At 35.0% G+C, this 72,089-nt stretch overlaps 3 protein-coding genes, 1 long non-coding RNA gene and 2 pseudogenes across 4 annotated transcripts; all 6 read right to left on the reverse strand.

Annotated features, from left to right (window-relative positions):
- Window positions 1-1,957: 1,957 nt before the first annotated feature.
- On the reverse strand, window positions 1,958-5,739 carry LOC117928457 (cucumisin-like). The gene is made up of 9 exons (XM_034848336.1): window positions 5,627-5,739; window positions 4,587-4,678; window positions 4,270-4,513; window positions 3,675-4,188; window positions 3,460-3,563; window positions 3,120-3,338; window positions 2,893-3,004; window positions 2,592-2,805; window positions 1,958-2,493 (listed from the first exon to the last, which is right to left on the reverse strand). Exons 1-9 carry the CDS (start codon window positions 5,737-5,739, stop codon window positions 1,958-1,960), a joined length of 2,148 nt encoding a protein of 715 aa, XP_034704227.1.
- A 6,549-nt stretch (window positions 5,740-12,288) lies between these two features.
- On the reverse strand, window positions 12,289-16,828 carry LOC117929206 (cucumisin-like). The gene is made up of 10 exons (XM_034849480.1): window positions 16,756-16,828; window positions 16,500-16,588; window positions 15,091-15,182; window positions 14,774-15,017; window positions 14,151-14,664; window positions 13,936-14,039; window positions 13,596-13,814; window positions 13,375-13,486; window positions 13,074-13,287; window positions 12,289-12,905 (listed from the first exon to the last, which is right to left on the reverse strand). Exons 2-10 carry the CDS (start codon window positions 16,571-16,573, stop codon window positions 12,382-12,384), a joined length of 2,097 nt encoding a protein of 698 aa, XP_034705371.1. The 5' UTR covers window positions 16,574-16,588; window positions 16,756-16,828; the 3' UTR covers window positions 12,289-12,381.
- Window positions 16,829-29,046: 12,218 nt separating this feature from the next.
- Window positions 29,047-31,047, reverse strand: LOC117929217. The gene is made up of 3 exons (XR_004653710.1): window positions 30,955-31,047; window positions 30,408-30,538; window positions 29,047-29,119 (listed from the first exon to the last, which is right to left on the reverse strand). It is a non-coding gene; the product is annotated as an uncharacterized LOC117929217 (long non-coding RNA).
- A 936-nt stretch (window positions 31,048-31,983) lies between these two features.
- Window positions 31,984-36,483, reverse strand: LOC117928035 (cucumisin-like). Its single transcript, XM_034847787.1, has 10 exons — window positions 36,411-36,483; window positions 36,155-36,243; window positions 34,743-34,834; window positions 34,426-34,669; window positions 33,802-34,315; window positions 33,587-33,690; window positions 33,247-33,465; window positions 33,026-33,137; window positions 32,725-32,938; window positions 31,984-32,556 (listed from the first exon to the last, which is right to left on the reverse strand). Exons 2-10 carry the CDS (start codon window positions 36,226-36,228, stop codon window positions 32,033-32,035), a joined length of 2,097 nt encoding a protein of 698 aa, XP_034703678.1. The 5' UTR covers window positions 36,229-36,243; window positions 36,411-36,483; the 3' UTR covers window positions 31,984-32,032.
- Window positions 36,484-49,259: 12,776 nt separating this feature from the next.
- Window positions 49,260-57,855, reverse strand: LOC117928458 (annotated as a pseudogene).
- A 4,311-nt stretch (window positions 57,856-62,166) lies between these two features.
- Window positions 62,167-66,694, reverse strand: LOC117929282 (annotated as a pseudogene).
- Window positions 66,695-72,089: the final 5,395 nt, after the last annotated feature.

Raw genomic sequence — 72,089 nt, forward strand, 5'->3', positions numbered from 1 at the left:
TGCAAGTCCAAATAATAGAGTTTTCCCCGCTTAATACCAAAACCAATCGTTTGTCTTGTTTGGATGTCCTTAAAAACACAAAATTCAGGCCAAAAAATGACAATACAAGATAAGGCTGCAGTGATTTGAGAAACTGACAAAAGATTGTAATTTAAGGATGGAACAACTAAAATAGAATCCAAATTCAAAGTATCAGTAAGAGTTAAGGATCCTTCCCCAATGACTGGGGTTGTGTTACCATTGGCTGTGGAAACAAATTTTTGTGAGGAAGGTCTAACAGGTGAGACCTGTCTAGAATCAAAAGTCATATGATCTATAGCACCAGAATCAATTATCCATGCATTATTAATAACAGGTGTAGAAATATTTAAAAACTTACCACCATAATCTGTAGCGGCTATCAATGCAGAGGCTTTCTCATCAACATTAGCCTCTATTTTTATTTCGGCAATAGCTGTAGTCGAGGTTTTCTTGGAATCCTTCTTCCGTTGATCACGATTGTGATCCCACCAATCTGGATATCCCACAATTTCAAAGCAACGACTCTTGGTATGACCAGTCTTATTGCAGTGAGTGCATTTGAAGGTTGACTTATCAATATTAGGGTTTGTCTTAGGATGGTTGGTCTTGGATTGGTCCTGCCAATTTCGGGTTAATTGTTGTCGGACTACCATAGCTGAGGTGTCAGGGTTGTCAGATTCTGCTTTCATACTAGCATGACGTATTGCCTCTCGTCGAATCAGTGCATAGCATTCTTCCAAATCGGGAAGAGGATCTTTGCGTAGAATCTCTCCTCGAACTTGCTCAAAGTCACCACCCAATCCAACAAGAAAGATGTGCACCCGTTGTCTTTCAATGGATTTCCGGTATGCTGCAATGTCTTCAGGGTCTTTCATGACTGCCTTATCCCGATGATCCAATTCGCAAAAAAGTTCAGTTAACTCTCCATAATATTTAGAAAGAGACCTGCCGTTTTGTTTGGCAGTGAAGGCTTTTTGATTCAAAGTGAAAACTTGTAATTCATCACTTCCATCATAGAAGGTCTTTGATAATGCACTCCAAATTTCTTGAGCGGTGGGTAAGCGTAAGTAACGCTTCATAATTTCTGGACTCATGGACATTAACAACCATCTCTTCACCTTTTGATTCTCTGCATACCATTTTTCATATCCATCTTCTGACTCTTTTGGTAGATTTGTCTTACCTCGGATGTAGGAAAGTTTTTCCCGTTCGGCAATATGCATCTCCACGAGTTGTGACCAAACGTCATAGTTTGATTCAGTCAAAATAATTCTTGGATTGAAAATACCTTCAGATTGAAAAACAATAGTACTTTTTTCACTCATTTTTTTTTTCTCTCTCGCAAAGGAGGGGCAATAGTTGGTCTTACGACAAAATATCCAGGATTTCAGTTCCCTGGCTCTGATACCATGTTCAAATTGATGAATGGTAGTTTTTCATTCATACTTTCTTTCGTTCATGTACAGAGTATATATAGAGGGTAATCACCATTTTAAGAATGAGAAAAGATGATACAAGGAAAGATTAATATAAGGAAATAACAACTAATATCCTAATATCTCAACTTTCCTAATATCTCAATATTCCTAATATCTCAATATTCATAATATCTTAACTTTTCTAATATCTAAACACTAAATGATATAAGGAAATAATGATATAAGGAAAGCATTCCTAATATCTCAACATACCATTCCCAGACAATCTCTCTCATTGCATTCTGAACAATTACAGTGGAAACAAATCAGAGTAACTTTAAAGCAGCAATTAGGAGCCCCCTGACAATTTTTAAAACTAAAGGAGCATATGCCTTGTAGTTGTATCTCAAAGCAATTCTCCTGTAGAGCGTGTAGAACTGCGTTGGATTTTATTACAAAACACACCACATGATGGACCTTCTGTTTATTTAACGAAGCAAGAACTAAGATGTATGAAACTAGACACTTGAGTCATACACATAAGCGACTATGGGGCTCCTCGCTTTGTAAACCCCATCATCCCATACCAAAGAGCCTGATATTACAGGGTTACTTAGTGCTGCCACACCAACAGTGACAGTGAAGGTTTGTGTCTCCCCAAGGGATTTGAATGAAAGTACACCTGGTTCAACTTGGATACTGAGTTCTGGAGGGCCAACCACAATTGCCTTGTAAGTTGAGACTGGTGATCCGACGTTTGTGACAGTTCTAGTGAAGGTGCGAGTAACTCCTGCCCCATGCTCAGTAGATACAGCAAAAGAAGGGTAGTTTAAATCCCAAACAGTTCCATTTGTGGCTGCAGAACAAGTGATGTTTTCTCCGGTAACAAGCTGCAACTTTGTATCGTTATAGCCTTGCCCACACAAAAACTTGACGTAATCTGCCTCACCAACATCATATACCAAACCAGGATTTGCAGCCTGTAGGGGATTTAACTGACCTGCCCCATAAGCAAACTCTAGGTCGGTGTTTCTTTCAGCACTCATGGGAGAAGCTGCCAATAATACGAGTTCTTTTAATACTTGGAACAAGATACTCTGCCTTCAAATTTTAGTTTGACAAATGTCCACAGATTATGGATGAAGCCCTTACCAGTTGTCATTAAGGCAGACTTGATAGCAGCAGGAGACCATGTTGGGTGAAATGATTTAACGTAGGCAGCAGCCCCGGAAGCATGTGGACAAGCCATGGACGTCCCTGAAATGATATTGTATGGAACTACTCTTGTATCCCCTGGAACTCCTGTCAAAGTTGAAGCTTCTGTCCATGCTGCTAGAATGTTAACTCCTGGCGCGGCGATGTCAGGCTGCACAGTTACAAGACATTGCAACTAATTAAGAAAGAAGCGGGTACACAAAGGAAAGATCCGGAGGAAATTGAATATCTGAGTTACACTGAGAATGTCACGGGTAATAGGGTTTGGGCCCCTCGACGAAAACCAAACTACATATGGTGCCAATTCATTTTTAGCCTCGGTGCTTTTCTGTATATTTGCAGTTGGTGTGCTAGTTGAGTTTACAAAGGAAGAAGTGCAAGAAAATTAGTATGATCTAAACGTTATCCATAAGCTCACCAAGAATGATAATCAAATTAATTGGAGACTATGAGTTTGAAAAGTACCTAGTTGAGTTTATATACTCATGAACGTTGGTAGTATAGTTGGTGTCCAAGCAGGATGTAGGTAAGGGGAAAGGTAAGGACAAATCTGTGTAGACATCATTTAGCATTACAGTACCTACTGCTCCAGCACTCATTGCTCCCACCCCATCACTCAACTCGTCACAGAGTACAATTTTACCCGTTACCAGAGACATGTTCAAGGAGCCCTCGTAGCAGTACCTACATTTCATGATAAAATTTGTGCATTTTCATTCTTCAAAATATTATACCTCACTGTAGCTTCATTTAAATGGGCGTCCGTAAACTTCAATGAATACCATTACAGATTTCAAATTTTCACCTGGAACTATATCCATCAGATCCTGTGGACGTGTTTGGCGCATCTCCACCATAAATGAGAGGGACCATATCATTCATCCCGAAAGTATTTAGAGGGAGTTCTCCCTACATGTGTAAACAAGAGGTCAAGATAATTTGGGAAAGGACAATTATGGTCAATGCCTATCTCAGATGTGAGATCCCTTCAGTAGATATTGTGGTCAATGCCTATCTCACCTCATAAGTCATGTTGTTTCCTAAGTGCAACGCGGTCAGAAACTTTCTGTCAATGACGCTAGCAGCAACTGAGAGAGACCAAGGCGAGAAATTTGTGATAGAAGCAGGATCAGGACCCGAATTACCAGCAGCATTAGATGTGAGTATCCCATTCTTCATGGAATGGAAAGCTCCAATCGCAATTGGATCGTCAAAGTAGTCCCGAGGAAAGAATCCCCCAACTGAAAGAGAAATTATATCGACTCCATCCGCAATCGCATCATCAAATGCTGCGAGGATATCAGCATAGGGACAACCACCTGCCCAACATATCTTATACACTGCAATGCGGGATGAAGGAGCCCCTCCTCGGGCTGTTCCTGCGCCAAGGCCCAGTAAGCTTGCCCCACTAACTACGTTTCCAGCTGCTGTGGATGCAGTATGTGTTCCATGGCCTTCTGAATCCCTTGGTGATGCAAAATCTTCTGGGGGTACCTTTCCATTACTTCTGTAGTATCTAGCTCCAATGATTTTACTGCAAAGCATTAAAGTTATTGTTAAGCAGCATTGGGGTCTCTCTATTTTTCTCGTTAGTATATGTGGGTAGATGATTTACTTGTTGCAAGTGAAATTGGATGAGGTTTGACAAGTGCCCTTCCATTTGGTTGGTGGTGGACCAAACCCTTCATCACTGAAACTAGCAGACTCAGGCCAGATCCCAGTGTCCAGCATTCCAACAATAATGTCACTTTCAGTAGTTGTTCTATTAGCTTCCATGGGGAAGCCGATGAAGTCCCATGACCTTGTCGTAAGGAGTTTCTTCATTCCATTTGGGAACACAGACACAACCCCGTCCATGCCTGGATATACAAAGTTACAATCAGGTTGACAAACAAATATAGGACAATTTAAGATAATATATGATTCACCTACTGGACAGTTTCTTCGACTCCTCGTCCGTCAACTTTGCCACAAAACCGTTGAAGCTCCTCTTGTAGCTATAGAGTAGATATTCGGACGCACTACTGTTGATCAATGCAATCCATTAGAGAAGTTAGGCCAGTAAAAAATCGTCATTCTTGACAGATTTTCCATTGTGTATTTTCTTTTCTTTGTTCATATTCTATGTGTAAATAATATACTTTTCCCAAACTTTCTTTCTGAAAAATTTATCCCCATTCTGTAGTCATGGTAAATTAAGTTTGACTTGCCCTTGTGTGGGCATGCGAGCTTAAATTTGTTGTCCATTTGATAAAAAAAAGAAAAAAAAAAAAAAGACAAATTTCAAACAACAAAGTTGAATGGCGAAGAACAGTGATAACTGGTATATAAAATATAGGACTCTTACTTAAAAAGAATGAATTTATCTTATACCTTTTAAAATTACTTTTAAACAAGAAATGTACCAAAACCCGACACATGATTTATTTTATATTTTTTTCGTTAACAAGAAAAATACAAGGCTTGAAGACCAAAGGGAAAAGAAAAATCATAATCACAAGTCCAACCAGGAATTTCCTTTTTCAATCCTTGATCTTCTATACATATTGAAGAATTTTCAGCAAAAAGCTCAACGCAAATGTGATCACGGGATCCAATTCTATTTTCTTTAACATTTAAATGTCAGTTTTTATTTTATACTAAAAACAATTCAAGATAAATTCTCAGTTTTGACTTTAATTAGAAAGTGAATTGGAGAAGTCAAGTTTAAGAAGCAACATTGATGCCATGAGGCAAAGTAAGAGAACAAGAAGCAATACTATAATTAGTTTTGTATTAATTATTTTATTTTTTAAGGTATAGAATATTTTAATAAAATTATCCAACCGAGGCTTAAAACGATTTTTATCCTCTTAGTATTAAAAAATTCCAGTCTCACATTGTGGTGCACCTAATTTTTTAAAAAGTTTGAGATCATAATTTATGGAGGAAGCAATTATAAATCATCTTTGGTGTGTAAGAATGCTTATAACCTGCCGGTGACTTGTCGAAGCATGTTAGCGTGAAGGGATGACACCGACACTTGACCTTTTGGAAGGCACCCCATGTACACAATGTACTCCTGCAACCACAAATTAATTCCCATATATCCGTCAGTTCTACTATAGAACGGTTGTTTCCCATGTACCATTTACATGCATCGAGACTAATAGATTTTTCTAGCAATAAGAATAAGTTGATCAAACTGTTACTCAAATAAACACAGTAATGATCACAAATACAAAAAAATAAAAAATAAAAATAAAACAATCGGGAGAGATTATCTGCCTTTCGATCTTTATCGGTTGCTCCACTGCAGCTAATAAGCAGAGTGCAAGCGAGACTAATCAAGAGAAGCCATCGAAGAGGAGATGCCATACTGCCCATTGGAAGGGGGTGTCCCAGAAGCTTGAGGGGCAAGTGCTTGTATTTTCATGGAAGCTGCCTGTTATAGGAAATTGACCCAAGCCTCACCTCATTGGGTTCTCAAACTATCATTGTCGACTTCGCCAACAATGATTACAGTCCAAAGCCAGGTAGCTCTAATGCTGAGGGCGTGGATTTTATTTTACTTTATTTCTTGTTATATATTAATGTATTGGTCGGATGTATCCAAGCCTAGTTTCAAGCGCATCTAATAAACAATTGCAACCAAAACTTCCATTTATTTGTCTCATATAATTGGAGTTAGATTAAATTTCTTTTTGAAGGATATGTTTGAGATGAGTGTTGTCCATCACGTTCTGTGTACAGAAACAGCAATCTGGGTCTTGCACAAAAGCCAATTAAATGACACCTCTTTTATGGTTTTAAAAAAAACTTCGTATGGTTCTTCAATGTCACGATCAACTTACAGTCATGCATTCATTTCTGTCTTATAGTTCCATAATTCCAAAGTTTTTGGTGTATATATATGTTCTGGAGTATATTATTTCGAATCAGACACAATATGCTTCTAGTTTACTAGGTATTAATTGTTGTGATGTTCTGTCTTAAAGTTCCAAGTACTGACAAAATTAGATTATTAGCATAGGTAAGCAGTAGTGTCAAATTGGGTAGCACTAAAGTAGTTGGAGAGAGAGGTTTTTGCCTATAAAAATGTGAACTATGAATATATAAGTAAAGGGGAATGATAGGGAAAATAGTTAGAGATTTGTTTTTAGGAGTAGGTAGAAGTAACATAGTTTTTAGTTGTAATCTTTCATTTTTTTTTTCTTTTTATAGCCTTTCTTAGTTTTTAATTTAATGAATTTTTTTCAATCTATTAATTTCAGTCTTTTAATTTCAATTTCAGTTTTACATTTCTCATTTTTGTTATTATTATTATTATTATTATTATTATTATTATTAGTTTTGTTTAGGTTATGTAGTATTTACCACTCCAAAAGGAGAGAGAAGCTGGGGTCTTCATATCTTAGTTCAACTCACTGTTGGTTTATTAGTGCCCAGCTTAAAATAATCTTATTGTTGACAATGGCTAGAATAATCAAAAGGAGCAACCATGGTGAGAAAAGGATATGTTGCATTAGTTGTTAGGGCCACAAGTCAAGCAACCTTGGCAACATATTTGTGCTTCATGACAAAGATTCTATAAACGAAACACATGCATTTTAACATGAGGAGGAACCTACGTAAATCATTTGATTGCGAGGATCTAAAAGAGAGAAATTGGACCTAAGTTGATCTTTGTTGAGATGGTTAATATTCATGTCAATTGGAACCTCTTTAGTATAAACCCTTGGCTTGATCCTAAAATTGATTACATAGGTTCAGAGCCTTGTTTGTGAGTTGAGCTTGAGAGAAGGAATCTCAATGAATTTCTACTTTTGGATTTTGCTTCTCTTTAATTTTTTTAGTTTTTAAGTACCTTCTTCTATCATTTATAAGATCATTTTTTGGGCTCCCAACAAGCATTAACACCTCAAAAACCCTTACATCAGAATTGTTAATCTAAAGTTTTCTATGGAGATGACCTAATCACTGTACAACTGTTAGTTCTTTTTTTCTTTTGCTTCAAGAACTAAAAGTTTCAATGAAAAATCTGGTTTAATTTCATTTTGTGAACTCCCCTTATATAATATTATTTTTATTTTTAAACTAGAAATAACTATTGAACCGCATGCCAAAGCTTATGTAAATGAACTTGCTATACTTGGAGTGCCAATGGATGAAGAAGATTTTACTGGGAAAATCCTTGATGGTCTCAGCAATGAATACTAAAGAACTTGTTCGAGCTATGCAAGCCTATGAAACTCCAGTCATGTTTATGGAACTACATGAAAGTTTGTTGAATTTTGAGGCCTCTTTGCAAGCTTCATCACCTTAACCATCTTTTTTCCCGCAGCTGCAAATTTCTCAATCGAAACACCACTAGGTGGCGTCCTTCCACTATTGCTAACAACCCTATGGGTTGGTGCTCGTCACCCTTTTTGCCTACCCACCATTGCTGGCTACACTTAAACCGTGGGGAGACTGCCTTCCACCTCGACCATACCTTGGATACTACCAACTGTGTGGCACTTAAGGCCATAAGGCAAATTAGTGCCTCTTTTTTTGGTCCACCGTAATACAACTAACTTCTTTTTCCTTGGCCTCAACTCTAGCTTCCTTGGCACCATGACAAACTTACCTTTGAGGATTTTTGCTAGTGGTCAACATTAGCATGAGATTGAAGGATGACGCCTAAGTAAACTAGGTCATTAGGTGGATAGTGGGTTCTGTGTAGTGGGTCTAGGTTTGGTGAACTATGAGAGAAGGAATGCGTATACAAGATTGTAAAATGGGTAGGTTCGTAAAAAAGAGGCTTGTGTCCATGACCTTGTCTTCTTTTAAGGAAAGAGTTTAAAATGGGAATTTTAATTCCATAAATACAACATGATGGGAGACAAAGAGTTTATGGGACACGAATCAATGCAATGATAAGCATTATGTGTAACCAATAAACACACAAGAACAAGAATGAGGATTAAGTTTGTGAGAAGTATAGGGATGAAGCCAAAGGTAACACAAGCATCCAAATACTCATAATTTGTGTAGTTTGGACTTTTGTTGAAAATTTCTTCAAAAGGAGTTTGATTACCCAAAATTGGTGTTGGCATCCTATTAATGAGATAGGTTGTTGTTTGAAATGCAGAAGACCAAAAGCGAAATGGCATTGAAGTATGATAAAGAAGTGCAAGTCCTGTTTCTATCACATGGAGATGTTTATGTTTAGTTGTATTGACAACTTAAGGTGTGTGAGGTGGTGACTTAAGATGTTGAATAACAAAGTTGGTGAGTGCATGATTGCACCACCATTTGAATTAACTATTTGTATGGGGGTTTCAAAGAAATTTTCAATGGTTTTGAACCATTCAAATATGGAAGTTACATTAGATTTTTGTTTAGGTAGATAAAGTGATGTATATTTTGTAAATTGAATATTTCATTTAACAATCAAATGAAATTATTGGTGCAAGACCCAAACATCTCTGTAAATAATTTCTAGTGACCCTGTACACAAGATTGATGAGGTTCCAAAAGGGAGTTTGTGAATGAAAATAAGATTTTTTTAATCAAAGGTGCATACAAAACATTTCTAAGTTAGAGAATGGTTGTGGGTGAATCGAGTGTGGTGGAATTGATATGACTTATAGGAATGACATTATCATTACCAATCATAATGTCCTAATTACCACCATATTCAGAGTGTAGTGAGAGATTTTGAAGATCAAGAGTTATGTGGTGGGAGCAAGGATGAAAATATCGATAATCACAGATATATCAGTACTTCGATTTTACGGATATATCGAAGATATGTTGGTGGATATTTTGGAAAAAAATATTGATAAGCCTAAAATTGATCAAAATTTATAAAAATATAAGAAAATTTTCATAAAAATGTAATTAGAAGTATAATGATATTTTTAAGTTGTTTTATTAAATAATTTGATATATGTATAATATGATTTATCATATTTGATAATAATATCGTATGCATCGATAAAAATATAAATTTATAAGTGTACATTTATTATTAAATTACATCTAATATTATGATATTTGATTGTAATATGTCTAATTTTAAAATATATATTAATATTAAAATTATGATTCATTTAATTCAATTATATTAAACAATATAAAATAAATTATGATATATGTATAATTTTTTAATATTTAATTAATTATTAATGATATTAAAAACATTATGAAGAAAATTATATAATTTTATATTTTTGATAATCAATTAAAAGAAAATTTTACATTTAATTATAAAATAATTATAATTAATTTGCTCTTTAAAATATTTTTTTAATATTTTTTTTTATGTAATGACTTTAACTATATATATGTTTAGTGTATATTATATAATAAGGGTAAGTTTACCCGGATGGTAAGTGGGTTGAACCTCAAACCTTTTGGTTTTGGGTTTTTCCATGAAATATCATATCAATTATCGCGATATTTTCCTCGTTGGGTGAGAGGCACCCAAATCAACTATCTAAGTGATTAGGAGTCATGTCATTATGTGGTGGGAGGCATCCAAGTCAACTATCCAAGTGTCATGGTCTTCGGCTTGATCATTGGCCATGTAGTTGGCTCAAGGTGAGAAGTTTGGTGGTGGCTGTGAACGACATACCTTGGCACTATGACCAACTTTGTCACATAGTTGACAAAGATGTTAATTATTGCCATTATTGGTATGCCAGTAATGCTGCTAGGAATTGAAATTGCCTTGATTGGAGAATTTTGATTACCTTAAACATTTCTTATGCCTTGATAGCAAAAAATATTTTTGTTGTTGCCAAAAGTGTTGGTTGACCTTTTGTTGTTGAAATTGCTTCCGGTCCACCAAATTTTTCACTGTTCCCTTTATTATTAGGGAATTTTTTTTTATGAAATATGAGAAGTAACTGGCGAAGTTTTCTTTCCGGCGTCATGTTGCTTTAGAAGAGTTTTTTAATCCTGTAGTTTGTCATGAAGTTTTTCAAATGTCATTAGTGAGTCTCTGGCTCGAATGACGACACTAATTTCTTTAAGATCATTGCCTAGCTTGTTGAGAACATGGATTATGAGTTATCTTCATTGAGAGGATAGCCAATGAGAGCAAGATCATCAACAATGGTTTTAATGGCTTGTATGTATTCAACAATGGATTGAGAATCCTTGGTTGTCTTCATCAGAATATTACGCAGCCTGAGCATTCTAGTGTGTGCTTGGTTTGCATAGGTGGTCTCCAATTTCTTCCATGCTTCATGGGATGTTGTAGAGGAGATAAGTGGTGCAACAACCCATGTGACTGATGCAAGAATGACATGGAGAATTAGACGATCTTGTCATTTCCATAACTTGCACTTGGAATTGAAGATTAGCATTGTGCAACCAGATCATGGGATGGTTTCGGGAGGACAAGGAGTTGTGCCACCGAGGAAGCCTAGTAGATCATATCTAAAGAGAAGATAGGTGAACTGAGGTCTCCATGACACATAGTTCACTTTGATGAGTTTGAAAGACATTTATGTGGCAGTGTTGATGGAATGAGGGTGTTTGGTTGAGATGGGAGGTTGTTTTCGGTTGTGAGAACAACTGGATTTTCAAAGGGGGAAGAGATTTCATCAGCCATAATTGATGGATGTGAGGTAGTTTTAGAGAGAAAGAAAAATGAGAAGGACGATGGAGGCTACTCGACGTGCATTGTAGGTTTGCTTAGAGCAAGTAGGGTTCTGATATCATGTTAGGCTGGTAGGAATGATGAAAGAAGAGCCTTGTGGTTTCACTTTGTTATTGACTGTATTATATACAGCTTACAAAAGATATGGGTGAATCGAGATTGAGGGTGAGAATATGGGTAGGAGATTGAGAGAGAATACGTAGTGATTCCAAATCAATGGATCTTCCTTTCAGTAGCGACATTTATGGTGATAAGATTAGCGGATGTGATGACAGCAATGGAGACATTTAAGATAGCGGAGATGGTGATTCCAGATTGATTTTCAACCCAATCAAAATCCATTTGAAAAAGAGATTAAAACTGAACGACTTTGATACTATAACAATAAAGATTTGAAAAAAATAATATTATGTAATGCATTAATTTGGCAATACATTTGTGTTTACATACAAGCTATAGTCCATTTACGGTAACTCTGAAGGAAATTAGTTTATATAGAATTTCACATTGACTAATTTAAATTCACTATGAGCAGAATTAAATTAAAATCAAATCCCTTGACTTACGGAGCTGGAATGGGATAAAATTTAATAAGATCCCCTGACTTGAACCGATGAGTCTCTAACAAAGAAAATCATTTTTCAGTGTAAACCAGGAGTTCTGCCTTCTAGTCCCAACATGGGATCCAAAATGGAGGTGAAGACGCTTAATTTTCTTGAGATTAAAATCTGGGAATTTTGGACATTACATTATTGCTTGAAATTAATCTCTAGTGCTTTTTAAGTCATATCGTTTCTGAAGTTCACAAGATTTTCGCATTTAAGTAGCATAAAACCGAGTACCTTTCCTACACAATCTCTCTCATTGCATTCTGAACAATTATAGTAGAAACAAATCAGAATAATTTCAGAGTAGCAATTAGGAGCCTCCTGATGTCAATTTATGAAACTATCGGAGCATATGCCATGTATCTCAAAGCATTTCTCCTATAGAGCGAATAGAATTGCGTTGGATTTTATTACAATACATACCACATCTCTTCTGTTTATTCAATTAAATAAGAACCAACTAAGATGTATGAAACTAGATATTTGACTAAAAAACATAAGCAACTATGGGGCTCCTCACTTTGTAAACCCCATCATCCCACACCAAAGAGCCTGATATTACAGGGTTACTTAGTGCTGCCACACCAACAGTGACAGTGAAGGTTTGCGTCTCCCCAAGGGATTTGAATGAAAGTACACCTGGTTCAACTTTGATACTGAACTCTGGAGGGCCAACCACAATTGCCTTGTAAGTTGAGACTGGTGATCCGACGTTTGTGACAGTTCTAGTGAAGGTGCGATTAACTCCTGCCTCATGCTCAGTAGATATAGCAAAAGAAGGGTAGTTTAAATCCCAAACAGTTCCATTTGTGGCCGCAGAACAAGTGATGTTTTCTCCCGTGACAAGGTGCAACTTTGTAGTGTTATAGCCTTGTCCACACAAAAACTTGATGTAATCTGCCTCCCCAGCATCATACACCAAACCAGGATTTGCAGCCTGTAGGGGATTCAACTGACCTGCCCCATAAGAAAACTCCAGGTCGGTGTTGGTTTCAGCACTCAAGGGTGAAGCTGCCAATGGCAATGGAAACATGAGCATTAGTTACAGATACGGGTTCTTTTAGTACTTCAACTTGTCTGTCTACAAAAGCAGCTTTCAAAAAGAGTACTTGAACAAGATACTCTGCCTAAAAAATTTTAGTTTGAAAAATGCCCACAGATTATGGATGAAGCCCTTACCAGTTGTCATTAAGGCAGACTTGATAGCAGCAGGAGACCATGTTGGGTGAAATGATTTAACGTAGGCAGCAGCCCCGGAAGCATGTGGACAAGCCATGGACGTCCCTGAAATGATATTGTATGGAACTACTCTTGTATCCCCTGGAACTCCTGTCAAACTTGAAGCTTCTGTCCATGCTGCTAGAATGTCAACTCCTGGCGCGGCGATGTCAGGCTGCACAGTTACAAGACATTGCAACTAATTAAGAAAGAAGCGGGTACACAAAGGAAAGATCCGGAGGAAATTGAATATCTGAGTTACACTGAGAATGTCACGGGTAATAGGGTTTGGGCCCCTCGACGAAAACCAAACTACATATGGTGCCAATTCATTTTTAGCCTCGGTGCTTTTCGGTATATTTGCGGTTGGTGTGCTGTTTACAAAGGAAGAAGTGCAAGAAAATTAGTATGATCTAAACGTTATCCATAGGCTCACCAAGAATGATAATCAAATTAATTGGAGACTATGAGTTTGAAAAGTACCTAGTTGAATTTATATACTCATGAACGTTGGTAGTATAGTTGGAGTCCAAGCAGGATGTAGGTAAGGGGAAAGCTAAAGACAAATCTGTGTAGACATCATTTAGCATTACAGTACCTACTGCTCCAGCACTCATTGCTCCCACCCCATCACTCAACTCGTCACAGAGTACAATTTTACCCGTTACCAGAGACATGTTCAAGGAGCCCTCGTAGCAGTACCTACATTTCATGATAAAATTTGTGCATTTTCATTCTTCAAAATATTATACCTCACTGAAGCTTCATTTAAATGGGCGTCCGTAAACTTCAATGAATACCATTACAGATTTCAAATTTTCACCTGGAACTATATCCATCAGATCCTGTGGACGTGTTCGGCGCATCTCCACCATAAATGAGAGGGACCATATCATTCATCTCGAAAGTATTTAGAGGGAGTTCTCCCTACATGTGTAAACAAGAGGTCAAGATAATTTGGGAAAGGACAATTATGGTCAATGCCTATCTCAGATGTGAGATCCCTTCAGTAGATATTGTGGTCAATGCCTATCTCACCTCATAAGTCATGTTGTTTCCTAAGTGCAACGCGGTCAGAAACTTTCTGTCAATGACGCTAGCAGCAACTGAGAGAGACCAAGGCGAGAAATTTGTGATAGAAGCAGGATCAGGACCCGAATTACCAGCAGCATTAGATGTGAGTATCCCATTCTTCATGGAATGGAAAGCTCCAATCGCAATTGAATCTTCAAAGTAATCCAGAGGAAAGGATCCCCCAACTGAAAGAGAGATAATATTAACTCCATCCGCAATTGCATCATCAAACGCTGCAAGGATATCTGCATCATAACAACCATCTGCCCAACATATCTTATACACTGCAATGCGGGCTGAAGGAGTCCCTCCTCGAGCTGTTCCTGCGCCAAGGCCCAGTAAGCTTGCCCCACTAACTACGTTTCCAGCTGCTGTGGATGCAGTATGTGTCCCATGGCCTTCTGTATCTCTTGGTGATGCAAAATCTTCTGGGGGTACATTTCCATCACTCCTGTAGTATCTAGCTCCAATGATTTTACTGCATAGCATTAAATTTTTTGTTAAGCAGCATTGGGGTCTCTCTGTATATCTCATTAGTGTATGTGTGCAGATGAAATTATAAAGAAGAAAAAAAAAGGATCATTTACTTGTTGCAGGTGAAATTGGATGAGGTTTGACAAGTGCCCTGCCATTTGGTTGGTGGTGGACCATACCCTTCATCACTGAAACTATCAGCCTCAGGCCAGATCCCAGTGTCCAGCATTCCAACAATAATGTCACTTTCAGTAGTTGTTCTATTAGCTTCCAGGGGGAAGCCGATGAAGTCCCACGACCTTGTGGTAAGGAGTTTCTTCTTTCCATTTGGGAACACAGACACAACCCCGTCCATGCCTGGATATACAAAGTTACAATCAGGTTGACAAACAAATATAGGACAATTTAAGATGATATATAATTCACCCACCGGACAGTTTCTTCGACTCCTCCTCGGTCAACTTTGCGACAAATCCGTTGAAGCTCTTCTTGTAGCTATGGAGGAGATATTGGGAGGCACTACTGTTGAATGCAATCCATTAGAGAAGTTAGGCCACTAAAAGGTCTTCATTCTTGCCAGATTTTCCGGTGTGGTTTTCTTTTCTTCTATCATAATCTGTGTGTATATAATATACTTTTCCATCTGAAGTTCCATTTTTTTCCCAAACCTTAGAAAAATTTATCCCCATGATGCAATCCTGGTAAATTGAGTTTGACTTGCCCTTCTGTGGGCATGCAAACTTAAAGTTGATGTCGGTTTGAAAAAAATACAAATTTAAAGAACAAAGTTTCATGACAAAAAATTGTAGTAACTTACCTGTAAAATGTGGTAACTTTTACGAAAAAAAGTATGGATTTATCTTATATTTTAAAATATTATGTTTAAAAATTTTTAAATTTGATATAATAAACCATTTTTAATACCTCTATTTAAAAGATTTATAAAAATCATTATATTTTAAAAATAAATTTATAAAAATTCTTGCATTCTTTGTTGAAGTTATTATTATTATTATTTTTATTTTTAAAAAACAGACAATAAGAAATATATCTCAAAGGTGCTTTATTATTTATTTTATTTTCTTTTGATTAACAAAAATAAAAAATAAATACAATAATAAAAGACCAAAGGGAAAAAAAAAAGGGTATGTTTGAGAACTATTTTTGAAAACAATTCTAGAAAATAATTTTTGAGAAATTTTTTTGAAAATTGTTCTATGATTTTTATATAACAAAAGTTTATTTGAAAATCTAAAATGTTTTTAACCAGTTTTTAATGTTTTTAAATATGGTTTCAAAATAATTTTTATATCTAGTGTTTTATTTTTAATCATTTTACATGTTTTTATAATTATTTTTTAAAACAACCATAAAAAAAAAAAGTATAAAACAATAGAAAATAATTAAAAGATGTTATTTAAAAACACCATACTTTCTGTTTTTAAAATATAAAATATAAAACAATTTTTCGTTACGAACGTGTTTTCTGTGTTTTTTTAGAACAAAAAATTATTCTTAAAAACAATTCCCAAATACACCTGTAATCATCCAACTAAGAATTTCCTTTTCAATCTTTCATCTTCAATGCATATGGAAGAATTTTCAGCAAAAAGCTCAATGCAAATGTAATCATGGTATCCTATTCTTGGAAATACCATGTCACAAACATACAAAAACACCACAAAAGATCTATTTTCTTTAACATTTCAATGTCAAATTTTATTTCATTTTTTTATTTATACGAAAAACAATTCAAGACAACTTTAACTATAAATCATAAATCATCTTTGTTTCTTTTTTTCTTTCTTTTTTTTTTTTGAAAAAAAAGAAGCTAATTACCTGCCGGTGACTTGTTGAAGTATGTTAGCGTGGAGGGATGACGCCGACACTTGACCTTTTGGAAGGTCACCCATGTACACAATGTACTCCTGCAACCACAAATTCTCGTAAATCCATCAGTTCTATTATAAAACAATTGTATCCCATGCACCATTTACATGCATCGACTGTTTCTCAAATATACTCAGTGACCATCACAAAATACAAAGAAAAATAAAATAAAATGGCAGCAGGGTCCATAAGAGAGATTATTTGCCTTTCGATCTTTGTTGGCTGCTCCACTGCAGCTAATAAGCAGAGTGCAAGCAAGACTAATCAAGAGAAGCCACGAAGGGGGACATGCCATATTGCCCATTCGAATTTGAAAGGGGAGTCCCAGAAGCTTGAGGGGTAAGTGCTTGTATTTGCATGGAAGCTACCTTTTATAGGAAATTGACCCAACCCCCCTCATTGGGTTCTCAAACTATCATTGCTAACCTCGCCAACAAATATTACAGTCCAAAGCCGGCTAACTCTAATCCTGAGGGCCTGGATTTTGTTTTACTTTATTTTAATGTAGTGACCGAATGTATCTACACCTAGTTTCTAATGCTTCTGATCACGATTACTGCCAACAGTTCCATTAATTTTCTCATATATTATTAAAATTTTTTTTGGAGGATATGTTTAAGATGCATGCATGAGTGTTGTCCATCACGGTTGTGTGTACAGAAACAGCAATCTGGGTCTTGCACAAAATCAAATTAAATGACACCTCTTTTATTTATTTTTTAAAAAAGAAATCCGAGTAGGTCTTCATTATTATGATCAACTTACTGTCATGCATTCATTTCTATCTTATAGTTCCATAGTTCCAATGTTTTTGGCAATTATATATATGTTCTGGAGTATTACGTTGAATCAGACACAATATCGGTCTACTTTACTAGATATATTCCATCATTCTACAGCTACGAAGCAGAGTCTATGCTCTTATCTGTTCTTCAATGCTAGCTAGCTTCTGCCCGAGTCAATGATAAAGTGCTTAGAACGACTTGAATTTTTATTTAGCCTGGTCGCACAGGCCTTATATGTTGTCTTTAGAAGTTATCTTTAATTAACTTCAATATATATCAAATATTAATGCAATGATATAAAAAAATACGTATAACGATAATGATCAAAGTAAATTATTGGTTTGAGACCCTAAATATCTGTGTAAATAATTTCTAGTGGTTTTGTACACGAGATTGATGAGGATCCAAAAATGAATTTGTGAATAGAAAGAAGAATTTTTTAATCAAGGGTGCACACAAAACATTGCTAAGTGAGAAAGTAGTTGTGGGTGAATTGTGCGGTGGAATTAACATGAGTTATGGGAATGCCATTACCATTACCAATCATAATGTCCTTATTATCACCATATTCGGAGTATGGTAAGAGATTTTGATGATCAGGAGTTATGTGGTGGGAGGCACCCAAATCAATTATCCAAGTGCCACCGTCTTCGGCTTGATCACTAGCCATGTAGTTGGCTCGAGGAAACAACTGTGGTGGTGGGCATGCATGGTATACCTTGACACTATGACCAACTTTGTCACAGTTGACAAACAATTTGACGTTGATTGTTATCGTTGGTGGTATACCAGTAATGCTACTAGGAATTGAAATTGCCTTGATTGAAGAATCTTTGATTACCCTAAATAGTCCTTTTGCCCTAATGGTAAAAAATATTTTTGTTGCCAAAAGTATTGGTTGACTCTTTGTTGTTGAAATTACCTCTTAGATGTTTAGTACTATATTTTTTACTATTAGGGAATTTATTTATGAACTTGAGCAATAACTAGTAAGTTTCCTTTCGGGCATTATCTTACTTCAGAAGAGTTTCTTAATCCTATGATTTGTCATGAAGTTCTTCAAATGTCACTGGTGACTCTTTGACTCGATTGGCAGCATTGATTTCTTTAAAATCATTGCCCAATCCATTGAGAACATGGATGATGAGTTTATCTTCATTGAGAGGATAACTAATGAGAGCAAGATCATTAATAATGGTTTTGATGGTCTGCATGTATTCAACAATGGATCGAGAATCCTTGGTTCTCTTCATAAGAATATTACGTAGATTTAGCATTCTAGTATGTGATTGGTTTTCCTAGGTGGTCTCTAGTTTCTTTCATGCTTCATGAGATGTTGTTGTAGAGGAGATGAGTGGTACAACAACCCATGTGGCTGAAGCAAGAATGACATGGAGAATTAGACGATATTGTCGTTTCCATAACTTGCACTTGTGGTTGTAGATTAGCATCGTAGAACCAGATTACGCTATCCATATTCTCTTTCAATCTCCTACCCATATTTTGTCCCTCAATCTTGATTATATAATTCTAGGCATACAACTCACCCATATCTTTTGTAACTTGTATACAAGGATGAAAATATCGGTAATCACGGATATATCGGTATTTCGATTTTACGGATATATCGGCGGATATTCTGGAAAAAAATATTGATAGGCTTAAAATTGTTAAAAACTCATGGAAATGCAAGGAAAACCTCATAATAATATAATTAGAAGTATAATAAACACTTTAAAGTTGTTTTATTGAAAAATTTGATATACATATGATATAATTTGCGATATTAGATGTAATTATATCATGTCGACCTATAAGAAATGTTAATTTCGTAATTGTTCTCATTATAAAGTCACATAAAATACTTCATTTCATTAAATATCAATAATTTGTACACATTACATTGCAATGTCCCTTTAGTACCAAAATGAGGATCGATGTGGTTCAATGGGATTGATAGATGAAGTAACCCCGACTTGCTGTTGGAGACAATATTGGTACCAACTCAATGAGCCTCGATAATATTGGTTAAAAATTCTAACATGCCATGCATATATCTCTTGAGTCCTGCCCACTGCCTTTACACGGATAAAATACTCAAAGTTCACCCATGTGTTAATGCCAAATCCTCTTTCCATCTGATATGGAACTTGGTATGACATTTTTCTGGAAGGGGAATAACACGACATACCATACTCTTCATTAGTTGAACTTGAAGGTTAACCATAACTCATCACATGAGGAGGGTAGACGTTAGCCTCATTCGAGGAGTTACTAAATTGAGTCCCTATACTCATAGATTCAAAACTCCCTAAAAGTAACTCCTCATTATATGGTTCCATCATTCGTTCTCTTCCTCTATAAGGCTTCCTAATAGCTCCTATGCCTGGACCAACTCTTCTAGAGCCATGGTCTTCATCATGTGTGTAGTGTGTGAAATCATTTTCATAAGTAAATTGGCCGATTGGATATTGACTATGTCGACGTTCATCAATATCTTTTCTCCCATTATCACCTCCATCATCAGTTCCACCTCTTGAACCATCGTAACCAGAAGCAGAAGTACCTGCAGCACTAGGTCTACTACTATGGCTAGCACTTGTGGAGTCAATCTTGTGGTGCGAATTCAATGCCGCCTGAAGTGAATCATCAGTATCTTTGCTAAAACTTTCAAAGTGAATTTCTTCGGACAACACACGTTCAACATTAACTCCAAATTCTCGAGCATGAGCGGCAATTCGTGGATAAGGATTTCCAACTTCGTCATCCAAGTGTATAGGCCTAACCCATTGGAACAACTGATTATTTTCTTCTTCACCCACCTCAGTTGAAATGTCAAGAAGATCAAGGTAATCTTTTTCAGCAACTCGATCATTTTTTGCCTCTATATCGCGTAACTTTAGCCTTATATTATAGTAACAAAAAACTAATTGCTCTAATCGAGGGTAAGCCAAACGATTTCGTTGCTTTGTGTGGATGAGAGCAAACGTGCTCCAATTTCTCTCACATGCAGAAGATGACGTAGTTTGTGAGAGAACTTTGATGGCTAACTTTCTCAATGTAGGTGTTTGATTCCCATACATAAATCACCATTCAGCTGCAACGAATTTGATAATCATATAAATACTTATGTGGTGAATTTACAATAATGATAATCAATTTTTTCCTATAAAGACTCACCGGGCACCATGGTTGACCTTGCTACAATTGCCGTTCGATTTATCGAATCCTCTTTTTGCATCTTGAAAAAGTACAAGCTATGTATTCAACATTTAATTTGTTAATATCATATTTGTTAGTAAACGTTTAAATAAATTGATGAATGAAATTATTGTTTTATTGACAAAAATAACAATTTTTTTTCACCTCATTTCGAAATTGACCAAGCGATTCAGTAGTTGGATCTAATTTTACAAAAACATCATGGACAACTTGAAGTAGTTCTGGATCACTACCAACTCCACGCCTATATTGAAATCTTGGATTCAAGAAGTATGCTATAATAAAATTTAGTAGAGTTAGTATTTTTTTTAAAGAAACTTAAATACAAAGTAAAAACTTATAAAGATATATAGTACTTAAGTATTTGCTGCATGAAGTGGATGTTTTAGTGCTTTCTCCCAATGATCTTATATTATTTTGAACATCCAATCTCCAGCTCCTTGACGAATAAGGTTCTCTTTCATCACGTGCATAAGCTAGTACACAAATGGCATTGTGGGAACAACTTCAGAATCTACAAGTCGAAGCACCACGTATAATGGCTCATATAATGAAACTATATTTGTCAATCTGTCCCAATACGTATGGTCAAACAATAATTGCTCCAATTCTCATCCAAGTTTCGTTCGACTAAGTGTGTGTTGTGCCCATTCATCACTCATAAACAATTTTTTCAAATCAACCATTTTTCTGAGAAGACTGTCAAGAGCAATATAATTGGTAGCAAACCTTGTAGCTCCTGGTCGAACAATATCTACACCACAATACTTTCTCATTTGTGCTAGTAACCAACCATGATTGTAAATGAAGTTAGCTATCTTACGAGCATTGTTTATCAATGTTTTCAGAACCGGACTGGTTATTGAATTGAAAAAGTTACCGGTTCAGGGTTCACCGGTCGGACCGGCGGTCGAACCGCTATCGAACCGGTGACATCATAAATATATATTTTATTATTTTATATATTATAAAAAATTAAAAAATTAATAAATTCTATGTAAATTATGCTTCTTTTTCAATGCATGCTTTCACATTTTCTCTATGGCATGCGTCAACATACATGTGGTCCAAAATGGATCAATCTTCATAATTACTCGTATATAATTAATATATGATATCATTATATCATTATTTTACCACTTCTTCATCAAAGGTAAGGTCATTTTTAAAATAAGAATTATTAAAGCATCCTATGCATTCCATCATATTATAAACTAAATCAATTTGCTTTAAGTTACATAAGAATTTCTCATGAATAGGCAATTAATTAAACCATAGGCAATTAATTTGTTTAGTACAAGTTGACAGGATGTTAAACTTTTATGCTGTATTACTTTTTATTTTTAAAAATTAAAATAAGAAGCATATCCAAATCTCACACTATAATCCAAAATTTCTAAAATAATAAAATACCTCAATTTTATAGAAAAATAACTTGACAATCTGGAAAATCCCTCTGCAAATTCACTTCCACGGTGACCACCGCGAGTTGTCTCACATGTGCCAATTTTCAAGAACCTAACAACCTTAACGTTGCAAGCGGCCCGCACACATAGCAGCCCATTTTTTGGGCCAACGACTCAAAATCTACTTCTCTCTTTAACACGGATTCCTATTGATATGAAACGAACAGAGCTACGGACCTCACCTGCCTTTACGTCGGCGCCAGGGATGCGTTCGGGCGGAGGAGAGGGGGGAAGCTACCCTTGGTGTCGCGGATCTCTCTTGGTATCGTGGGCCACCAGCGGGACCTTGTGAGTGTCGCTGCTGCAGGCCGTCGGTGAGATCCCTTGGTGTCGCGGGCTGGAGCTGGAGCGGGATCCCTTGCAGCGGCGCAGCCTGGAGATGGAGATCTCCTTTGCTTAAATAGGACTCCAAAACGGCGTCATTTTGATGCCAGAAGCATCAAAACGACGTCGTTTTGATGTTGTTTAAAAAAAAAAATTAAAATCAATTGAACCGGCTGGTTCATTCGGTTCACCGGTTGGACCGCCGGTTCGACTGGTCCGACCCCGGTTCGATCCCCATCCGATCCAAATGAACGGACCGGACCGGTCCGGTGACCGGCCGGCAGTCGGACCGGCCGGTCCGGTCCGGTTTTTAAAACATTGTTGTTTATCACCTCAATAACATTGGGTCTTTTACCGATGTCTTCAAAGATTAAGTCGATGCAGTGCACCGTACACAAAGTCCAATATAAGTTATACTTCTTCATCAATTGTTTCCCTGCTTTCATGAATGCTGACCCATTATCTATGACAATTTGGACCATATTTTCCTTATCGACTTCTTTGATAATAGTCTTCAAAAGCTCGTATATATACTTGTGGTCTTTGATATAGTTCGATGCATCAATTGACTTAAGGAACACCGTGGTCCCTTTATAATAAACCATGAAATTAATAATACTTAATTTCGTGGGCCCTGTCCATCCATCTGACATTATTGTGCACCCATATGTCTTCTATTTTTCTTTTTGTTGGTTCACATAAGCTTCCATTTCTTTGTACTCCATTTCCAAGTACTTGTTCTTTATTTCATATGGAGATGGAGGTTCGATTCCCATTCCTGCACTTCATATGTAAAACATGTCACAAAATACTATACTTACTAAAAGTATAACACAATATAACATTTGATAAATTAGTAATTACCTGCTTGTTGTGCACCAATAATCATATTCTTGAAGTGATGAGACTTTGTTTTGCGGGAGCGACACTCTCATAAATGAAGAATTTGCTGATTAAGCGTCCCATCGTTTCTTTATTTGCACCACCCTTGAATATATCTTTGATATTTTTTTGTCTTGCTACAGAAGACTTGTAAAGCGAAGGGCCAATAGGGGGTGAATGATGCGAATGTCGCATACTCTGTGATTTTCGCATCATCGACGGTATACCAGTAGAAGACTCTCTCGGTTTGCGTTTGCTTCCTACAATATTCTCATGTTGTTCACGTTCCCAATTAGATGCTTTCGAGGCACGAACTGCAGATCGATATGCATCCTGCTCATCTGGGTGCATATATGTCGGATACATATCATCATCATCATCATCATCTTCATCTTCATCATCATCATCATCTTCGTTTACCAAATGTGTATGATGAGTCCCCATTGTGCCACGTAATTGACTCGAATATCTTCAATATCAGCATTTTTCTTTGCTTTTGCTTTTATTTTTTTTTTTGTCACGCACCAATAATCGTATCTTTTCTTTCACTTCGGGTGACACTCTTGGACACTTATTGGTGTTGTTATGTGGGTCCTTATGCGTTAAATGAGACTTGAATCGCGCGATGCCTCCATTTTTCATTACCAACCCACAGAAATTACAAATTGTTCCATTTCGGTTACCCTTAATTGGTGAACAATACTTCCAAGCCAGATCTCGCCTTGGCATGGCAGAATCACCTTCACTAGCCATGCTAAATCTATTGCAAGAAAAATACACTTAAATTTAAATCTATGTTAATTAAACTAATTAAATAATTTAGCTAAGTTATTTTTTTATTCTAAATGTAATTTACTAAATATAGAAATTAATCATAATTGAATATGAAAATAAATCACAATAATAAAAAAATTGAGCATATTTAATATTCCATATATAGTAGTTCATGTTAATTAAACTAATTAAATAATTTAGCTAAGTTAATGTTTTAAATGTAAATGTAATTCTATTCAATGATAAATTTACTAAATATAGAAATTAATCATAATTGAATATGAAAATAAATCGCAATAATAAAAAAAATTGAGCATATTTAATATTCCATGTATAGTAGTTCATATTAATTAAACTAATTAAATAATTTAACTAAGTTAATGTTTAAAATGTAAATGTAATTCTATTCTATGATAAATTTACTAAATATAGAAATTAATCATAATTGAATATGAAAATAAATCACAATAATAAAAAAAATTGAGCATATTTAATATTTCATATATAGTAGTTCATGTTAATTAAACTAATTAAATAAAAAAAGTTAAGTTAATGTTTTAAATGTAAATGTAATTCTATTCTATGATAAATTTACTAAATATAGAAATTAATCATAATTGAATATGGAAATAAATCGCAATAATAAAAAAAATTGAGCATATTTAATATTTCATATATAGTAGTTCATGTTAATTAAACTAATTAAATAATTTAGTTAAGTTAATGTTTTAAATGTAAATGTAATTCTATTCTATGATAAATTTACTAAATATAGAAATTAATCATAATTGAATATGAAAATAAATCGCAATAATAAAAAAAATTGAGCATATTTAATATTCCATATATAGTAGTTCATGTTAATTAAACTAATGAAATAATTTAGCTAAATTAATTTTTTAAATCTAAATGTAATTCTATGATAAATTTACTAAATATAAAAATTAATCATAATTGAATATGAAAATAAATCACAATAATAAAAAAATTTGAGCATATTTAATATTCCATATATAGTAGTTCATGTTAATTAAACTAATTAAATAATTTAGCTAAATTAATTTTTTAAATCTAAAAGTAATTCTATGATAAATTTACTAAATATAAAAATTAATCATAATTGAATATGAAAATAAATCCCAATAATCATAAAAATGAACATATTTCATATTCAAAATATAATAGTTCATGTTAATTAAATTAATTACATAATTTACCATGTTAATTAAATTAATTAAATAGTTTAGTTAAGTTAACTAGTTTAATGTAATTCTAAATGTGAATCTAAATCACAAATAATCATCTAAAATAAATATATCAATTTATAATTAAATAATCAAATTAACCTAAATTAATTCAATAAAAATATACAAATTAATTACAATTGAATGTAAAAATAACATTAAATTATCCTTGCAAACATACTAATTAATTAAAAATACATGATTAATTACCATTGCAAACAAAATTAATTACAATTTAAAACAAACATACCTTAAAATGATTGAATAATTGAGCAACCTTAGAAAAAATTGGAGTAATAAGAGAGCAAATGAAGAATCAAAGCAAAAATGAATGAAATTGATGCAAAATGGGCTATTTATAGATGAAATTTTGGCCAAAATAGCCGTTGGAACCTTAAGTTACCATTGAAATTTAATTTTGGCCGTTGGATCACAAATTGGGAGCAATTTGGCCTTTGGATATCTTTATTACCGTTGAAATTCAAATCTGGCCGTCAGATCAACACGGGCGTGATCTGGGCCGTCAGATCACGCTGGAGAGAGGGCCGATTTTTCGTAAAAAATAGCCAAAAAATTGGTGATATATCACCGATAAGTCGGCCATTAATTGGCGTCCCAGGCGATTTTTCCTTAAAATCGCCGATTTATCGCTAATCGCCGATTTATCACTAATCGCCGATATATCGTCAATTTTTTGGCCATTTTTTTTTTGCGAAAAATTGGCCCTCTGACTTATTTCCTCAAAATGTCGTGTCGCTTGCCTCCAATACGCGATATATCGCCGATATTTCACGACATTTTCCTCCTTACTTGTATATAATACAATCAATAACAAAGTGAAACCACAAGGCTCTTATTTCATCATTCCTACCAACCTAATATGGTATAAGAACCCTACTTGCTCTAAACAAGCCCTACAATGCACGTCCAGTAGCCTCAATCTTCCCCCTCATTTTTTCTCTCTCTAAAACTGCCTTCATCAGTCTTGGTTGATGAAATCTCTTCCTCCTCTGAAAATCCAACTGTTCCAACAACCGAAACCTCTCATCTCAACCAAACACCCTCATTCCCACAAACGCTACCACACATGACATTCAAACTCAACAAAGTGAACTATGCGTCCTAGAGAGCTCAGTTCACCAATCTTCTCTTTAGATATGATTTATTGAGCTTCCTCTATGGCACAACTCCTTGTCCTCTACATCAACTCATAAACAAGAAACTTTGACTCCTCTTGACTACTATATCCGAGGAGAGAAATTCCACCTCATTCTACATTTTCAAATGTGATCAAGAACATGATGAGGCAATATGCCAAACCCTCAAAATGGAAACCTTTATTCATTTATTTATTTATTTTATTTTTTATTTTATTTTTCACAAAAAGATATATACCTCAAATTCCCTCTCAGCAGCTTGGCCTCTACCATCTACCTTCTTCACAGCCACATGGGAGTTATCATCCAACCCCAATGATGAGAGCTTCAAAAGTGTTTTGTAAGCCTCTTAGCATATTCTTCTAATGGCGTTCTTGGCTTCATACCTATCCAAGTGAACCTCAACAATACTAGAAACATACTCAGTTGGGTCGTTGAATTAGATTGGATTTCTGGATAGAAAAAATTCAATCCAATTAATGTTCTATTTTTTCATATTTATCGGAATCATCACGGGAAAGCCTCTAGACTCTTAACTAATTCAGAAGATTGCAATATGAGAGCTCTACAACTCTAGTCATGGTAGTTGAATGAGAAATTTTTGCGGCAATGGAGATGGAGAGATTTAGTAAACTCAAAAAAACACTCCTCCAGCAACGACTCATATACATGCATAACATGAATTTCAAAACCAGTTAAATGAGGAGAAGAAGAAAGAAACAGAGGAATAGGGATGATTCTGTTACACACTAGAAAGTTGTTGTACAGGGAATTTGTTATCCATGTGGCAGATAATAACAAATTAGAAATGGCTATAGTTTTACACCCTAAAGAGATGAAACCTTCAATTTGGCTTTGTAGAACACCATGCAAAAGAAAAGAAAAGAAAATTTTAAACCTTTTATGTCTTTACTTTATTTAGGTTAAAAAAATTGAAAACACACCACAATTAACCCATAAAATTGCACTAGGAATTTATTTATTATTTATTATTTTTTACTCCAAAACAATGAAAAATCTAATATATAAAGCTCAAGTCAATAATCAGGCATAGAATAAGCATGAAATCAATCATTAAAACAAGCACAAAAGTGAGAGAAAACAAAACTTGATCAACTTCATCCCGCTATCCGAGCTCGGCCTGAATCTTGTTCCAAAACACATTATACAGAAGAGTCGGGTAGAAGAGGATTCGAGCCCTGGCCCCTACCAGAGCCCTTTTGGCATCAACCCTAACCATCTACTTCCCATAAACACTGCCTTTCCCATCAGATTCGACATCATCTAAATCCTCGATTTTCATTTCAAAAGATTCGATACCCTAAGACCAATCCCGATCAGTCTAAACCCTAAAAACCTGATATAACCACAAATTAAAGTCCATTTTACAATCAAATAGAGAAAAGAAAAACCAAAGAAATCGAACCGAACAACACAATTGGAACAAAAGAGAGAAAACCCAAAATAAAATTGGTATTGTGGATTCAAAACCTTTACCAAATTGGAGGAAAATTACACCAAACAAAAGCAGAGAAAAAGGATTCTTTACAACAAAACAAGAATTTGAGAGGCTTTTAGTGATAATTCTCTAAGAACTGGCATTTCTCGAAGAAAAAAATTAAGCTAGCATTTCTCAAGTCCCACACCAAAAATCCAAGTCTCAAAATTTTCATTTATGTTTCATACAATTTCTCTGCAACCAAACAAAAGAGCATGAAGCCTTAATTTTACTCTATAGACGAAATTAATAATACCAGACAATAACAAATGCATAAAGAAAAAAACTAGTACATTTATCCAATTAAGATTTATATATATATATACTACAAATTTATTTTTCTCTGACCTTCTTCAGTGTTTTAAGTTCTACTCAAACTAATAAATCATGATTATGATTAAATGTGACTTTTTGCCATAAATATAAAATGTATATGCATAAAAATGATTTGTCACGAATATATGATATTTTGCCACTGAGTACAAATTTCTTCTCTAAAAAAAATTATTTTTGCCATGAAAATAAAATTTGTTACAAAAATCTTCTTTTTTTCATAAAAATTTATTTGCGCTTAAAATTAAGGTAGTAAAATGTGAAATTTGTTGGAGTGCATTGACAAATTCAAATTACATATAATCAGAATTAAATTAAAATCAAATCAAAACCCTTGACTTAAGGAGCTGGAATGGGATAAATTAAATAGGACCCCCTGACTTGGTGAACCGATGAGAGTTTCTAACAAAGAAAATCAATTTTCAGCATAAATCAGGAGTTATGCCTTTTAGTCCCAAAATCAGGGTCCAAATGGAGGTGATGAAGCTTAATTTTCTTGAGATTAAAATCTGGGAATTTTGGATATTAAACAATTGCTTGAAATAATTAAATTCCTAGTGTTTTTTTAATCAAATTATTTCTGAAGTTCACAAGATTATCGCATTTGAGTGCCTTTGACAGACAATCTCTCTCATTGCATTCTGAACAATTATAATAGAAACAAATCATAATAACTTCAAAGTAGCAATTAGGAGCCTCCTGATGACAATTTATAAAACTATAGGAGCATATATATGCCATGTATCTCGAAGCATTAAGCATTAATGCTTTAAGTCATAAACATAAGCGACTATGGGGCTCCTCACTTTCAAGTTACTGCACTGTTTCCAGGGATCCTTTTGGAATCTAATCCAAGGTGTTTCCCATAATGATTAAGTAAGCTCCTGCAAAATGATTAACTACAGTTTAGATACTTCTTGAAGGTTCTTTATGCATGTTGTTTTGTAATGGTATGTATTTTTAACTTATTCAACTGGAATGGGGTTTAATTGCAAGTTAAAATCATGGAGAGATACTTTAGAATGTAAAATTTTTTAAATAGGAGTCCAGTACTAAGACAAAATATATGGAATGTAATCTCAGAAAAACTAGAAGTAGAAATAAAAGTATGGTGAAATTTGTTTCTTTTCATCTAAGGCAAAAACTTGAAGTCCAAAAGGAACCCAAAAATGACCATTTCCTTTATATAGGATGGAAGAAAGACTGAGGGGAATGTTGACCATACAAATAGCACAGGATGGAAACAGTGGAAAGGTGCATCTGGGGTATTATGTGATTGTAGACTACCAATCAAATTGAAGGGAAATTTTTAGAAGACACTTATAGGAGCAGCTATGTTCGTTAGTACAGGAAGTTGTGCTATCAAACAACATCTTCAAAAAATGAGTGCAGCTGCATCGAGGATCTTAAGATGGATGAGTGATGTTATCAAAAGGATAAAATAAGACATAACTGCACTTGTAAAAGAAGGTAAGGTGGCACTAATTGAGAACAGGAGAGTTGTTTAAGATGGTTCAGCCATGCGGAACAAAAACAAATCAATGCACCAACAAAGGAATAATCTCAAAATGAATGTGACAAAAGGATAAGAGATAGGCAAACAAGAAATGGATGGGAGTAGGAAATGGTATGATTGCTGATAACTTAACAGTAGTTGAGAAAAAGACTTTGTTAAGCAGAGTTGACAGTACTTTATTGATTTTGTGGACAACACATAAGAATATGTAGAATATGGTTAGAAACAAAATGATATACTTCCATATGACATTTCTAGATCTTCATGCAACAGAGTATATTTGTATGCTGAGTGGGGAGGAAACAAAGCAGGTCCACCCCTATTTTGAGAGCATTTTATGGATGGCACGATATCATGGGGCATGAAAGAGTACTCTGCCAATGCACAAGTCAAAAACAGTATACTAAATTCTCATTTAGGTTAAATCCAAATGTTTGCAGCAGCCTAGTTGAAGTCATCAGCATCTTTGAAACTAGGATCCATATATCCCTCATACAGGAGAAGAAGAGGGATGCACCAAACAACTAGTTCAATTTCAGAGAAATTATATGACCAGAACAGTTTTAAACAGCTGCTTTGTCATTCTTGCATAAGACTTCAAAAACAAAGTCCAGAAACATGATTTATTATTAGGAAAAAAGCATAAATTACAAAACCTGTGTAGCTCGGTGACAAGACAACTGAGGCCAGGAAACGAAGATGAAATTGTGTTCAGCTCTATTTGGAGAAGTAATTTTGTTTGTTCATCGAGCATATAATCTGATCGATGTAAACCCAAGCGTATTTCCTATCATAGTGTTTGAAACAAGATCAGCATCTTCCCAACCATTGAACAATTAACTTAATCCACTTTCATTTTTAGAACAGATAGTCACTGAAATTTATCTTGATGAAATAAAATAGGTTGAGGGGGTCCAGCTACCAGATAACAATCAAAATTTTCCATCATGTTCATTTTATTCCACATTAAGCTAGCCTAATTTTTGTTCATTAAGCTTAGATAACAGTGCATAATATTGCAAATACAAAGTATATTGTGGCTTATTAACCTCATTTGTACATCCAAATGTTTGTTTTATTTTTTATTTTTAATTCGGGGAGATGAGTCCAATACATGCTTGATTAGCACATTGACATGTTATAAAAGATCATATCTAAATCCTGTCATAATTTGCTCTCCAAATGCTTTACTATACAAATTACCTCTTTCTTATTCATTTCTTGCATCTTGGAATGAATATCTAAGAGTCTAGAGGTGAAAGAATCCACTTTCTTTGTTCTGCAAGTAAAGAAAGAGGAAAGAGAGTCTCAGGTCATAACTAATTAAGAGAAGCCATGAAGGTGGACATGCCATATTTCCCATTGTGCAACCAGATCATGGTATGCTTTCGGGAGGACAAGGAGTTGTGCCACCGAGGAAGCCTAGTAGATCATATCCAAAGAGAAGATTGGTGAACTGAGCTCTCCATGACACATAATTCACTTTGATGAGTTTGAAAGACATTTGTGTGGCAGTGTTGATGGAATGAGGGTGTTTGGTTGAGATGGGAGGTTGTTTTCGGTTGTGAGAACAACTGGATTTTCAAAGGGGGAAGAGATTTCATCAGCCATAATTGATGGATGTGAGGTAGTTTTAGAGAGAGAGAAAAATGAGAAGGAAGATGGAGGCTACCCGACGTGCATTGCAGGCTTGCTTAGAGCAAGTAGGGTTCTGATATCATGTTAGGCTGGTAGGAATGATGAAATAAGAGCCTTGTGGTTTCACTTTGTTATTGACTGTATTATATACAGGTTACAAAAGATATGGGTGAATCGAGATTGAGGGTGAGAATATGGGTAGGAGATTGAGAGAGAATATGTAGTGATTCCAAATCAAAGCTACAAAAATACATATTGTTTAATTTTCTTGAGATTAAAATCTGGGAATTTTGGACATTCATAAATGCTTGAAATTAATCTCTAGTGCTTTTTAAATCATATTGTTTCTGAAGTTCACAAGATTTTCGCATTTAAGTAGCATAAAACCGAGTACCTTTCCTATTACACAATCTCTCTCATTGCATTCTGGACAATTATAGTAGAAACAAATCAGAATAATTTCAGAGTAGCAATTAGGAGCCTCCTGATGACAATTTATGAAACTATAGGAGCATATGCCATGTATCTCAAAGCATTTCTCCTATAGAGCAAATAGAATTGCGTTGGATTTTATTACAATACATCTCTTCTGTTTATTCAATTAAATAAGAACCAACTAAGATGTATGAAACTAGATATTTGACTAAAAAACATAAGCAACTATGGGGCTCCTCACTTTGTAAACCCCATCATCCCACACCAAAGAGCCTGATACTACAGGGTTACTTAGTGCTGCCACACCAACAGTGACAGTGAAGGTTTGCGTCTCCCCAAGGGATTTGAATGAAAGTACACCTGGTTCAACTTTGATACTGAACTCTGGAGGGCCAACCACAATTGCCTTGTAAGTTGAGACTGGTGATCCGACGTTTGTGACAGTTCTAGTGAAGGTGCGATTAACTCCTGCCTCATGCTCAGTAGATATAGCAAAAGAAGGGTAGTTTAAATCCCAAACAGTTCCATTTGTGGCTGCAGAACAAGTGATGTTTTCTCCCGTGACAAGGTGCAACTTTGTAGTGTTATAGCCTTGTCCACACAAAAACTTGATGTAATCTGCCTCCCCAGCATCATACACCAAACCAGGATTTGCAGCCTGTAGGGGATTCAACTGACCTGCCCCATAAGAAAACTCCAGGTCGGTGTTGGTTTCAGCACTCAAGGGTGAAGCTGCCAATGGCAATGGAAACATGAGCATTAGTTACAGATACGGGTTCTTTTAGTACTTCAACTTGTCTGTCTACAAAAGCAGCTTTCAAAAAGAGTACTTGAACAAGATACTCTGCCTAAAAAATTTTAGTTTGAAAAATGCCCACAGATTATGGATGAAGCCCTTACCAGTTGTCATTAAGGCAGACTTGATAGCAGCAGGAGACCATGTTGGGTGAAATGATTTAACGTAGGCAGCAGCCCCGGAAGCATGTGGACAAGCCATGGACGTCCCTGAAATGATATTGTATGGAACTACTCTTGTATCCCCTGGAACTCCTGTCAAACTTGAAGCTTCTGTCCATGCTGCTAGAATGTCAACTCCTGGCGCGGCGATGTCAGGCTGCACAGTTACAAGACATTGCAACTAATTAAGAAAGAAGCGGGTACACAAAGGAAAGATCCGGAGGAAATTGAATATCTGAGTTACACTGAGAATGTCACGGGTAACAGGGTTTGGGCCCCTCGACGAAAACCAAACTACATATGGTGCCAATTCATTTTTAGCCTCGGTGCTTTTCGGTATATTTGCGGTTGGTGTGCTGTTTACAAAGGAAGAAGTGCAAGAAAATTAGTATGATCTAAACGTTATCCATAGGCTCACCAAGAATGATAATCAAATTAATTGGAGACTATGAGTTTGAAAAGTACCTAGTTGAATTTATATACTCATGAACGTTGGTAGTATAGTTGGAGTCCAAGCAGGATGTAGGTAAGGGGAAAGCTAAAGACAAATCTGTGTAGACATCATTTAGCATTACAGTACCTACTGCTCCAGCACTCATTGCTCCCACCCCATCACTCAACTCGTCACAGAGTACAATTTTACCCGTTACCAGAGACATGTTCAAGGAGCCCTCGTAGCAGTACCTACATTTCATGATAAAATTTGTGCATTTTCATTCTTCAAAATATTATACCTCACTGAAGCTTCATTTAAATGGGCGTCCGTAAACTTCAATGAATACCATTACAGATTTCAAATTTTCACCTGGAGCTATATCCATCAGATCCTGTGGACGTGTTCGGCGCATCTCCACCATAAATGAGAGGGACCATATCATTCATCTCGAAAGTATTTAGAGGGAGTTCTCCCTACATGTGTAAACAAGAGGTCAAGATAATTTGGGAAAGGACAATTATGGTCAATGCCTATCTCAGATGTGAGATCCCTTCAGTAGATATTGTGGTCAATGCCTATCTCACCTCATAAGTCATGTTGTTTCCTAAGTGCAACGCGGTCAGAAACTTTCTGTCAATGACGCTAGCAGCAACTGAGAGAGACCAAGGCGAGAAATTTGTGATAGAAGCAGGATCAGGACCCGAATTACCAGCAGCATTAGATGTGAGTATCCCATTCTTCATGGAATGGAAAGCTCCAATCGCAATTGAATCTTCAAAGTAATCCAGAGGAAAGGATCCCCCAACTGAAAGAGAGATAATATTAACTCCATCCGCAATTGCATCATCAAACGCTGCAAGGATATCTGCATCATAACAACCATCTGCCCAACATATCTTATACACTGCAATGCGGGCTGAAGGAGTCCCTCCTCGAGCTGTTCCTGCGCCAAGGCCCAGTAAGCTTGCCCCACTAACTACGTTTCCAGCTGCTGTGGATGCAGTATGTGTCCCATGGCCTTCTGTATCTCTTGGTGATGCAAAATCTTCTGGGGGTACATTTCCATCACTCCTGTAGTATCTAGCTCCAATGATTTTACTGCATAGCATTAAATTTTTTGTTCAGCAGCATTGGGGTCTCTCTGTATATCTCATTGGTGTATGTGTGCAGATGAAATTATAAAGAAGAAAAAAAAAAGGATCATTTACTTGTTGCAGGTGAAATTGGATGAGGTTTGACAAGTGCCCTGCCATTTGGTTGGTGGTGGACCATACCCTTCATCACTGAAACTATCAGCCTCAGGCCAGATCCCAGTGTCCAGCATTCCAACAATAATGTCACTTTCAGTAGTTGTTCTATTAGCTTCCAGGGGGAAGCCGATGAAGTCCCACGACCTTGTGGTAAGGAGTTTCTTCTTTCCATTTGGGAACACAGACACAACCCCGTCCATGCCTGGATATACAAAGTTACAATCAGGCTGGGAAACAAATATAGGACAATTTAAGATGATAGATAATTCACCCACCGGACAGTTTCTTCGACTCCTCCTCGGTCAACTTTGCGACAAATCCGTTGAAGCTCTTCTTGTAGCTATGGAGGAGATATTGGGAGGCACTACTGTTGAATGCAATCCATTAGAGAAGTTAGGCCACTAAAAGATCTTCATTCTTGCCAGATTTTCCAGTGTGTGGTTTTCTTTTCTTCTATCATAATCTGTGTGTATATAATATACTTTTCCATATGAAGTTCCATTTTTTTCCCAAACCTTAGAAAAATTTATCCCCATGTAATCCTGGTAAATTGAGTTTGACTTGCCCTTCTGTGGGCATGCAAACTTAAAGTTGATGTCCGTTTGAAAAAAATACAAATTTAAAGAACAAAGTTTCATGACAAAAAATTGTAGTAACTTACCTGTAAAATATGGTAACTTTTATGTAAAAAGTATGGATTTATCTTATATTTTAAAATATTATGTTTTAATTTTTTAAAATTTGATGTAATAAACCATTTTTAATACCTCTATTTAAAAGAATTTATAAAAATCATTATATTTTAAAAATAAATTTTTAAAAATTCTTGCATTCTATGTTGAAGTTATTATTATTATTATTTTTATTTTTAAAAAACAGACAATAAGAAATATATCTCAAAGGTACTTTATTATTTATTTTATTTTCTTTTGATGAACAAAAAAAAAAAAAAAAATACAATAATAGAAGACCAAAGGGAAAAAAAAAGGGTATGTTTGAGAATTGTTTTCGAAAACAATTTTAAAAAATAATTTTTGAGAACAATTTTTGAAATTTGTTCTATGATTTTTGTATAACAAAAGTTCATTTGAAAATCTAAAATGTTTTTAACCAGTTTTTAATGTTTTTAAATATATTTTCAAAATAATTTTTATATATAGTGTTTTATTTTTAATCATTTTACATGTTTTTATAATTATTTTTTAAAACAACCATAAAAAAATAAAGTATAAAACAATAGAAAATAATTAAAAGATGTTATTTAAAAACACCATACTTTCTGTTTTTTAAGAATATAAAATATAAAACAATTTTTCATTACGAACGTGTTTTCTGTGTTTTTTTAGAACAAAAAATTATTCTTAAAAACAATTCCCAAATACACCTGTAATCATCCAACTAAGAATTTCCTTTTTCAATCTTTCATCTTCAATGCATATGGAAGAATTTTCAGCAAAAAGCTCAATGCAAATGTAATCATGGTATCCTATTCTTGGAAATACCATGTCACAAACATACAAAAACACCACAAAAGATCTATTTTCTTTAACATTTCAATGTTAAATTTTATTTCATTTTTTTATTTATACGAAAAACAATTCAAGACAACTTTAACTATAAATCATAAATCATATTTGTTTCTTTTTTTCTTTCTTTTTTTTTTTTGAAAAAAAAAGAAGCTAATTACCTGCCGGTGACTTGTTGAAGTATGTTAGCGTGGAGGGATGACGCCGACACTTGACCTTTTGGAAGGTCACCCATGTACACAATGTACTCCTGCAACCACAAATTCTCGTAAATCCATCAGTTCTATTATAAAACAATTGTATCCCATGCACCATTTACATGCATCGACTGTTTCTCAAATATACTCAGTGACCATCACAAAATACGAAGAAAAATAAAATAAAATGGCAGCAGGGTCCATAAGAGAGATTATTTGCCTTTCGATCTTTGTTGGCTGCTCCACTGCAGCTAATAAGCAGAGTGCAAGCAAGACTAATCAAGAGAAGCCACGAAGGGGGACATGCCATATTGCCCATTCGAATTTGAAAGGGGAGTCCCAGAAGCTTGAGGGGTAAGTGCTTGTATTTGCATGGAAGCTACCTTTTATAGGAAATTGACCCAACCCCCCTCATTGGGTTCTCAAACTATCATTGCTAACCTCGCCAACAAATATTACAGTCCAAAGCCGGCTAACTCTAATCCTGAGGGCCTGGATTTTGTTTTACTTTATTTTAATGTAGTGACCGAATGTATCTACACCTAGTTTCTAATGCTTCTGATCACGATTACTGCCAACAGTTCCATTATTTTTCTCATATATTATTAAAATTTTTTTTGGAGGATATGTTTAAGATGCATGCATGAGTGTTGTCCATCAGGGTTGTGTGTACAGAAACAGCAATCTGGGTCTTGCACAAAATCAAATTAAATGACACCTCTTTTATTTATTTAAAAAAAAAAAAATCCGAGTAGGTCTTCATTATTATGATCAACTTACTGTCATGCATTCATTTCTATCTTATAGTTCCATAGTTCCAATGTTTTTGGCAATTATATATATGTTCTGGAGTATTACGTTGAATCAGACACAATATCGGTCTACTTTACTAGATATATTCCATCATTCTACAGCTACGAAGCAGAGTCTATGCTCTTATCTGTTCTTCAATGCTAGTTAGCTTCTGCCCGAGTCAATGATAAAGTGCTTAGAACGACTTGAATTTTTATTTAGCCTGGTCACACAGGCCTTATATGTTGTCTTTAGAAGTTATCTTTAATTAACTTCAATATATATCAAATATTAATGCAATGATATAAAAATAATATATATAACGATAATGATCAAAGTAAATTATTGGTGCGAGACCCTAAACATCTGTGTAAATAATTTCTAGTGGTTTTGTATACGAGATTGATGAGGATCCAAAAATGAATTTGTTAATAGAAAGAAGAATTTTTTAATCAAGGGTGCACACAAAACATTGCTAAGTGAGAAAGTAGTTGTGGGTGAATTGTGCGGTGGAATTAACATGAGTTATGGGAATGCCATTACCATTACCAATCATAATGTCCTTATTATCACCATATTCGGAGTATGGTAAGAGATTTTGATGATCAGGAGTTATGTGGTGGGAGGCACCCAAATCAATTATCCAAGTGCCATCGTCTTCGGCTTGATCACTAGCCATGTAGTTGGCTCGAGGAAACAACTGTGGTGGTGGGCATGCATGGTATACTTTGACACTATGACCAACTTTGTCACAGTTGACAAATTTTGACGTTGATTGTTATCGTTGGTGGTATACCAGTAATGCTACTAGGAATTGAAATTGCCTTGATTGAAGAATCTTTGATTACCCTAAATAGTCCTTTTGCCCTGATGGTAAAAAATATTTTTGTTGCCAAAGTATTTGTTGACTCTTTGTTGTTGAAATTACCTCTTGGATGTTTAGTACTATATTTTTTACTATTAGGGAATTTATTTATGAACTTGAGAAATAACTAGTAAGTTTCCTTTCGGGCATTATCTTACTTCAGAAGAGTTTCTTAATCCTATGATTTGTCATGAAGTTCTTCAAATGTCACTGGTGACTCTTTGACTCGATTGGCAACATTGATTTCTTTAAAATCATTGCCCAATCCATTGAGAACATGGATGATGAGTTTATCTTCATTGAGAGGATAACTAATGAGAGCAAGATCACTAATAATGGTTTTGATGGTCTGCATGTATTCAACAATGGATCGAGAATCCTTGGCTGTTTTCATAAGAATATTACGTAGATTTAGCATTCTAGTATGTGATTGGTTTTCCTAGGTGGTCTCTAGTTTCTTCCATGCTTCATGAGATGTTGTTGTAGAGGAGATGAGTGGTACAACAACCCATGTGGCTGAAGCAAGAATGACATGGAGAATTAGACGATAATTGTCGTTTCCATAACTTGCACTTATGGTTGCAGATTAGCATCGTAGAACCAGATTACGCTATCCATATTCTCTTTCAATCTCCTACCCATATTCTGTCCCTCAATCTTGATTGTGTAATTGTAGGCATACAACTCACCCATATCTTTTGTAACTTGTATACAAGGATGAAAATATCGGTAATCACGGATATATCGGTACTTCGATTTTACGGATATATCGGCGGATATTCTGGAAAAAAATATTGATAGACTTAAAATTGTTAAAAAATCATGAAAATGCAAGGAAAACCTCATAATAATATAATTAGAAGTATAATAGACATTTTAAAGTTGTTTTATTGAAAAATTTGATATACATATGATATAATTTGCGATATTAGATGTAATTATATCATGTCGATATATAAGAAATGTTAATTTCGTAATTGTTCTCATTATAAAGTCACATAAAATACTTCATTTCATTAAATATCAATAATTTGTACACATTACATTGCAATGTCCCTTTAACACCAAAATGAGGGTCGATGTGGTTCAATGGGATTGATAGATGAAGGAACCCCGACTTGCTGTTGGAGACAATATTGGTACCAACTCAATGAGCCTCGATAATATTGGTTAAAAATTCTAACATGTCATGCATATATCTCTTGAGTCCTGCCCACTGCCTCTACATGGATAAGATATTCAAAGTTCATCCATGTGTTAATGCCAAATCCTCCTTCCATCTGATATGGAACTTGGTATGGCATTTTTCTGGAAAGGGAATAACGCGACATACCATACTCTTCATCTATTGAACTTGAAGGTTGACCATAACTCATTACATGAGGAGGGTAGACGTTAGCCTCATTTGAGGAGTCACTAAATTGAGTCCCTATAATAGATTCAAAACTCCCTGAAAGTAACTCCTCGTTATATGGTTCCATCATTTGTTCTCTTCATCTATAAGGCTTCCCAATAACTCCTATGCCTGGACCAGCTCTTCTAGAGCCATGGTCTTCATCATGTGTGCAGTGTGTGAAATCATTTTCATAAGTAAATTGGCCGATTGGATATTGACTATGTTGACGTTCATTAATATCTCCTCCCCCATTATCACCTCCATCATCAGTTCCACCTCTTGAACCATTGTAACCAGAAGCAGAAGTACCTCCAGCACTAGGTTTACTACTATGGCTAGCACTTGTGGAGTCAATCTCTTGGTGGAAATTCAATGCCGCATGAAGTGAATCATCAGTATTTTTGCTAAAACTTTCAGAGTGAACTTCTTCGGATAACACACGTTCAACATTAACTCCAAATTCTCGAGCATGAGCGGCAATTCGTGGATCGGGATTTCCAACTTCGTCATCCAAGTGTATAGGCCTAACCCATTGAAACAACTGATTATCTTCTTCTTCACCCACCTCAGCTGAAATGTCAAGAAGATCAAGGTAATATTTTTCAGCAACTCGATCATTTTTTGCCTCCATATCGTGTAACTTTAGCCTCATATTATAGTAACAAAAAACTAATTGCTCTAATCGAGGGTAAGCCAAACGATTTCGTTGCTTTGTGTGGATGAGAGCAAACATGCTCCAATTTCTCTCACATGCAGAAGATGACGCAGTTTGTGAGAGAACTTTGATGGCTAACTTTCTCAATGTAGGTGTTTGATTCCCATACATAAATCACCATTTAGCTGTAACGAATTTGATAATCATATAAATACTTATGTGGTGAATTTACAATAATGATAATCAATTTTTTCCTATAAAGACTCACCGGGCACCATGGTTGACCTTGCTAATATTGTCGTTTGATCACCGAATCCTCTTTTTGCATCTTGAAAAAGTACAAGCTATGTATTCAACATTTAATTTCTTAATATCATATTTGTTAGTAAACGTTTAAATAAATTGATGAATGAAATTATTGTTTTATTGACAAAAATAATAGTTTTTTATTCACCTCATTTCCAAATTGACCAAGAGATTCAGTAGTTGGATCTAATTTTGCAAAAACATCATGGACAGCTTGAAGTAGTTCTGGATCACTACCAACTCGACGCCTATATTGAAATCTTGGATTCAAGAAGTATGCTACAATAAAATTTAGTAGAGTTAATATTTTTTTTTTTGAAGAAACTTAAATACAAAGTAAAAATTTATAAAGATATATAGTACTTAAGTACCTGCTGCATGAAGTGGATGTTTTAGTGTTTTCTTCCAACGATCTTGTATTATTTTGAACATCCAATCTCTAGCTCCTTGACAAATAAGGTTCTTTTTCATCATGTGCATAAGCTAGTACACAAATGGCATTATGGGAACAACTTCAAAATCTACAAGTCGAAGCACCACGTATAATGGCTCATATAATGAAACTATATTTGTCAATCTGTCCCAATATGTATGGTCAAACAATAATTGCTCCAATTCTCGTCCAAGTTTCGTTCAACTAAGTTTGTGTTGTGCCCATTCATCACTCATAAACAATTTTTTCAAATCAGCCATTTTTCTAAGAAGACTGTCAAGAGCAATATAATTGGTAGCAAACCTTGTAGCTCCTGGTCGAACAATGTCTCCACCACAATACTTTCTCATTTGTGCTAGTAACCAACCATAATTGTAAATGAAGTTAGCTATCTTGCGAGCATTGTTTATCACCTCAATAACACTAGGTCTTTTACTGATGTCTTCAAAGATTAAGTCGATGTAGTGCGCCGCACACAGAGTCCAATATAAGTTATACTTCTTCATCAATTGTTTCCCTGCTTTCATGAACGTCGACCCATTATTTGTGACAATTTGGACCATATTTTCCTTACCGACTTCTTTGATAATAGTCTTCAAAAGCTCGTATGTATACTTGTGGTCTTTGATATAGTTCGATGCATCGACTGACTTAAGGAACACCGTGGTCCCTTTAGAATAAACCATGAAATTAATAATACTTAATTTCGTGGGCCTTGTCCATCCATCTGACATTATTGTGCACCCATCTGTCTTCCATTTTTCTCTTTGTTGGTTCACATAAGTTTCCATTTCTTTGTACTCCATTTCCAAGTACTTGTTCTTTATTTCATATGGAGATGGAGGTTCGATTCCCATTCATGCACTTCATATGCAAAACATGTCACAAAATACTATACTTACTAAAAGTATAACATAATATAACATTTGATAAATTAGTAATTACCTGCTTGTTGTGCACCAATAATCATATTCTTGAAGTGATGAGACTTTGCTTTTGCAGGTGCGACACTCACATAAATGAAGAATTTGCTAATTAAGCGTCCCATCGTTTCTTTATTTGCACCACCCTTGAATATATCTTTGATATTTTTTTGTCTTGCTATAGAAGACTTGTAAAGTAAATGGGCAATAGGGGGTGAATGATGCGAATGTCGCATACTCTGTGATTTTCGCATCATCGACGGTATACCAGTAGAAGACTCTCCCGGTTTGCGTTTGCTTCCTACAATATTCTCATGTTGTTCACGTTCCCAATTAGATGCTTTTGAGGCACAAACTGCAGATCGATATGCATCCCGCTTATCTGGGTGCATATCTGTCGGATACATATACACATCTTCATCCTTAGCATCTTTATCATCATCATCATCTTCGTTTACCAAATGTGTATAATGAGTCCTCATTGTGTCACGTAATTGACTACGAATGTCTTTAATATTAGCATTTTTCTTTGTTTTGTTTTTTTTTTTTGTCACGCACCAGCAATCGTATCTTTTCTTTTACTTCGGGTGGCACTCTTGGACACTTATTGGTGTTGTTATGTGGGTCCTTATGCGTTAAATGAGACTTGAATCGCGTGATGCTTCCATTTTTCATTACCAACCCACAGAGATTACAAATTGTTCCATTTCGGTTACCCTCAACTGGTGAACAATACTTCCAAGCCAGATCTCGCCTTGGCATGACAGAACCACCTTCACTAGCCATGATAAATCTATTGCAAGAAAAATACACTTAAATTTAAATCTATGTTAATTAAACTAATTAAATAATTTAGCTAAGTTATTTTTTTTATTCTAAATGTAATTTACTAAATATAGAAATTAATCATAATTGAATATGAAAATAAATTGCAATAATAAAAAAATTGAGCATATTTAATATTCCATATATAGTAGTTCATGTTAATTAAACTAATTAAATAATTTAGCTAAGTTAATGTTTTAAATGTAAATGTAATTCTATTTTATGATAAATTTACTAAATATAGAAATTAATCATAATTGAATATGAAAATAAATCGCAATAATAAAAAAAATTGAGCATATTTAATATTCCATATATAGTAGTTCATGTTAATTAAACTAATTAAATAATTTAGCTAAATTAATTTTTTAAATCTAAATGTAATTCTATGATAAATTTACTAAATATTGAAATTAATCATAATTGAAAATGAAAATAAATCGGGATAATATAAAAAATTGAACATATTTGATATTCCATATATAGTAGTTCATGTTAATTAAACTAATTAAATAATTTAACGAAGTTAATTTTTTGAATCTAAATGTAATTCTATGATAAATTTACTAAATATAAAAATTAATCATAATTGAATATGAAAATAAATCCCAATAATCATAAAAATGAACATATTTCATATTCAAAATATAATAGTTCATGCTAATTAAATTAATTACATACTTTACCATGTTAATTAAATTAATTAAATAATTTAGTTAAGTTAACTAGTTTAATGTAATTCGAAATGTGAATCTAAATCACAAATAATCATCTAAAATAAATATATTAATTTGTAATTAAATAATCAAATTAACCTAAATTAATTCAATAAAAATATACAAATTAATTACAATTGAATGTAAAAATAACATTAAATTATCCTTGCAAACATACTAATTAATTAAAAATACATGATTAATTACCATTTCAAACAAAATTAATTACAATTTAAAACAAACATACCTTAAAATGATTGAATAATTGAGCAACTTTAGAAAAAAATTGGAGTAATAAGAGAGCAAATGAAGAATCAAAGCAAAAATGGATGAAATTGATGCAAAATGGGCTATTTATAAACGAAATTTGGGCCAAAATAGCCGTTGGAACCTTAAGTTACCATTGAAATTTAATTTTGGCCGTTGGATCACAAATTATGAGCAATCTAGCCGTTGGATCTCTTTATTACCGTTGAAATTCAAATCTGGCCGTCGGATCAACACGGGCGTGATCTGGGCCGTCAGATCACGCTGGAGAGAGGGCCAATTTTTCGTAAAAAATCGCCAAAAAATCGGTGATATATTGTCGATAAGTCAGCGATTAATTAGCGTCCTAGGCGATTTTTCCTTAAAATCGCCGATTTATCTCTAATCGCCAATATATCGTCGATTTTTTGGCCATTTTTTGTGAAAAATTGGCCTTCCGACTTATCTCCTCGAAATGTCGTGTCGCTTGCCTCCGATACGCTATATATTGTCGATATTTTTCGACATTTTCCTCCTTGCTTGTATATAATACAATCAATAACAAAGTGAAACCACAAGGCTCTTATTTCATCATTCTTACCAACCTAATATGGTATCAGAACCCTACTTGCTCTAAACAAGCCCTACAATGCATGTCCAGTAGCCTCAATCTTCCCCCTCATTTTTTCTCTCTCTAAAACTGCCTTCACATCCATCAGTCTTGGTTGATGAAATCTCTTCCTCCTCTGAAAATCCAACTGTTCCAACAACCGAAACCTCTCATCTCAACCAAACACCCTCATTCCCACAAACGCTACCACACATGACATTCAAACTCAGCAAAGTGAACCATGCGTCCTAGAGAGCTTAGTTCACCAATCTTCTCTTTAGATATGATTTATTGAGCTTCTTTTATGGCACAACTCCTTGTCCTCTACATCAACTCATAAACAAGAAACTTTGACTCCTCTTGACTACTATAACCGAGGAGAGAAATTCCACCTCATTCTATATTTTCAAATGTGATCAAGAACATGATGAGGCAATATGCCAAACCCTCAAAATGGAAACCTTTATTCATTTATTTATTTATTTTATTTTTTATTTTATTTTTCACAAAAATGATATATACCTCAAATTCCCTCTCAACAGCTTGGCCTCTACCATCTACCTTCTTCACAGCCACATGGGAGTTATCATCCAACCCCAATGATGAGAGCTTCAAAAGTGTTTTGTAAGCCTCTTAGCATATTCTTCTAATGGCGTTCTTGGCTTCAGACCTATCCAAGTGAACCTCAACAATACTAGAAACATACTCAGTTGGGTCGTTGAATTAGATTGGATTTCTGGACAGAAAAAATTCAATCCAATTAATGTTCTATTTTTTCATATTTATCGGAATCATCACGGGAAAGCCTCTAGACTCTTAACTAATTCAGAAGACTGCAATATGAGAGCTCTACAACTCTAGTCATGGTAGTTGAATGAGAAATTTTTGCGGCAATGGAGATGGAGAGATTTAGTAAACTAAAAAAACACTCCTCCAACAACGACTCATATACATGCATAACATGAATTTCAAAACCAGTTAAATGTGGAGAAGAAGAAAGAAACAGAGGAATAGGGATGATTCAGTTACATAGTAAAAAGTTGTTGTACAGGGAATTTGTTATCCATGTGGAAGATAATAACAAATTAGAAATGGCTATAGTTTTACACCCTAAAGAGATGAAACCTTCAATTTGGCTTTGTAGAACACCATGCAAAACAAAAGAAAAGAAAATTTTAAACATTTTATGTCTTTACTTTATTTAGGTTAAAAAAATTGAAAAACACCACAATTAACCCATAAAATTGCATTAGGAATTTATTTATTTATTATTTATTAGTTTTTACTCCAAAAAAATGAAAAATCTAATATATAAAGCTCAAGTCAATAATTAGGCATAGAATAAGCATGAAATCAATCATTAAAACAAGCACAAAAGTGAGAAAAAACAAAACTTGATCAACTTCATCCCACCATTCGAGCTCGGCCTGAATCTTGTTCCAAAACACATTATACAGAAGAGTCGGGTAGAAGAGGATTCGAGCCCTGGCCCTGACCAGAGCCTTTTTGGCATCAACCCTAACCATCTACTTCCCATAAACACTGCCTTTCCCATCAGATTCGACATCATCTAAATCCTCGATTTTCATTTCAAAAGATTCGATACCCTAAGACCAATCTTGATCAGTCTAAACCCTAACAACCTGATATAACCACAAATTAAAGTCCAATTTACAATCAAATAGAGAAAAGAAAAACCAAAGAAATCGAACCGAACAACACAATTGGAACAAAAGAGAGAAAACCCAGAATAAAATTGGTATTGTGGATTCAAAATGTAACTCCCAAGTTTTCTTTTTAAAGGGTAATTTAGGAAATTCTTAATAATGATATTAAATTAATTAATTAATTAATTAATTTAATAAAATGGAAGAGGGGTGAAAAGGTAATTTTACGAATAATACCCTAGGTATAAATAGAAAATTCTCTTCTTCCTGTTATTTTTTTGAATCGTATTCCTGTTCGCAGAGAGTTTCCAGAGAACGTGAAGTTGAGGTCAGATTTCAAGGTTTGAAGAACAAACTTCTATAGGTAAGATTCTAAGCACATTAGATATATTTTTTTTTGGAAAACCCCAAATCTAGATTAGGGTTAGTTTATTTTTTTTTTTAATTCTTTTTAATACCAAATAGTGAAAATTTAAGATTTTGATTTATTATTGGAATTTGGGAGCTCTTAAGTTTTTTTTTTAGAAAAAAAAAAATTATGTGAAGATTTCGATTTAGATTAGGGTTAGTTTATTATTTTTTTTAATTCGTTTTAATATCAAATAGTGACAATTTAAGATTTCGATTTATTGTTGGAAATTCTTAAGTTTTTAGGAAAAAAAAAAAACCTAGAAGACGCGTGTGCACACTATGGAATTGAAGAATGACTTAAGGATTAAAAAAAAAAAAATGGAGGACGCGTGTGCACACTGGAATTGGAGAATGAAATATATATATATATATATATATATATATATATATATATATATATATATATATATATATATATATGGGGTGTGGGTGTGTGTACGGATGAAGAGCGTTGTTAGTTAATGTATATATATATATATATATATATATATATATATATATATGTCTATTATTTGTTGGCAATAATGGAGTATTGTTGGGAATAAAGTTTATGTTTAAAAATAAAAATAAAAATGAGTGAATAGAAGTTTTAAATAAAAAGGAAGTAAAGTTTTTTTTTTGATATTATAATTATGAGCGTAAGTTAATAAATAACATAAAAATTAATTATTGAAATAAATTATAGTTTAATTAGGTTGTGTCCCAAGAAATAAATTTTAAAATAAATAAATAAATAAATTCAATTTTATATGAATTAGAAATTTATTAATTTTTAAAATATGAATAGATTAAATTACCTTTCATAAATATATAAAAAAATAATAATAATTTGAATACCTAAAATTTTAGGATTGTCAAACCTATAATTTTAGATAAATAGTAATAATTGTTCCTCTTATGTTTTGTTAGGTGAAGAGTAGATTTTCAGGATTATTTTTCTCCAAAGTTTTTGAGAACTTCTTTTGAGGTAAGGGAAATTAATGCAGTTGTTAAATTCTTTTTTTAAACAATATATATATATATACATTATTTGAAAACGTTTGAGGTTATATTCCGTTTTATGCATGGATCAAACCTGTTTTGCATGAAAAGTATGTTAGAATTTTATATTATGTTTTTGACAAATAAATGTGGAGATATTATATGTTGTAAATTTGAATAAATGAAATAAATATTTGACTCTGGTTTGTTTGGCCCTTATCAACGGGATATAATAGTTGACTTTTGGTCCTTGTCAATGGGATATAATAGTTGACCTTTACATTTCTTGGTGGGGAATGTAATTGATTTGAACCCCAGCCTCTAGGGGTTTCGGTTAGAGGTTATTAGTATTAGTAGTGTTTGGTTCCGTCCACCTTAAAGGAACAATTTGAGGCTAGCCACCCATTTGAAAAGTCCCACCTAACTGGGCACCCTTTGATGTTTAATGACCAGAGTAAATAAATTATTGGAATGTTTTGATTGAATTTGATTTGAAATTGTTTGAATCAGAAATAAATGCATACAGTTAGAAATTTTGAATGTATTGGCAAAAAAAAAAAAAAAAAAAATCTACTCACAACTTTATGAAAATGATTGATTACAATATCTCCTATTTTGCAAGTAAGTTTGAAATGTTTGATCCATGGACTACATTAATGTTCCTTATTGGGCTGTGAACTCATTCCCATTTGTTGACTACTTTTCAGGTACCCTTAGTTCGGGTGAGGAGTGATGGCTAGGCTGAGGAATGGTCATCATTAGAATTTGACTTAGGATTTTATATTGGATTTTGTTTAACTGTTAGTTGTGTTCATTTGGATATTTTGGTATTTGAAAGTTATTTGAATATTGATCCTTCAAATTTTATGTTAGATTAAAGTTGAGTTTTGGAGATTTTGAAATTTGTTCTAGTACTTGAATTGTTTAAGTTTGCAAATATTTGGACAATGGATTTTGGATAGTGGATGTTTTAGGTTTGAAATTGAATTTTGAGGATTTTAGATTTGTTCCGCTACTTTGAACAGGTACTTGGTAATTGGTAACTTTCGATTACAAGATAAGTGTTTGGGTCAGGTTACACTGTAAGCCTTCGGGTTTGAAGTCTGAAATGACCATCACACCCTTGGAATGGGTCTTGGGGTGTGACACAAAATCTTTACCAAATTGGAGGAAAATTACACCAAACAAAAGCAGAGAAAAAGGATTCTCTACAACAAAACAAGAATTTGAGAGGCTTTTAGTGATTCTTCTTTAAGAACTGGCATTTCACGAGGAAAAAAATTAAGCTAGCATTTCTCAAGCCCCAGACCAAAAATCCAAGTCTCAAAATTTTCATTTATGTTTCATACAATTTCTCTGCAACCAAACAAAAGAGCATGAAGCCTTAATTTCACTCTATAGACGGAATTAATAATACCAGACAATAACAAATGCATAAAGAAAAAAACTAGTACATATATGCAATTAAGATTTATATATATACATATATATATATATATATATATATATATATATATATACTATAAATTTATTTTTCTCTTACCTTCCTCAGTTTTTTAAGTTCTACTCAAACTAATAAATCATGATTATTATTAATGTGACTTTTTGTCATAAATACAAAATTTATATCCATAAAAATGATTTGTCAGGAATATATGATGTGGTTAACTATAACATTTTGCCACGCGTACAAATTTCTTCTCTAAAAAAAATTATTTTTGCCATGAAAATAAAATTTGTTACAAAAATCTTCTTTTTTTCATAAAAAATTATTTGTGCTTAAAATTATGGTAGTAAAATGTGAAATTTGTTGGAGTGCATTGACAAATTTAAATTAAATATAATCAGAATTAAATTAAAATCAAATCAAAACCCTTGACTTAAGGAGCTGGAATGGGATAAAATTAAATAGGACCCCTGACTTGGTGAACCGATGAGAGTTTCTAACAAAGAAAATCAATTTTCAGCATAAATCAGGAGTTATGCCTTTTAGTCCCAAAATCAGGATCCAAATGGAGGTGATGAAGCTTAATTTTCTTGAGATTAAAATCTGGGAATTTTGGATATTAAACAATTGCTTGAAATAATTAAATTCCTAGTGCTTTTTTAATCAAATTATTTCTGAAGTTCACAAGATTATCGCATTTGAGTGCCTTTGCCAGACAATCTCTCTCATTGCATTCTGAACAATTATAGTAGAAACAAATCATAATGACTTCAAAGTAGCAATTAGGAGCCTCCTGATGACAATTTATAAAACTATAGGAGCATATATATGCCATGTATCTCGAAGCATTAAGCATTAATGCTTTAAGTCATAAACATAAGCGACTATGGGGCTCCTCACTTTGTAAACCCCATCATCCCATACCAAAAAACCTGATATTACAGGGCTACTTAGTGCTGCCACACCAACAGTGACAGTGAAGGTTTGCGTCTCTCCAAGGGATTTGAATGAAAGTACACTTGGTTCAACTTGGATACTAAGTTCTGTAAGTTGAGACTGGTGATCCGACGCTTGTGACGGTTCTAGTGAAGGTACGAGTAACTCCTGCCCCATTATCGGTAGATACGGCAAAAGAAGGGTAGTTTAAATCCCAAACAGTTCCATTTGTGGCAGCAGAACAAGTGATGTTTTCTCCCGTGACAAGGTGCAACTTTGTAGTGTTATAGCCTTGCCCACACAAAAACTTGATGTAATCTGCCTCCCCAGCATCATATACCAAACCAGGATTTGCAGCCAGTAGGGGATTCAACTGACCTGCCCCATATGCAAACTCTAGGTCGGTGTTGGTTTCAACACTCAAGCGAGAAGCTGCCAATAACAATGGAAACATGAGCATTAGTTACAGATACGGGTTCTATTAATACTTCAACTTAGCTGTCTCCAAAAGCAGCTTTCAAAAAGAGTTCTTGAACAAGATACTCAGCCTTAAAACATTAGTTTGAAAAATGCCCACAGATTATGGATGAAGCCCTTACCAGTTGTCATTAAGGCAGACTTGATAGCAGCAGGAGACCATGTTGGGTGAAATGATTTAACGTAGGCAGCAGCCCCGGAAGCATGTGGACAAGCCATGGACGTCCCTGAAATGATATTGTATGGAACTACTCTTGTATCCCCTGGAACTCCTGTCAAACTTGAAGCTTCTGTCCACGCTGCTAGAATGTTAACTCCTGGCGCGGCGATGTCAGGCTGCAGAGTTACAAGACATTGCAACTAATTAAGAAAGTGTTGGCTGCAGTTTCAGCCTGAAACAGAGAAAGGCTATAGAAAGAAAAAATGGAAGAGTAACACTTGAGAATAGAGCTGGGAACAGAGGAGTTATGACAGTCCACACAAAAAACAGAGGACCCTTTTTCTTTCACTTTGTATTCTCGGTTCTTCACTTTTTCTGTTGTACAGTCACCAGAATTTAAACCAGATGCAAAGAGATTTAACCTGAGTAAATCTCTCCACGTGAAAGCAATGCAACCACTCAAAACAAAAACAAAAAAGTTGTTTTTACATATATAACCTAACACAGCATAGGCACATTATGTTACATTCTCCCCCCTAATGTGATGTTCCTCTACACCCAAAAGCTTTCGGAAGTGAACAAGCTTCTCCAAAGGCAATGCTTTAGTGAAGATATCAGCAACCTGCTCCTCTGATTTACAGTACATCAATTGAACCTCACCATCTGAAATAGCTTCTTTAATAAAATGATACTTCACTGCAATATGCCTAGTCCTACTATGAAAAACATAGTTTTTTGCAATGGCTATAGCAGATTTGTTGTCACAAAGTAGATATGTTGCTTCATTTTGCTTCTCCTTGATGTCTTCTAAAATTCTTCTCAACCATATGGCTTGAGAAGTTGCCAGTGAAGCTGATATATACTCTGCTTCAGCAGATGATTGAGCCACTGAGCCTTGCTTTTTTGAGACCCAAGATATAGCACTTGAACCAAGGGAGAATGCATAGCCTGATGTGCTTTTCATGTCATCAATACAGCCACCCCAATCACTATCACAATGGCCAATTAGCTTCACTTCAATGTTCCTGAAATATTTTATTCCAAGTTCAACCGTGCCTTGCAAATATCTCAAGACTCTTTTTGCTGCTCCAAGATGTAAATGACTAGGATAATGCATGAATCTTGACAGCAAGCTTGCTGCAAACATGATGTCAGGTCTAGTTGCAGTGAGATACAACAGATTTCCAACAAGACTTCTAAAGTGAGTTTCATCAACCATCTTCCCTCCATCTTCTTTCCTCAACTTTTCATTCACAACTAAAGGAGTAGATACAGGATTACAACCAGCCATGCCAAACTTTTTGAGGATATGTTCAACATACCTCTTTTGACAAATAAACACACCATCTTCTTCTTGAAAGACTTCAATTCCCAAAAAATAATGCAACAATCCCATATCACTCATTTCATATTTTTTCATCATTTCATTTCTAAAATTTTCAACCATCTTCTCATCATTTCCAGTAAAAATCAAATCATCAACATAAAGAGCAACAATAAGGATTGGGAATTATCTTTGCTCTTCACATAGAGGGTAGGCTCACTTTTGCTTCTAATGAAACCATTTTCAATGAAGTAGTTGTCAATTTGAGTGTACCAGGCACGGGGAGCTTGTTTCAAACCATATAAGGCTTTCTTTAACTTGTAAACTTTGTTTTCTTCTCCATCAACAACAAATCCTTGAGGTTGTTCAACATAGATCTCTTCTTCCAGCTTTCCATTCAAAAATGCAGATTTTATGTCAAGTTGGTACAACAACCAACCTTTTTGAGTAGCCACTGCAATAATAGTTCTAATAGTATCAAGGCGAGCAATTGGAGCAAAGGTCTCATGGAAATCAACACCCGGCTGTTGTGAATAGCCTTTTGCAACCAATCTAGCTTTAAGCCTTTGAACTCTACCATCAGAATGGTATTTCACCCTAAAAATCCATTTCACCCCAATGATTTCTTTGTCTTTTGGCTTTTCAACCAGCTGCCATGTTTCATTTTTCTCAATGACATCAATTTCTTTTTCCATTGCTTTCCTCCAATCTTCATCTTTTATTGCCTCTTCGAAACTTTGGGGTTCAACAATGCACAAATTGCATCTCTCATAAACATCAGTCAAACTTCTCATTTTTCTTGGAGTTGAGGATGGTGATGACGAGCTTGAAGTTGGAGACTCGATTGAGGGAGATAATGGAACTGATCTTGGGGATTCTTGAGGTGATGAAGTTGAAGTGCTGCCATTTCCAGTTTCAACTGGTGCTTTTGTTTAAAGTTCATCAACAAGAATTGTTTTCTTCAGAATTTTACCTTCTTCCCAATTCCAAGCAGCTTTTTCATCAAAAATAACATCTCTACTTATGATCAGCTTGTTGGTTTTCAAATTATACAGCCTATAACCCTTTGACTGTGAACTATAACCCATGAAGATGCACTTTTCACTTGTTTCATCCAGCTTGCTCCTTCTTTCCTTTGGAACTTGTGAATAACATAAGCACCCAAACACTTTGAAGTGTCTAACAGATGGTTTTCTTCCACTCCATGCTTCAATCGGAGTTTTGTTCAATAATGCTTTTGTTGGGCATCTATTCAAAAGATACACAGCAGTGTTAACTGCTTCAGCCCAAAAAAATTTAGGCAAACCCTTCTCATATAACATAGCTTTGGCCATTTCCATAACCGTTTGATTCTTCCTTTCAACTACTCCATTTTGTTGAGGAGTATATGCAACAGTAAGCTGTCTCTCAACCCCTTCATCTTCACAAAAATTACCAAATTGGCTTGAAGTATATTCCATTCCTCTGTCACTTCTCAAGGTCTTTATGTAGCAACCACTTTGCTTTTCAACAAAACTCTTGAATTTTTTAAAGATAGAGAACACTTCTGATTTTTGCTTCATGAAGAACACCCAAGTCATTCTTGTAAAATCATCAATAAACAATACAAAGTACTTGTTGTTGCCTTGAGAAGGTGTAGACATGGGTCCACATATATCAGTGTGAACTAACTCCAATACCTTCTTTGCTCTCCAAGCGACTCCCTTTGGAAATGATTGTCTATGATGCTTCCCAAGAGCACAACCGTCACATACTTCATTCTTTTCTTCAATGGTGTTTGGCAATCCTTGTACCATCTTCCTTTGACAAAGCATCTTCAAGCTATTGAAGTTCAAATGCCCAAATCTTCTATGCCACAACCAATCTTCTTCAACATCTTCCATTCTCAAAGCCACATTTTCAGCATATTTGAAGACAATTGGAAAGCTTCTATTTTTCTCCATCTTTATCTTCTTCACTAAATTTCTTCTCCGCTCCTTATCATAAATGGTGCACTCATTATCTTCAAAGTGAAGTTTATACCCATGCTCTACTAGTTGTCCCACACTCAACAAATTTTGCTCCAAGGCTGGTACAAGAAGAACATCTCTAATGTACTTGGTTCCCACTTTAGTTTGGATGCCAATTGTGCCTTTCCCTTTAACATTCACTAAATCACCATTACCCATTTTGACTTGTGAGTTGATGGTTGTATCCATGTCAAGGAAAATATTTTTGTTACCAGTCATGTGGTTTGTGCAGCCACTGTCAAGGAACCACACATTATTCTTTTGCTCAGCAGCACTTTGACAAGCATAAAACATGTTTTCATCAACCTCTTTCTCCTCAGCACAACTTGCTTGTTGATTGTTCTTAAATCTGCAATCTTTTTGAACATGCCCAAATTTTTTACAATTGAAGCATTGAGGCTTCCCTTTGAACCAACAATCTTTTTCAACATGACTACTTCTTTTACAAATATTACACTTTGAGAATGATGAGCCTTCTTCGTTAGTGAACTTTCTTCCATAGTTGAATCTTCCTCTACCTCTTCCATCTCTTCCTCTTGCTCTTCCTCGTCCAGTTCTGCCACCTCTAGATGAATCACTTCTATTTTCATTGCTTATAGGTTTCCTTTCAACATTTATGGAGTTAAGGCTTATTTTTTATTGGAATGCACTTTCTACTGATTTTTCAGAATGCCTCAACAATCTCTATTCATAAGTTTTTAAAGACCCAAATAGCTCTTGTACACTGAGTAGTGAGAGATCTTTTGTTTCTTCAATCACAGCCACAATTGGGTCAAATTTGTTAGGTAGACTGATCAACAGTTTCTCAACAATTCTTTTATCACTAATTTCTTCACCATATGACTTCATCTGATTTACTAACTCCATAAATTTGGAAGAAAACTCATTTAGAGTTTCATTCTCCTTCATTTTCATATTTTCCAGCTCTCTTCTTAAAGCTTGAAGCTTTACTGACCGGGTTCTTTTGTCTCCTTGGAACTCCTGTTGAAGGATGTCCCATGCTTCTTTAGCTTTTGAAGCTCTCATAATTCTTGGAAAGATGTTATTACCAACACCTTGTTGAATAAATAAGAGAGCTTTTGCATCCATTTTTTTCAATTCTTTCAACTGATCTTTTTCAACCGGAGTTAGTGTAATCACTTTGTCAGGTTCATCAAAACCATTTTCAACCAAATCCCAAACATCTTGAGACATAAATAAAGTTTTCATTTTTACACACCAAAAGTCATAATTTTCTCCTTCAAATAGTGGAATAGAAGAAGGTTGAGAACTCATACTTGTAACACTTATGCTGGCCATTGATCTACCCTTCAAGTCCTTGGTTCGTCTGCTTCAAGATTGAGGGTTCGGATTGCACAGCAACATCACCAATTCAGCTGCATTGTAGGTTCGGATTTTGGTCTTCAGATTAAAAGAAACCCTAGTATCCTCTCTTTTCAAAACAGAGGAAATTTCTTAAAATTCCATACACAAGAGGCATGTTTTAAGAGATAAAAGGGCTTGAAAAGAAGAAGTGGATTAGATCAGATTGGAAACAGCAAGGTGGATCGAAGATTAGATTGAGAGGTGGATTCGTGAAATGGGTTGCTCTGATACCAATTATGTTGGCTGCAGTTTCAGCCTGAAACAGAGAAAGGCTATAGAAAGAAAAAATGGAAGAGTAACACTTGAGAATGGAGCTGGGAACAGAGGAGTTATGACAGTCCACACAAAAAACAGAGGACCCTTTTTCTTTCACTTTGTATTCTCGGTTCTTCACTTTTTCTGTTGTACAGTCACCAGAATTTAAACCAGATGCAAAGAGATTTAACCTGAGTAAATCTCTCCACGTGGAAGCATGGCAACCACTCAAAACAAAAACAAAAAAGTTGTTTTTACATATATAACCTAACACAGCATAGGCACATTATGTTACAGAAAGAAGTGGATAAACGAAGGAAAGATCCGGCGGAAATTGAATATCTGAGTTACACTGAGAATGTCACGGGTAATAGGGTTTGGGCCTCTCGACGAAAACCAAACTACAAACGGTGCCAATTCATTTTTAGCCTCGGTGGTCTTCTGTATATTCGCAGTTGGTGTGCTGTTTACAGAGGAAGAAGTGCAAGAAAATTAGTATGATCTAAGCGTTATCCATAGGTTCACAAAGAATAATAATCAAATTTCTTGGAGAACATGAATTTGAAGAGTACCTAGTTGAGTTGATGTACTCATGAACGTCGCTAGTATAGTTGGAGTCCAAGCAGGATGTAGGTAAGGGGAAAGCGAAGGACAAATCTGTGTAGCCATCATTTGGCATTACAGTACCTGCTGCTCCAGCAGTCATTGCTCCCACCCCATCACCCAACCCGTGACAGAGTACAATTTTACCCGTAACCAGAGACTCGTTCAAGGAGCCTTCCAAGCAGTACCTGCATTTCATGATAAAATTTGTGCATTTTCATTCTTCAAATAGTACTATACCTTGCTGAAGCTTCATTTAAATGGGCTTCCATAAACTTCAATGAACACCATTACAGATTTCACATTTTTACCTGGAATAAGATGCATCAGATCCTGCTGACGTGTTTGGCGCATCTCCGCCATAAATGAGAGGGACCATATCATTCATCTCGAAAGTATTTAAAGAGAGTTCTCCCTACATGTAAACAAGAGGTTAAGATAACTTGGGAAAAGACAATTATGGTCAATGCCTATCTCAGAATTGAGATCCCTTCAGTAGATATTGTTGTCAATGCCTATCTCACCTCATAAGTCAGGTTGTTTCCCAAGTGCAACGCGGTCAGAAACTTTCTGTCAATGACGCTAGCAGCAACTGAGAGAGACCAAGGCGAGAAATTTGTAATAGATGCAGGATCTGGACCCGAATTACCACCAGCATTAGATGTGAGTATCCCATTCTTCATAGAATGGAAAGCTCCAATCGCAATTGGATCTTCAAAGTAATCCAGAGGAAAGGATCCCCCAACTGAAAGAGAGATAATATCAACACCATCGGCAATTGCATCATCAAATGCTGCAAGGATATCTGCATCATAACAACCATCCGCCCAACATATCTTATACACTGCAATGCGGGCTGAAGGAGTCCCTCCTCGAGCTGTTCCTGCGCCAAGGCCCAGTAAGCTTGCCCCACTAACTACATTTCCAGCTGCTGTGGATGCAGTATGTGCCCTATGACCTTCTGTGTCACTCTTGGTGATGCAAAATCTACTGAGGGTATAAATCCATCACTCCTATAGTATTTAGCTCCAATGATTTTACTGCAAAGCATCAAATTTTTTGTTAATCATCATTGGGATCCTCTGTATATCTCATTATACGTGTGCAGATGAAATCATAAACAGGAAAAGAGAAAAAAAAAAAAAAAAAAAGATCATTTACTTGTTGCAAGTGAAATTGGATGAGGTTTGACAAGTGCCCTTCCATTTGCTTGGTGGTGGACCAAACCCTTCATCACTGAAACTGGCAGACTCAGGCCAGATCCCAGTGTCGAGCATTCCAACAATAATGTCACTTTCAGTAGTTGTTTTATTAGCTTCCAGGGGGAAGCCGATGAAGTCCCATGACCTAGTTGTGAGGAGTTTCTTCTTTCCATTTGGGAACACTGACACAACCTCGTCCATGCCTGGATATACAAAGTTACAATCAGGTTGACAAACAAATATAGGACAATCTAAGATAACATTTAGTTAATTAACCTACTGGACAGTTCCTTCGACTCCTCCTCCGTCAACCTTGCGACAAACCCGTTGAAGCTCCTCTTGTAGCTATGGAGAAGATATTCAGATCCACTGCTCTTGGATGCAATCCACGGGAGATGTTAGACCACTAAAAGATCTTCATTCTTGCCAGATTTTCTAGCGTGATTATTTTCTTCTGTCATAATCTGTGTATATAATATATTTTCCATCTAAAGTTCCATTTTTTTAGTTTTTAAGTTCCTTCTTCTATCATTTATAAGATCATTTTTTGGGCTCCCAACTAGCATTAACACCTCAAAAACCCTTACCATCAGAATTGTTAATCTAAAGTTTTCTATGGAGACGACCTAATCACTGTACAACTGTTAGTTCTTTTTTTCTTTTGCTTCAACAACTAAAAGTTTCAATGAAAAATCTGGTTTAATTTCTTTTTGTGAGCTCCCATTATATAATATTATTTTTATTTTTAAACTAGAAATAACTATTGAACCGCATGCCAAAGCTTATGTAAATGAACTTGCTATACTTGGAGTGCCAATGGATGAAGAAGATTTTACTGGGAAAATCCTTGATGGTCTCAGCAATGAATACTAAAGAACTTGTTCGAGCTATGCAAGCCTATGAAACTCCAGTCATGTTTATGGAACTACATGAAAATTTGTTGAATTTTGAGGCCTCTTTGCAAGCTTCATCACCTTAACCATCTTCTTTTCCAGCCGCTGCAAATTTCTCAATCGAAACACCACTAGGTGGCGTCCTTCCACTATTGCTAACAACCCCATGGGTGGGGTTGTTAGCTCGTCACCCTTTTTGCCTACCCACCATTGCTGGCTACACTTAAACCGTGGGGAGACTGCCTTCCACCTCGACCATACCTTGGATACTACCAACTGTGTGGCACTTAAGGCCATAAGGCAAATTAGTGCCTCTTTTTTTGGTCCACCGTAATACAACTAACTTCTTTTTCCTTGGCCTCAACTCTAGCTTCCTTGGCACCATGACAAACTTACCTTTGAGGATTTTTGCTAGTGGTCAACATTAGTATGAGATTGAAGGATGACGCCTAAGTAAACTAGGTCATTAGGTGGATAGTGGGTTCTGTGTAGTGGGTCTAGGTTTGGTGAACTAAGAGAGAAGGAATGCGTATACAAGATTGTAAAATGGGTAGGTTGGTAAAAAAGAGGCTTGTGTCCATGACCTTGTCTTCTTTTAAGGAAAGAGTTTAAAATGGGAATTTTAATTCCATAAATACAACATGATGGGAGACAAAGAGTTTATGGAACACGAATCAATGCAATGATAAGCATTATGTTCTATGGAGTAACCAATAAACACACAAGAACAAGAATGAGGATCAAGCTTGTGAGAAGTATAGGGATGAAGCCAAAGGTAACACAAGCATCCAAATACTCATAATTTGTGTAGTTTGGACTTTTGTTGAAAATTTCTTCAAAAGAAGTTTGGTTACCCAAAATTGGTGTTGGCATCCTATTAATGAGATAGGTTGCTGTTTGAAATGCAGAAGACCAAAAGCGAAATGGCATTGAAGTATGATAAAGAAGTGCAAGTCTTGTTTCTATCACATGGAGATGTTTATGTTTAGTTGTATTGAGAACTTAAGGTGTGTGAGGTGGTAACTTAAGATGTTGAATAACAAAGTGGGTGAGTGCATGATTGCACCACCATTTGAATTAACTATTTGTATGGGGGTTTCAAAGAAATTTTCAATGGTTTTGAACCATTCAAATATGGAAGTTACATTAGATTTTTGTTTAGGTAGATAAAGTGATGAATATTTTGTAAATTGAATATTTCATATAACGATTAAATGAAATTATTGGTGCAAGACCTAAACATCTCTGTAAATAATTTCTAGTGACCCTATACACAAGATTGATGAGGTTCCAAAAGGGAGTTTGTGAATGAAAATAAGATTTTTTTTAATCAAAGGTGCATACAAAACATTGCCAAGTTAGAGAATGGTTGTGGGTGAATCGAGTGTGGTGGAACTAATATGAGTTACAGGAATGACATTATCATTACCAATCATAATATCCTAATTACCACCATATTCAAAGTGCAGTGAGAGATTTTGAAGATCAAGAGTTATGTGGTGGAATCAATGATGAAAATATCGGTAATCACGGATATATCGGTACTTCGATTTTATGGATATATCGGAGATATATTGGCGGATATTTTGGAAAAAAATATCGATAAGCCTAAAATTGGTCAAAATTTATAAAAATATAAGAAAAACTTCATAAAAATGTAATTAGAAGTATAATGATATTTTTAAGTTGTTTTATTAAATAATTTGATATATGTATAATATGATTTATCATATATGATAATAATATCGTATGCATCGATAAAAATATGAATTTTATAAGTATACATTTATTATTAAATTACATCTAATATTATGATATTTGATTGTAATATGTCTAATTTTAAAATATATATTAATATTAAAATTATGATTCATTTAATTCAATTATATTAAACAATATAAAATAAATTATGATATATGTATAATTTTTTAATATTTAATTAATTATTAATGATATTAAAAACATTATGAAGAAAATTATATAATTTTTATATTTTTGGTAATCAATTAAAAGAAAATTTTGCATTTAATTATAAAATATAATTATAATTAATTTGCTCTTTAAAATATTCTTTTAATATTTTTTTTATATAATGACTTTAACTATATATATGTTTACTGTATATTATATAACAAGGGTAAATTTGCCCGGATGGTAAGTGGGTTGAACCTCAAACCTTTTGGTTTTGGGTTTTTCCATGAAATATCGTACCAATACACGATATATCGTCGACATATTACGATATTTTCCTCCTTGGGTGAGAGGCACCCAAATCAACTATCTAAGTGAGGGATTTTAAAGATTAGGAGTTATGTCATAATGTGGTGGGAGGCATCCAAGTCAACTATCCAAGTGTCAACTATCCAAGTGTCATGGTCTTCGGCTTGATCATTGGCCATGTAGTTGGCTCAAGGTGAGAAGTTTGGTGGTGGCTGTGAACGACATACCTTGGCACTATGACCAACTTTGTCACATAATTGACAAAGATGTTGATTATTGCCATTATTGGTATGCCAGTAATGCTGCTAGGAATTGAAATTGCCTTGATTGGAGAATTTTGATTACCTTAAACATTTCTTTTGCCTTGATAGCAAAAAATATTTTTGTTGTTGCCAAAAGTGTTGGTTGACCTTTTGTTGTTGAAATTGCTTCCGGTCCACCAAATTTTTCACTGTTCCCTTTATTATTAGGGAATTTTTTTATGAAATATGAGAAGTAACTGGCGAAGTTTTCTTTCCGGCGTCATGTTGCTTTAGAAGAGTTTTTTAATCCTGTAGTTTGTCATGAAGTTTTTCAAATGTCATTAGTGAGTCTCTGGCTCGAATGACAACACTAATTTCTTTAAGATCATTGCCTAGCTTGTTGAGAACATGGATTATGAGTTTATCTTCATTGAGAGGATAGCCAATGAGAGCAAGATCATCAACAATGGTTTTAATGGCTTGTATGTATTCAACAATGGATTGAGAATCCTTGGTTGTCTTCATCAGAATATTACGCAGCCTGAGCATTCTAGTGTGTGATTGGTTTGCAAAGGTGGTCTCCAATTTCTTCCATGCTTCATGGGATGTTGTAGAGGAGATAAGTGGTGCAACAACCCATGTGACTGATGCAAGAATGACATGGAGAATTAGACGATCTTGTCATTTCCATAACTTGCACTTGGAATTGAAGATTAGCATTGTGCAACCAGATCATGGGATGGTTTCGGGAGGACAAGGAGTTGTGCCACCGAGGAAGCCTAGTAGATCATATCTAAAGAGAAGATAGGTGAACTGAGGTCTCCATGACACATAGTTCACTTTGATGAGTTTGAAAGACATTTATGTGGCAGTGTTGATGGAATGAGGGTGTTTGGTTGAGATGGGAGGTTGTTTTCGGTTGTGAGAACAACTGGATTTTCAAAGGGGGAAGAGATTTCATCAGCCATAATTGATGGATGTGAGGTAGTTTTAGAGAGAAAGAAAAATGAGAAGGACGATGGAGGCTACTCGACGTGCATTGTAGGTTTGCTTAGAGCAAGTAGGGTTCTGATATCATGTTAGGCTGGTAGGAATGATGAAAGAAGAGCCTTGTGGTTTCACTTTGTTATTGACTGTATTATATACAGCTTACAAAAGATATGGGTGAATCGAGATTGAGGGTGAGAATATGGGTAGGAGATTGAGAGAGAATATGTAGTGATTCCAAATCAATGGATCTTCCTTTCAGTAGCGACATTTATGGTGATAAGATTAGCGGATGTGATGACAGCAATGGAGACATTTAAGATAGCGGAGATGGTGATTCCAGATTGATTTTCAACCCAATCAAAATCCATTTGAAAAAGAGATTAAAACTGAACGACTTTGATACTATAACAATAAAGATTTGAAAAAATAATATTATGTAATGCATTAATTTGGCAATACATTTGTGTTTACATACAAGCTATAGTCCATTTACGGTAACTCTGAAGGAAATTAGTTTATATAGAATTTCACATTGACTAATTTAAATTCACTATGAGCAGAATTAAATTAAAATCAAATCCCTTGACTTACGGAGCTGGAATGGGATAAAATTTAATAAGATCCCCTGACTTGAACCGATGAGTCTCTAACAAAGAAAATCATTTTTCAGTGTAAACCAGGAGTTCTGCCTTCTAGTCCCAACATGGGATCCAAAATGGAGGTGAAGACGCTTAATTTTCTTGAGATTAAAATCTGGGAATTTTGGACATTACATTATTGCTTGAAATTAATCTCTAGTGCTTTTTAAGTCATATCGTTTCTGAAGTTCACAAGATTTTCGCATTTAAGTAGCATAAAACCGAGTACCTTTCCTACACAATCTCTCTCATTGCATTCTGAACAATTATAGTAGAAACAAATCAGAATAATTTCAGAGTAGCAATTAGGAGCCTCCTGATGTCAATTTATGAAACTATCGGAGCATATGCCATGTATCTCAAAGCATTTCTCCTATAGAGCGAATAGAATTGCGTTGGATTTTATTACAATACATACCACATCTCTTCTGTTTATTCAATTAAATAAGAACCAACTAAGATGTATGAAACTAGATATTTGACTAAAAAACATAAGCAACTATGGGGCTCCTCACTTTGTAAACCCCATCATCCCACACCAAAGAGCCTGATATTACAGGGTTACTTAGTGCTGCCACACCAACAGTGACAGTGAAGGTTTGCGTCTCCCCAAGGGATTTGAATGAAAGTACACCTGGTTCAACTTTGATACTGAACTCTGGAGGGCCAACCACAATTGCCTTGTAAGTTGAGACTGGTGATCCGACGTTTGTGACAGTTCTAGTGAAGGTGCGATTAACTCCTGCCTCATGCTCAGTAGATATAGCAAAAGAAGGGTAGTTTAAATCCCAAACAGTTCCATTTGTGGCCGCAGAACAAGTGATGTTTTCTCCCGTGACAAGGTGCAACTTTGTAGTGTTATAGCCTTGTCCACACAAAAACTTGATGTAATCTGCCTCCCCAGCATCATACACCAAACCAGGATTTGCAGCCTGTAGGGGATTCAACTGACCTGCCCATAAGAAAACTCCAGGTCGGTGTTGGTTTCAGCACTCAAGGGTGAAGCTGCCAATGGCAATGGAAACATGAGCATTAGTTACAGATACGGGTTCTTTTAGTACTTCAACTTGTCTGTCTACAAAAGCAGCTTTCAAAAGAGTACTTGAACAAGATACTCTGCCTAAAAAATTTTAGTTTGAAAAATGCCCACAGATTATGGATGAAGCCTTACCAGTTGTCATTAAGGCAGACTTGATAGCAGCAGGAGACCATGTTGGGTGAAATGATTTAACGTAGGCAGCAGCCCGGAAGCATGTGGACAAGCCATGGACGTCCCTGAAATGATATTGTATGGAACTACTCTTGTATCCCCTGGAACTCCTGTCAAACTTGAAGCTTCTGTCCATGCTGCTAGAATGTCAACTCCTGGCGCGGCGATGTCAGGCTGCACAGTTACAAGACATTGCAACTAATTAAGAAAGAAGCGGGTACACAAAGGAAAGATCCGGAGGAAATTGAATATCTGAGTTACACTGAGAATGTCACGGGTAACAGGTTTGGGCCTCTCGACGAAAACCAAACTACATATGGTGCCAATTCATTTTTAGCCTCGGTGCTTTTCGGTATATTTGCGGTTGGTGTGCTGTTTACAAAGGAAGAAGTGCAAGAAATTAGTATGATCTAAACGTTATCCATAGGCTCACCAAGAATGATAATCAAATTAATTGGAGACTATGAGTTTGAAAAGTACCTAGTTGAATTTATATACTCATGAACGTTGGTAGTATAGTTGGAGTCCAAGCAGGATGTAGGTAAGGGGAAAGCTAAAGACAAATCTGTGTAGACATCATTTAGCATTACAGTACCTACTGCTCCAGCACTCATTGCTCCCACCCCATCACTCAACTCGTCACAGAGTACAATTTTACCCGTTACCAGAGACATGTTCAAGGAGCCCTCGTAGCAGTACCTACATTTCATGATAAAATTTGTGCATTTTCATTCTTCAAATATTATACCTCACTGAAGCTTCATTTAAATGGGCGTCCGTAAACTTCAATGAATACCATTACAGATTTCAAATTTTCACCTGGAACTATATCCATCAGATCCTGTGGACGTGTTCGGCGCATCTCCACCATAAATGAGAGGGACCATATCATTCATCTCGAAAGTATTTAGAGGGAGTTCTCCCTACATGTGTAAACAAGAGGTCAAGATAATTTGGGAAAGGACAATTATGGTCAATGCCTATCTCAGATGTGAGATCCCTTCAGTAGATATTGTGGTCAATGCCTATCTCACCTCATAAGTCATGTTGTTTCCTAAGTGCAACGCGGTCAGAAACTTTCTGTCAATGACGCTAGCAGCAACTGAGAGAGACCAAGGCGAGAAATTTGTGATAGAAGCAGGATCAGGACCCGAATTACCAGCAGCATTAGATGTGAGTATCCCATTCTTCATGGAATGGAAAGCTCCAATCGCAATTGAATCTTCAAAGTAATCCAGAGGAAAGGATCCCCCAACTGAAAGAGAGATAATATTAACTCCATCCGCAATTGCATCATCAAACGCTGCAAGGATATCTGCATCATAACAACCATCTGCCCAACATATCTTATACACTGCAATGCGGGCTGAAGGAGTCCCTCCTCGAGCTGTTCCTGCGCCAAGGCCCAGTAAGCTTGCCCCACTAACTACGTTTCCAGCTGCTGTGGATGCAGTATGTGTCCCATGGCCTTCTGTATCTCTTGGTGATGCAAAATCTTCTGGGGGTACATTTCCATCACTCCTGTAGTATCTAGCTCCAATGATTTTACTGCATAGCATTAAATTTTTTGTTAAGCAGCATTGGGGTCTCTCTGTATATCTCATTAGTGTATGTGTGCAGATGAAATTATAAAGAAGAAAAAAAAAGGATCATTTACTTGTTGCAGGTGAAATTGGATGAGGTTTGACAAGTGCCCTGCCATTTGGTTGGTGGTGGACCATACCCTTCATCACTGAAACTATCAGCCTCAGGCCAGATCCCAGTGTCCAGCATTCCAACAATAATGTCACTTTCAGTAGTTGTTCTATTAGCTTCCAGGGGGAAGCCGATGAAGTCCCACGACCTTGTGGTAAGGAGTTTCTTCTTTCCATTTGGGAACACAGACACAACCCCGTCCATGCCTGGATATACAAAGTTACAATCAGGCTGGGAAACAAATATAGGACAATTTAAGATGATATATAATTCACCCACCGGACAGTTTCTTCGACTCCTCCTCGGTCAACTTTGCGACAAATCCGTTGAAGCTCTTCTTGTAGCTATGGAGGAGATATTGGGAGGCACTACTGTTGAATGCAATCCATTAGAGAAGTTAGGCCACTAAAAGGTCTTCATTCTTGCCAGATTTTCCGGTGTGGTTTTCTTTTCTTCTATCATAATCTGTGTGTATATAATATACTTTTCCATATGAAGTTCCATTTTTTTCCCAAACCTTAGAAAAATTTATCCCCATGTAATCCTGGTAAATTGAGTTTGACTTGCCCTTCTGTGGGCATGCAAACTTAAAGTTGATGTCGGTTTGAAAAAAATACAAATTTAAAGAACAAAGTTTCATGACAAAAAATTGTAGTAACTTACCTGTAAAATGTGGTAACTTTTACGAAAAAAGTATGGATTTATCTTATATTTTAAAATATTATGTTTAAAAATTTTTAAATTTGATATAATAAACCATTTTTAATACCTCTATTTAAAAGATTTATAAAAATCATTATATTTTAAAAATAAATTTATAAAAATTCTTGCATTCTTTGTTGAAGTTATTATTATTATTATTTTTATTTTTAAAAAACAGACAATAAGAAATATATCTCAAAGGTGCTTTATTATTTATTTTCTTTCTTTTGATTAACAAAATAAAAAATAAATACAATAATAAAAGACCAAAGGGAAAAAAAAAAGGTATGTTTGAGAACTATTTTTGAAAACAATTCTAGAAAATAATTTTTGAGAAATTTTTTTGAAAATTATTCTATGATTTTTATATAACAAAAGTTTATTTGAAAATCTAAAATGTTTTTAACCAGTTTTTAATGTTTTTAAATATGTTTTCAAAATAATTTTTATATCTAGTGTTTTATTTTTAATCATTTTACATGTTTTTATAATTATTTTTTAAAACAACCATAAAAAAAATAAAGTATAAAACAATAGAAAATAATTAAAAGATGTTATTTAAAAACACCATACTTTCTATTTTTAAAATATAAAATATAAAACAATTTTTCGTTACGAACGTGTTTTCTGTGTTTTTTTAGAACAAAAAATTATTCTTAAAAACAATTCCCAAATACACCTGTAATCATCCAACTAAGAATTTCCTTTTTCAATCTTTCATCTTCAATGCATATGGAAGAATTTTCAGCAAAAAGCTCAATGCAAATGTAATCATGGTATCCTATTCTTGGAAATACCATGTCACAAACATACAAAAACACCACAAAGATCTATTTTCTTTAACATTTCAATGTCAAATTTTATTTCATTTTTTTATTTATACGAAAAACAATTCAAGACAACTTTAACTATAAATCATAAATCATCTTTGTTTCTTTTTTTCTTTCTTTTTTTTTTTTTTGAAAAAAAAAGAAGCTAATTACCTGCCGGTGACTTGTTGAAGTATTTAGCGTGGAGGGATGACGCCGACACTTGACCTTTTGGAAGGTCACCCATGTACACAATGTACTCCTGCAACCACAAATTCTCGTAAATCCATCAGTTCTATTATAAAACAATTGTATCCCATGCACCATTTACATGCATCGACTGTTTCTCAAATATACTCAGTGACCATCACAAAATACAAAGAAAATAAAATAAAATGGCAGCAGGGTCCATAAGAGAGATTATTTGCCTTTCGATCTTTGTTGGCTGCTCCACTGCAGCTAATAAGCAGAGTGCAAGCAAGACTAATCAAGAGAAGCCACGAAGGGGGACATGCCATATTGCCCATTCGAATTTGAAAGGGGAGTCCCAGAAGCTTGAGGGGTAAGTGCTTGTATTTGCATGGAAGCTACCTTTTATAGGAAATTGACCCAACCCCCCTCATTGGGTTCTCAAACTATCATTGCTAACCTCGCCAACAAATATTACAGTCCAAAGCCGGCTAACTCTAATCCTGAGGGCCTGGATTTTGTTTTACTTTATTTTAATGTAGTGACCGAATGTATCTACACCTAGTTTCTAATGCTTCTGATCACGATTACTGCCAACAGTTCCATTAATTTTCTCATATATTATTAAAATTTTTTTTGGAGGATATGTTTAAGATGCATGCATGAGTGTTGTCCATCACGGTTGTGTGTACAGAAACAGCAATCTGGGTCTTGCACAAAATCAAATTAAATGACACCTCTTTTATTTATTTATTTTTTAAAAAATCCGAGTAGGTCTTCATTGTTATGATCAACTTACTGTCATGAATTCATTTCTATCTTATAGTTCCATAGTTCCAATGTTTTTGGCAATTATATATATGTTCTGGAGTATTACGTTGAATCAGACACAATATCGGTCTACTTTACTAGATATATTCCATCATTCTACAGCTACGAAGCAGAGTCTATGCTCTTATCTGTTCTTCAATGCTAGTTAGCTTCTGCCCGAGTCAATGATAAAGTGTTTAGAACGACTTGAATTTTTATTTAGCCTGGTCACACAGGCCTTATATGTTGTCTTTAGAAGTTATCTTTAATTAACTTCAATATATATCAAATATTAATGCAATGATATAAAAATAATATATATAACGATAATGATCAAAGTAAATTATTGGTGTGAGACCCTAAACATCTATGTAAATAATTTCTAGTGGTTTTGTACACGAGATTGATGAGGATCCAAAAATGAATTTGTGAATAGAAAGAACAATTTTTTAATCAAGGGTGCACACAAAACATTGCTAAGTGAGAAAGTAGTTGTGGGTGAATTGTGCGGTGGAATTAACATGAGTTATGGGAAGGCCATTGCCATTACCAATCATAATGTCCTTATTATCACCATATTCAGAGTATAGTGAGAGATTTTGATGATAAGGAGTTATGTGGTGGGAGGCACCCAAATCAATTATCCAAGTGCCACCGTCTTCGGCTTGATCACTGGCCATGTAGTTGGCTCGAGGAAACAACTGTGGTGGTGGGCATGCATGGCATACCTTGACACTATGACCAACTTTGTCACAGTTGACAAACAGTTTGACGTTGATTGTTACCGTTGGTGGTATACCAGTAATGCTACTAGGAATTGAAATTTCCTTGATTGAAGAATCTTTGATTACCCTAAATAGTCCTTTTGCCCTGATGGTAAAAAATATTTTTGTTGCCAAAAGTATTGGTTGACTCTTTGTTGTTGAAATTACCTCTTGGATGTTTAGTACTATATTTTTTACTATTAGGGAATTTATTTATGAACTTGAGCAATAACTAGTAAGTTTCTTTCGGGCATTATCTTACTTCAGAAGATTTTCTTAATCCTATGATTTGTCATGAAGTTCTTCAAATGTCACTGGTGACTCTTTGACTCGATTGGTAGCATTGATTTCTTTAAAATCATTGCCCAATCCATTGAGAACATGGATGATGAGTTTATCTTCATTGAGAGGATAACTAATGAGAGCAAGATCATTAATAATGGTTTTGATGGTCTGCATGTATTCAACAATGGATCGAGAATCCTTGGTTGTCTTCATAAGAATATTACGTAGATTTAGCATTCTAGTATGTGATTGGTTTTCCTAGGTGGTCTCTAGTTTCTTCCATGCTTCATGAGATGTTGTTGTAGAGGAAATGAGTAGTACAACAACCCATGTGGCTGAAGCAAGAATGACATGGAGAATTAGACGATATTGTCGTTTCCATAACTTGCACTTGTGGTTGCAGATTAGCATCGTAGAACCAGATTACGCTATCCATATTCTCTTTCAATCTCCTACCCATATTCTGTCCCTCAATCTTGATGGTATAATTGTAGGCATACAAATCACCCATATCTTTTGTAACTTGTATACAAGGATGAAAATATCGGTACTTCGATTTTACGGATATATCGGCGGATATTCTGGAAAAAAATATTGGTAGGCTTAAAATTGTTAAAAACTCATGGAAATGCAAGGAAAACCTCATAATAATATAATTAGAAGTATAATAGACATTTTAAAGTTGTTTTATTGAAAAATTTGATATACATATGATATAATTTGCGATATTAGATGTAATTATATCATGTCGATCTATAAGAAATGTTAATTTCATAATTGTTCTCATTATAAAGTCACATAAAATACTTCATTTCATTAAATATCAATAATTTGTACACATTACATTGCAATGTCCCTTTAGTACCAAAATGAGGATAGATGTGGTTCAATGGGATTGATAGATGAAGGAACCCCGGTTTGCTGTTGGAGACAATATTGGTACCAACTCAATGAGCCTCGATAATATTGGTTAAAAATTCTAACATGCCATGCATATATCTCTTGAGTCCTGCCCATTGCCTCTACATGGATAAGATACTCAAAATTCACCCATGTGTTTATGTCAAATCCTTCTTCCATCTGATATGGAACTTGGTATGACATTTTTTTAGAAGGGGAATAACGCGACATACCATACTCTTCATCTATTCAACTTGAAGGTTGACCATAACTCATCACATGAGGAGGGTAGACGTTAGCCTCATTCGAGGAGTCACTAAATTGAGTCCCTATACTCATAGATTCAAAACTCCCTGAAAGTAACTCCTCGTTATATGGTCCCATCATTTGTTCTCTTCCTCTATAAGGCTTCCCAATAGCTCCTATGCTTAGACCAGCTCTTCTAGGGCCATGGTCTTCATCATGTGTGCAGTGTGTGAAATCATTTTCATAAATAAATTGGCCAATTGGATATTGACTATGTCGACGTTCATCAATATCTCCTCCCCCATTATCACCTCCATCATCAGTTCCACCTCTTGAACCATTGTAACCAGAAGCAGAAGTACCTACAACACTAGGTCTACTACTATGGCCAGCACTTGTGGAGTCAATCTCTTGGTGGGAATTCAATACCAGATGAAGTGAATCATCAGTATCTTTGGTAAAACTTTCAGAGTGAACTTCTTCGGACAACACACGTTCAACATTAACTCCAAATTCTCAAGCATGAGCGGCAATTCGTGGATCAGGATTTCCAACTTCGTCATCCAAGTGTATAGGCCTAACCCATTGGAACAACTGATTATCTTCTTCTTCACCCACGTCAGTTGAAATGTCAAGAAGATCAAGGTAATCTTTTTCAAAAACTCGATCATTTTTTGCCTCCATATCGTGTAACTTTAGCCTCATATTATAGTAACAAAAAACTAATTGCTCCAATCGAGGGTAAGCCAAACGATTTCGTTGCTTTGTGTGGATGAGAGCAAACGTGCTCCAATTTCTCTCACATGCAGAAGATGACGCAGTTTGTGAGAGAACTTTGATGGCTAACTTTCTCAATGTAGGTGTTTGATTCCCATACATAAATCACCATTTAGCTGCAACGAATTTGATAATCATATAAATACTTATGTGGTGAATTTACAATAATGATAATCAATTTTTTCCTATAAAGACTCACCGGGCACCATGGTTGACCTTGCTGCAATTGTCGTTCGATCACCGAATCCTCTTTTTGCATCTCGAAAAAGTCCAAGCTATGTATTCAACATTTAATTTGTTAATATCATATTTGTTAGTAAACGTTTAAATAAATTGATGAATGAAATTATTGTTTTATTGACAAAAATAACAGTTTTTTATTCACCTCATTTCCAAATTGACCAAGAGATTCAGTAGTTGGATCTAATTTTGCAAAAACATCATGGACAGCTTGAAGTAGTTCTGGATCACTACCAACTCCACGCCTATATTGAAATCTTGGATTTAAGAAGTATGCTACAATAAAATTTAGTAGAGTTAATATTTTTTTTAAAAGAAACTTAAATACAAAGTAAAAATTTATAAAGATATATAGTACTTAAGTACCTGCTGCATGAAGTGGATGTTTTAGTGTTTTCTCCCAACGATCTTGTATTATTTTGAACATCCAATCTCCAGATCCTTGACGAATAAGGTTCTCTTTCATCACGTGCATAAGTTAGTACACAAATGGCATTGTAGGAACAACTTCAGAATGTACAAGTCGAAGCACCACGTATAATGGCTCATATAATGAAACTATATTTGTCAATCTGTCCCAATATGTATGGTCAAACAATAATTGCTCCAATTCTCGTCCAAGTTTCGTTCGACTAAGTTTGTGTTGTGCCCATTCATCACTCATAAACAATTTTTTCAAATCAACCATTTTTCTGAGAAGACTGTCAAGAGCAATATAATTGGTAGCAAACCTTGTAGCTCTTGGTCGAACAATGTCTCCACCACAATAATTTCTCATTTGTGCTAGTAACCAACCATGATTGTAAATGAAGTTAGCTATCTTGCGAGCATTGTTTATCACCTCGATAACACTGGGTCTTTTACCAATGTCTTCAAAGATTAAGTCGATGCAGTACGCCGCACACAGAGTCCAATATTAGTTATACTTCTTCATCAATTGTTTCCCTGCTTTCATGAACGCCAACCCATTATCTGTGACAATTTGGACCACATTTTCCTTACCGACTTCTTTGATAATAGTCTTCAAAAGCTCGCATATATATTTGTGGTCTTTGATATAGTTCGATGCATCGACTGACTTAAGGAACACCGTGGTCCTTTAGAATAAACCATGAAATTAATAATACTTAATTTCGTGGGCCTTGTCCATCCATCTGACATTATTGTGCACCTATATGTCTTCCATTTTTCTCTCATAAGCTTCCATTTCTTTGTACTCCATTTCCAAGTACTTATTCTTTATTTCATATGGAGATGGAGGTTCGATTCCCATTCCTGCACTTCATATGTAAAACATGTCACAAAATAATATACTTACTAAAAGTACAACACAATATAACATTTGATAAATTAGTAATTACCTGCTTGTTGTGCACCAATAATCATATTCTTGAAGTGATGAGACTTTGCTTTTGTGGGTGCAACACTCTCATAAATGAAGAATTTGCTGATTAAGCGTCCCATCGTTTCTTTATTTGCACCACCCTTGAATATATCTTTGATATTTTTTTGTCTTGCTACAGAAGACTTGTAAAGCGAAGGGGCAACAGAGGGTGAATGATGCGAATGTCGTATACTCTGTGATTTTCGCATCATCGACGGTATACCAGTAGAAGACTCTCCCGTTTTGCGTTTGCTTCCTACAATATTCTCATGTTGTTCATGTTCCTAATTAGATGCTTTCG

Source organism: Vitis riparia, chromosome 13 (genome assembly GCF_004353265.1).
Source record: "Vitis riparia cultivar Riparia Gloire de Montpellier isolate 1030 chromosome 13, EGFV_Vit.rip_1.0, whole genome shotgun sequence".
Lineage (NCBI taxonomy): Eukaryota > Viridiplantae > Streptophyta > Magnoliopsida > Vitales > Vitaceae > Vitis > Vitis riparia.

Excerpts from the sequence above, each read along its gene's own strand:
- LOC117929206 (XM_034849480.1), bottom strand. The coding sequence starts at position 16,573 with ATGGGTGACCTTCCAAAAGGTCAAGTGTCGGCGTCATCCCTCCACGCT. Across the intron at positions 13,815-13,935 it reads TCTGATGGATATAGTTCCAG|GTACTGCTACGAGGGCTCCT; the intron begins GTGAAAATTTGA and ends CATGAAATGTAG. Across the intron at positions 13,288-13,374 it reads TTACCCGTGACATTCTCAGT|CCTGACATCGCCGCGCCAGG; the intron begins GTAACTCAGATA and ends GTAACTGTGCAG.
- LOC117928457 (XM_034848336.1), bottom strand. The coding sequence starts at position 5,739 with ATGGGAATTAATTTGTGGTTGCAGGAGTACATTGTGTACATGGGGTGC. Across the intron at positions 2,806-2,892 it reads TTACCCGTGACATTCTCAGT|CCTGACATCGCCGCGCCAGG; the intron begins GTAACTCAGATA and ends GTAACTGTGCAG. Across the intron at positions 2,494-2,591 it reads GTCTGCCTTAATGACAACTG|CTTCTCCCATGAGTGCTGAA; the intron begins GTAAGGGCTTCA and ends TATTATTGGCAG.
- LOC117928035 (XM_034847787.1), bottom strand. The coding sequence starts at position 36,228 with ATGGGTGACCTTCCAAAAGGTCAAGTGTCGGCGTCATCCCTCCACGCT. Across the intron at positions 33,691-33,801 it reads GAAACAACATGACTTATGAG|GGAGAACTCCCTCTAAATAC; the intron begins GTGAGATAGGCA and ends TTACACATGTAG. Across the intron at positions 32,557-32,724 it reads GTCTGCCTTAATGACAACTG|CTTCACCCTTGAGTGCTGAA; the intron begins GTAAGGGCTTCA and ends TGCCATTGGCAG.